Source organism: Thamnophis sirtalis, unplaced genomic scaffold, assembly GCF_051295495.1.
Source record: "Thamnophis sirtalis isolate CommonGarterSnake01/CBP01778 unplaced genomic scaffold, rThaSir2_p1.2 scaffold_11, whole genome shotgun sequence".
NCBI classification, from domain to species: Eukaryota; Metazoa; Chordata; class Lepidosauria; order Squamata; family Natricidae; genus Thamnophis; species Thamnophis sirtalis.
Genome location: NW_028261391.1, coordinates 8,363,558 through 8,435,469, shown reverse-complemented (window position 1 = coordinate 8,435,469; position 71,912 = coordinate 8,363,558). Strand labels below are relative to the sequence as shown.

The 71,912-nt window shown below is 43.5% G+C and overlaps 1 protein-coding gene across 2 annotated transcripts; it reads left to right on the top strand.

The window, feature by feature from the left end:
* The first annotated feature begins 16,417 nt into the window (after nucleotides 1-16,417).
* SENP5 (SUMO specific peptidase 5) lies at nucleotides 16,418-68,627 on the top strand. 2 transcript variants are annotated; one of them, XM_087725157.1, is made up of 10 exons: nucleotides 16,418-16,513; nucleotides 27,504-29,038; nucleotides 38,494-38,599; nucleotides 38,731-38,878; nucleotides 47,140-47,187; nucleotides 49,152-49,229; nucleotides 57,063-57,200; nucleotides 59,273-59,356; nucleotides 67,578-67,628; nucleotides 67,742-68,627. In XM_087725157.1, exons 2-10 carry the CDS (start codon nucleotides 27,535-27,537, stop codon nucleotides 67,850-67,852), a joined length of 2,268 nt encoding a protein of 755 aa, XP_087581283.1. In that variant the 5' UTR covers nucleotides 16,418-16,513; nucleotides 27,504-27,534; the 3' UTR covers nucleotides 67,853-68,627. The 2 variants fall into 2 exon arrangements, with proteins under 2 accessions (XP_087581283.1, XP_087581282.1); XM_087725156.1 differs by lacking the exon at nucleotides 16,418-16,513 and adding an exon at nucleotides 16,559-16,640.
* The last annotated feature ends 3,285 nt before the right edge of the window (nucleotides 68,628-71,912 follow it).

Here is a 71,912-nt window from a genome sequence, read left to right as displayed (position 1 = left end):
AGAGATAAATGAGGAATAAAGGAAGGAAAGAGAGTAGAGAAAGGAAGGAGAGAAATGGGGCAGGAAGGAGATAAATGAGGATGGAAGGAAGGAGATAAATGAGGAATAAAGGAAGGAAAGAGAGTAGAGGAAGGAGAGGAAGAAAGGAAGGAGAGTACAGGAAGGGAGTAGAAGGAAGGAGAGAAAGAAGGAAGGAAGGAGAGTAGAGGAGAAAAGGAGAGAAATGAGGAAGGAAGGAAGGAAGGAAAGAGTAGAGGAAGGAAGGAGAGAAATGAGGAAGGAAGGAGATAAATGAAAATGGAAAGAAGGAAGGAGATAAATGAGGAATAAAGGAAGGAAAGAGACTAGAGAAAGGAAGGAGGGAAATGAGGAAGGAAAGAGGAAGGAAGGAAGGAGAGTACAGGAAGGGAGTAGATAGAAGAAGGAAAGAGGGAAATGAAGGAAGGAAGGAAGGAAGGAAGGAAGGAAGGATATAAATGAAGGAAGCAGAGAGTGTAGAGGAAGGAAATGAATGAGAAAGGAAAGAGGGAAGGAAGGAAGGATGGAAGGAAGGGAGGCTCTTCAAGTGCCCAAGGTTGAAAAACAATGGCCTGGAATGCCCCCTTTTAGCTCCAGTATTCTGAGAAATTAGACATCTCTTCTTTAGCAAAAAATAAGAGGCAACTTTCTCAGGACACCCATATATCCCACTTTGCTATCCAAAACACACCCCTAACCCTTTATGTTGTTGTTGTTATGTCAAAGCACCTGGTATGCCCAAATATAGGAGGAAGCATGCTGCTTCCCTTTGCCTTTCAGTTCCACCCTATATACCCCATCACAGCTTCCCTGCTGAGTTCTGGTCTGTGCCTGAACCCCCCTCCCCTCCAGAGCCCTCTGCTTTGCAGAGAAAGGATGGGTGGTGGGGTGACAGAGAAGATGGGTGCTTTATTAATCACCAAGAAATCCAGTCTGGGATCACCCTTTTAATCCCCAGCGCAAGAGCCTGCTATTAATACCCTTCAGTTCGAGACAAACAATTCCCAGAATTGCTGGATCAGGGGTGGGTTGCTGCCGGCATATGGCCAGTTCGGTGTGCAGAAAAATTTTGCTCCGCCCGTGTGCGCATTTGAACAAAAATAGGTCTGCCCATGCGCAAAACGTTAACAAATGAAAATAATTAAATTTGTGCAAAGAAAATTGCTCTGCGCATGCGCAGAAACGGAAATCAAGATGGCGCCACCTAGATGAACCAGTCCGGGGACGTGGCAGGCCTGGGTTGCTGCCGATTCCAGTGACCCAGGCCGCCAAACCACTAGCGGTTTGGATGAACTGGTCTGAACTGGTAGGAACCTCACCACTGTACTGGATCGGGGAGAAATAGCAGTCTCTTATTTAGTCCCAAATGAAAAGACACAGTTGCATGAGGAGGTGAAACTCAGTGGAGGAACATACATTCCTAATATTTCTTTCCTGGTATCATTCTTTTCTTTTACCGTCTGTGGTATTTTCAAAAGCCAAGGTCGTGATTTCATTTGAATTCTTTCAGGAGAAGCATTACAGAGGAGAAGAAAACCTGGTAACTGTTCTGACCCCCCCCCCCTCGTACACTCCGAGCCAAAGATGAGTTACGGCATTTAATTAACAGACCGACAGATCCTTGGCAGCAAACCGGCACAGACAATCTTGGGCAGCAATAAACACAGATAAGGCTTGGCAGCAATCCAGCCTGCCAAGCTCACAGTAATGTCCTCCGACATTCAATCTGCGTTGACTTGTGCAAAGAGGGGCCTGTGCACAAGGAGTCTTTTTATAGTCTGGTGAGGAGCCTAATGACCACCAGCTGAGTGCAATTACCTCCTGTAACTGCGCAACTGTTCCTGACGCCTAGTAGCTCTTCGATGGCGTGCATCCAGGAACAACTCACTGCTAGTGTCCGGCTCACTCTCTCTTGTCTCCTCCCCACTGGTCCACGGCTCAGTTGCCTCCTGGTGGCCAACCAGCCTCTCTGCGCCCTGCTCGGAGTCGGAACCCTGTCCAGGGTCCTCCACATCCTCCAGAGCCGACGCATAGGGCCCCTCGCTGTCGGAGTCTGGTGGCAGCTCCAATGGCTCCTGCTGGGCCACAACAGGTAACCTTCAGATGTTTTGGAGTAAAACCCTGATTGGTTTATTTTTACTTCATTATTTTATTTTAGGGTTTTATTTTTATTCTTTCTTTTCCTTTTCTGCAGCCGCCCAACTCAGCTGAGTGACTCTGGGCGGCAGTTTGGCAAGTTTGATTCTGACTGGATCAAGATTGACTCAGCCTTCCGTCCTTCCGAGGTCGGTAAAACGAGGACCCTGATCGTTGGGGGGCAAATAGGCTGACTCTGTAAAACCACTTAGAGGGGATTGTAAAACATTGTGAAGCAGTGTATAAGCGTAAGTGCTATTGCTATTCCGTTCCTTCAGTTTTCAAAAAAGCTTTTTCCAAGGGCCGTGGTGGCGCAGTTTTTAGAGTGAATCATTGCAGGCTAACTCTGCCCACAGCTAGGAAGTTCGATCCTGACCTGCTGAAGGTTGACTCAACCTTCCATCCTTCCGAGGTCGGTAAAATGAGGACTCAGATTGTCGGGGGAAGGTGCGGACTTTGTAAAGCGCTTAGAGAGGGCTGAAAAATGCTGCGAAGTGGTATATAAAGGGACCGCTTGCCAATCCCTTCTTTTGTGTATCGTTGTAACTTCACGGTCACTAAACAAATGGTCGTAAGTGGAGGAATACAGGTTGTCCTTAATGTACGGCCACAACTGAGCCCAAAATTGATGCTGTTCAGTGAGAAATTTGTGAAGTGAGTTTTGCCCCATTTTACTTGATCTTTTCTTGCCGCATTTGTTAAGTGAATCCCTGCAGTTGTTAAGTTAGTCACATGGTTGTTAAGCGAATCTGGTTTCCTCATTGACTTTACTGGTTAGAAGATCGCAAAAGGGGGTCACGTGACTTCAGGACACTGCCACTGTCGTAAATGTGAGTCACTTGTCAAGCATCTGAATGTAAAATCACATGACCATGGGGCTGCTACAACGGTCGTTAAGTATGAAAAACGGTCATAAGACCCTTTTTTCCATTGCCAGTCTAACTTTGAATTTGTTCACGATGCAAGACACTTAAAAAGTAATAAGACAGACGATCCAGCAGAGGGCGCTGAAGTCATGTCATTTTTATTTTTGTAACTTGTATTGGGTGATAAAGGCAAAAAGCATAAACTTATTTAAATTGTATTTCTTTCTCTCTTTAGGACTGCTCAGATAGATGGATGTGGGCATCCATCCTTGCTTAGCAGCTATATCTGGCTGATTTAGGTTGACAATAAATATCAAATGGATTTCGCTGATTCATGCGCATCAGATTAGTTCGGGGTTTTAGTTCAGCTTCCAAAGCACGTGGCTTTAATGCGTGTTTGTCTCTACAGTAGGATTGTCAAACTCAGGGCCCGGGGGCCAGAGGTAGTATTTGCCGGTTCTCCAAACTACTCAAAATTTCCGCTACCGGTTCTCTAGAACCTGTCAGAACTGGCTGAATGCTACCTCTGCCGCAGTGCCTCCGCCGGCAAAAATGGAGCTCGGGAGTGCTGCGGGAAGCCCGCCCAAACTTCATTTTCGCTGGCAGAGGGTTGCAGGAGACTGTCACAGCCAAAAACAGAGCTCAGGAGCCCATTTTCTCTGGCAGAGCAGTCCGGCCACCATAGGTGCCCCCAACACTAGTGATGTCGAGCTGGCCACGCCCACCCTGGCCATGCCCCATTCCCCCTCCCCTGGCTGAAATCAAACACAACTCTGATGCGGCCCTCAATGAAATTGAGTTTGACACAGTGGTGGGTTTCAAAAAATTTTGGAACCTACTCTGTGGGTGTGGCCTCCTTTGTGGGAGTGGCTTGCCGGCCATGTGACCCAGTGGGAGTGGCTTGCCGGCCATGTGTTCTCTCTCTCTCTCTCTCTTTCCTTCCTTTTGTCTCTCTGTCCCTTTTTTCTTTTTCTCTTTCATCTCTCCCTCACTTTTCTTTCTTTCTTTCTTTCTTTCTTTCTTTCTTTCTTTCTTTCTTTCTTTCTTTCTTTCTTCCTTCCTTCCTTCCTTCCTTCCTTTCTCTCTCTCTCTCTCTCTCTCTCTCTCTCTGTCAGTCTGTCTGTCTGTCTGTCTGCCTGTGTGTGTGTGGCCGTGGTGGGTTTCAAAATTTTTTGGAACCTCTTCTGTAGGTGTGGCCTGCTTTCCGGGTCCACTGGTGAAACCTCTTCGGTTCGGTAGATTTGACGAACCGGTTCTACCGAATAGGTGCGAACTGGTAGGAACCCACCTCTGGTTTGACACCTCTGCTCTACAATTTATAAATCGGTACCCGATATATTGTCCGCCTGTTCGTATTTGTACAGATCGAATGCGATGGTGTGGGCTGTTCCCTTCTGTGCTCTTGAGAAGACTAAATCTCACTGAACTCTGTGGAATGTACTTCTCAGTAAACATCTTTAAGTTTGTGCAGCCAGGCCTAATTGGCTTTCCGTGGGGAGAAGAGAAAATGCAAGAGGTTAAGACACGCAGAAGCCTCGAACCATTAGAGGCACATGGGAAAATTGAACTAGTCAGTGAGTCAATTCTTTACTAGAGTTAATAACCAGCGTTCCATCTAGAAAACCACACCGGTTAAAATGGATTAGATAATGAAAACATATTATGCAATAAAATCTGGCAAGGATAAAATACTAATCAAATAAACAGCCAGCTCTAAATGATTAGTCTAGCAGACTAAGTTTGCACATCGTATAGATTTTATTTTATGCACATTTGCTCTTACCTGGCCAGTATGGTTCCATTTATTTATTTTTTTGAATGTGCATAAAAGCTATACAACCTATAAACTCACATTAACCCAGGGTTAACCTTCGGACAAAACCAACCCAGGTCCCTGTCGTACTGAATCAAATGACTAAGGAAAATCCTTTGCGGAGAGATAGAGCAATAAAATCAAACTTTATATCTGTTGGAAGAAATGTCCATCTGGGTTCAGTTCCAAGTGGCGAGAAAGGCACTGGAAACACGGAGACTGCTTGGAAAGATGGTTTAATGGTGGACACTGGACAGGATCACATGGTTTGAGGTTCTGGGCAAAAAAGGGAAGAGATGCTGAGAGTGCCTGGGTTTTATACCCTCTCTGGGCTTTTGAATTTGAGCTTGTATTCCGATTGGTTGTCAGACTCCCATGGGACCATGCAGGGGCAACTCTGTAGGCTGTCCTGAGTCCCATGCTTGGTTGACTCTTGCGGGGTGATGATATAATGAAAGGGCTTTAGGATTGCTGTTATGGCTCTGCCTGAAGGAGGCAGACTTTGTTATGTAGAATAGACTGGCTCAGGCCTTAATGGTCCATTGACAAAGGTGGTGGGGTTGAGTGTCTGCCTCCCTTTTAGGGGGAATAGTCTGTCCTTTTAATATTTCCTAAAATATTTCATTTTTGGTAGGAGAAGGGTGGGTGCGAACTTCCTACATATCTAAAAGGAAAAGAGAGTAGATTTAAAATCATCATCATCATCATCATCATCATCATCATCATCATCATCATCATCATCATCACAGGTAAAACTTTTGTTTGATAGGGGATAAAAATTACAGGCAGTTCCAATCCTAATCTATAAAAGTTCTACTATAAAAAAGCATCAAAGAAAAACTTTAGGTTCCGGGTAAACCACAAATTAATGCTGGTCTGATCCTAATTTAGAAGAACTTCTGTTGAAAAGTAATTTCATGTGATATAAAGCTCACAAATACTGAATTACAGTAACATGATAAACATCAGGGGACTTCAATCAAAATATTAAAAAAATAGTCTTATATAATATTTCAAACTAAACTTCTTATCTGCTGTTTTGGATGACCAGATGCCTGAAGAGAAAGTCCGTTTCCTTTAGAGGCTCAGACCCAAATATTCCTTCTTTCTTTCTTTCTTTCTTTCTTTCTTTCTTTCTTTCTTTCTTTCTTTCTTTCTTTCTTTCTTTCTTTCTTTCTTTCCTTCCTTCCTTCCTTCCTTCCTTCCGTCCTTCCTACCTTCCTTCCTTCCTTCCTCCTTCCTTCCTTCCTTCTGTCCTTCCTTCCTTCCTTCTTTCTTCCTTCCTTCCTTTCTTTCGTCCTTCCTTCCTTCCTTCCTTCCTTCCTTCCTTCCTTTCTTTCTTTCTTTCTTTCTTTCTCCTGCAATTTCCAAAAGAATAAAATATTTTCCATCTGGACCAGCTGGAGTTGTGTGGAATCTCTCAAAATATAAATGCTGTCTGACTTAGTGGAATAGGGATTCTTTATTTAAAAATAAATAAAATCCCCACCTCACTAGAAATTGGCAATTCCAATGCTTGCTTAATAAAAATGGATAATCACAACTTGCTGTCAGGCAGAAATCTGTTTCCTAACTATGATTAATTAAATAAGCCATAATTGATTGAGTTCATCATGCCAAGCCACCCATCTGCAAATCATAAAAGGCACATATTTTCACGTGTAAAAAGTGTTTTTTTTTACCATTGAGTGATATCACCAGAAGACTGAAAGCCCCACTGATAAATTGTCTTCTCTTGTCTACAAAAGCACACTTTTCTTGTAAAAAGGTGGAATAAGAAACTGTATGACTTGACTGTTTCCAGCTGATGAATCTGAATTTTAGGATAGGGATGTGTACTTATCTCATGACTAAGAATTCATTGCTCTATTTCAGACTTCAGAATTTTGGGAGGAAGATGGGAGGTCATTTAAAAGATAGCCACAGAAGCCAAAAGAACAAAAAATGAGGCATCGTTTATCTTGTTTTCATTAGAGAAGAAGAACCACGAGCCCATGACTAAGTTTCTTTTGATTTTGATTTGATTTACTAATTTTAAATGGCTGCCAAGCAACAAATATTCTCTGGCTGTCTTTCAGACCAAGATGAACTGAAAAAATGCTAACATTGCAAAATGCAGGAAGTCTTTTAAATAGCAAAAAATGAAGCTTAATAAACTTTTCAGTAGTGACAGTAAGCAACAGCAGTTTAGATTAAAAACCATACCAAAATAGTGAGACTATATCATCCATCCATCCACCCACCCATGCACCCATCCATCCATCTATCCTCTACCTGTCTTTCTTCCTATCTATCTAATCCATCATCTACCATCCATCATCTATCTATCATCTATCTGTTTATCTATCTCTATCGTATCAACCTACCATTGCCAATTAAAAGGTTCAAAGCTACCTTTGGTAACCCTAAACTAGCTTCTTGTAGCTGGTTGCTTTATTTTGCTTGATGGGACATATAAATACTGTATTCCTTTTTGATTTGCTTTTGATTGATTGGTCAAGTGCCATAAACTGGTGTTGATTCTTGGCGAGCATATAAATCGGAGGTGGGAAACTATAGGCCCTTTATAACTTGTGGACTTCAACTCCCAGGCCGGCTCAGGAATTCTGGGAGTTGAAGTCCACAAGTCATAAAGGGGCCATAATTCCCTACCTCTGAACATAAATAATTGATCCTTTTCAGCTTGCACCCATTCCCATTGTAATAAAATCCATCTATCTTGCTGCTGATTGTATTCCTTGTCTCTTCTTTTATGCTTTGCCCATCATTATGGAGCTTTCTAAACAACCGTCTAGAGAAGTCCATATTTTGGATATGGTACTTTATGCATTATGGACTTCTCTAGAGAACTGTCCATCCATGCATCCATCCTCTATCTGTCTGTCTTCCTATCTATCTAATCTATCATCTACCATCCATCATCCATCTATCATCTATTTTGGATACTCTATGTATTATTGACTTGTCCAGAGAACTGTCCATCCATGTATCCATCTATCTATCCATGCATGCATGCATCCATCCTCTATCTGTCTCTCTTCCTATCTATCTAATCTATCATCGGTTCCACCACAAAACCGCGTTGGACTAAAGGGCGCTCGACAAAACCGCGTAGCTGACGTCATCACAGCGCGACAACAGCGCAGAGAAAAAAGCACACTGTAAACGCTAAACCTAAAATTAACCCCTAAACCTAAACCTAACCCCCTAAACCTAATCCTAAACCTAACCCTAAACCTAACCCTTAACCTAACGCTAAACCTAATCCTAACCCTTAACCTAACCCTAAACCTAACCCTAACCCTTAACCTAACCCTAAACCTAAACCTAACCCTAACCCTAACCCTAACCCTTAACCTAACCCTAAACCTAACCCTAAACCTAACCCTTAACCTAACGCTAAACCTAATCCTAACCCTTAACCTAACCCTAAACCTAACCCTAACCCTAACCCTTAACCTAACCCTAACCCTAACCCTAACCCTTAACCTAACCCTAAAGCTAACCCTAAACCTAACCCTTACCTTAAGTTGAATCGGCTTGCTTTCAAAGCGCTATTTAAAGTGTCCTTCTTTCTCCGCGCTGGCTGTTGTCGCCCTGTTGATGACGTCAGCAACGCGGTTTAATCGGGCGCGCTTTAGTCGAGCATGGTTTTGTCGTGCTACGCTATCATCTACCATCCATCATCCATCTATCATCTATTTTGGATACTTTATGTATTATTGACTTCTCCAGAGAACTGTCTATCCATGCATCCATCTATCTATCCATGCATGCATCCATCCATCCTCTATCTGTCTCTCTTCCTAACTATCTAATCTATCATCTACCATCCATCATCCATCTATCATCTATTTTGAATACTTTATACATTATGGACTTCTCTAGACAACTGTCTGGAAAAAGTCCATAATGCATACAGTATCCAAGATATGCTAGTTTGATCTTGGTAATTTGTGTCTTGAGTTGGTTGGCTTGATGATCCAATGGATTTGTTTTCTGGCCTAACCATAGTATCCACCAAAATTCAAAAGTGTCAATATGTTGTCTATCCTACTACTTCAAAGTCCACCTTTCGCTAGAAGGCCACAAAGGGAAATCACTGCCTGCAGAATTTTGTTCTTTGTAGGTAGACATAAATCCCAGCATCTGAATATCTTTTTGGGATGACTTCATGACTCCTCTACCAAGTCCTAGTCCGTGATACATTTCATGATTGCTTGTTCCTTTATTATTCAGTTATTCAAGACTAAGACATTTGTTATCTACCCCTTCAGAATCTTCATTGTCAGTTCTGAAGCTGGTTGCTATGCCTGTGTCATTAGTTGGGTCTGCGATATATTTAATCTTAATCCTTTTTCACTGTGCTCCTTGACTTTCATTAATAAGGTTGCAGATCATTTATACATTCAGGAATCAGAGCAGTGCCATCTGCATAGCACAGATTATTGATGTGTCTTCCTTTAAAACCAAAGCTCATCTTTTTCTAATCAAGCTTTTCTCAATATACGTACATTCAGCACGTAGGTTGAATAAATAAATAAGAGAATATTCAGCTTTGCCTCACTTCTTTGCCAACCAGACTCAGCCTGTTAGCAGATGGGACAGTAACTGGTGCATTTTCTGGTATCAACAGAACGGTGTACAGGCAGTCCTCGAGTTACAACCACAATTGAGCCTAAAATGTGAGTTGCTAAATGAAACATTTGTTAAGTGAGTTTGTCCCATTTTACGATTTTTTCTTGCCGGAGAAACACGGTTTATTAAGTGAATCTGGATTCCCCAATGATTTTGCTTGTTCGAAGGTCGCAAAAGATGACCACATGAGCCAGCAACAGTCATAGGTATGAGTCAGTTGCCAAGCATCTGAATTTTGATCCCGTGACAATAGCGATTCTGCAATGGTTGTTTGAAAAATGGTCATGAGTCACATTTTTCAGTGCCGCTGTAACTTGGAACGGTCACTGAATGAAGTGTCGTAAGTCGAGGACTACCTGTATATGCACAGTATGACACAAGTAGTCCTTGACTTATGACTGGTCACTTAGAGACTGTTTAAAGTTATAATGGATCGCCCTGGAGGTACTTACACCCTAGTTTGGGAGTTCCAATGGCTTGTCCAGCGCATGGCTGCATGTTGGGCATGTGGCAACCAGCCCACATTTATGGCCATTAGGTGTTGTGGCTCGCCGGTAGGGTTGGCAGCGGATTTGCACAGTGAGGAGGGTTGGGGAGGAACATGGGCCAATCTATTTCTGCATCGCCTATCTTCCTCCAGTTCAATTGTCTTGGCCAATGCTGTCAGAGGAACGGGTGACAAAGCTGGACACGTTTCATAGCCTGTGTGACTAACCTTGGACGGGGCCAGAATGAGAAGAGAAAAGGCTATTTGAACAAAGGAAGGCTGATGCTTGACACCCTTCTGTGATGGGAACAAGATGCAGCAACGTCCAGAGTCTGTGGCAGAAAGAAGTTGACGGGGCATGTTGGTGCCACAGCTAAGGGCAAGGAAAGGCCTTCAACAGAGAAGTGAAAATTTGCAAATAATGACAAATAACAATTTAAATGGACCTACAGTTTGCTCTAATGCAGAACATGCCGACCTGTGTGTACACTCAGCTTTTCAAGGCTTCACTGCTCTCTTTTCATTATGGGTTTTTTTTTGGGGGGGGAGGGTTCTTTTTATACCCTCCTTAGTGTTGTGGCCCACCAGCGGCCAGCAGAGCTGGCAGCAGATTTGGAGAGTGAGGAGGTTGGGGAAGAACATGGGCCAGTCCTGGAGGCTGGGGAAGGCTCTGATGAGGGCTCTGCGTCGGAGGCAGAGATGGGGCCAGAGCCGTATGCCTTCAGCTGCCTTCAGAGTCAGACGTCAATGGGGCAGAGGAACAGCTGGAGCCTGTTCCCAGTGTGCGCATGCACAGAGTTGCCAGACGAAGGGAACAGCTAAAGAACAGGGGTTGACTTGGGAATAAGGCCACAAGTGGATGATGAATGGCTCCTCCCAGAGAAAATAAAAGAGGAGCAAAAGGGGAGTGGAGTTTGCAGGAGACAATCAGTTCGCTTAATTGCTTCGTAACTCTTTGCGACGCCTTGCCAAGTCTTGCAGATATCAGCCTGGCAGCTCTCCAAGCCAGATAAGGTCTGTGATTGTAAATCCTCCCTTGAAAGACTTTGCTGGATGGGAATGAGAAGAATTCACAGCAAACTAATAAAAGGGGTTTTTGTCGGGACCAGGAGTTTGCTTCATGCTCTGGGGAAGCCTCGGTCAGAACAATTGCCAGTGTGGTCACATGTACATGTTTTATGACAGAAGCGGTCCACAGCGTATCGCTGGACCAGTTGCAGTGCTCACTTCACAATTGCAAAATGCCATTCTGGTAAAACAAAAAGTTGTGATTTGTTATTAATGCCTTATTCTACTGTAACCGATAGTGACAGTCGGAAGTCAATATAGCAATAGCAGTAGCAGTAGACTTATATACCGCTTCATAGGGCTTTCAGCCCTCTCTAAGCGGTTTAAAGAGAGTCAGCATATTGCCCCCAACAATCTGGGTCCTCATTTTACCCACCTCGGAAGGATGGAAGGCTGAGTCAACCCTGAGCCGGTGGGATTTGAACCGCTGAACTGCTGATCTAGCAGTAGCCTGCAGTGCTGCATTTAACCACTGCGCCACCTTGGCTCAATGTTCCTTTTTCTTTCCCTACCCTTCCTCACTTTTCTTTCCCCTTTCCCCTTCCCCTTCATTGTCCTCTTATTTGCATTTTTATTTTATAACTTATAATACTTTATAACCTAAGAAAAATGTATTCTGAAGAGCAAAACAAAACCCCTAAACAATTGCTGCAAAAAAGATTGTAAAATTGGGGGTCATGTGGTTGACCCAACTTGCAACCAATATGACTTTGGAACAGTAAACAGTAAAAGAGTTGGAAGAAACCTTTTGAGGTCATCTAGCCCAACCCCCTGCTCACGCAGGAGACCTGTACTAAGGATTCGAACCACTGAACTGTCGGCCTTTCTGATCAACAAGCTCAGTGTCTTAGCCACTGAGGCATGATAGGTAGGTTTCATTAAGGCGTTAAGTTGAGGACTATCTACAGCAGTGTTTCTCAACCTTAGCAACTTGAAGATGTCTGGACTTCAACTCCCAGAATTCCCCAGCCAGCGAATGCATTCGCTGGCTGGGGAATTCTGGGACTTGAAGTCCAGACATCTTCAAGTTGCCAAGGTTGAGAAACACTGATCTACAAAGTTTGTTTTCCTGTGGTCCCTTGGTACATGTTGTGGTCCCCATTATGTTTTTCACCTGTGGGCCCCTGGAGATCTCCTGGGACCCCAGGATACCATATGGTTTTTATCTGAGAATCCCTGGAGCTGTTGATTCATGTAATCTTTCATTGTGTTGACCTTTCCCATGTTCCTGCTTCTTGCAGTTTACGTTCCCATTGTAATTCTTTCTTTGCGGCTTTGAGTTTGGGCCCTCTTGGCGCACCCTTCCTGTTGTGCTCCCACTCATCCTTCCCAGGAAAACCTTCCCCACCGTAACCTTAACCCCTCCCTAGACGGAGTAAGTTGGCCAACTGACAAGAAAAGCAACGATCCGAAAAGGATCTATAAATATATTTGACTGAATGCGTTCCCAAACAGGTCTGTGCATAAAACTCCGACGTGGGGATGGAACATTTTTATGTTGTTTTGGTAGGTTGATATAAACTCATGAATGTGAAATGACATCGCTTAACACAAGAGAGCCGAGGTGGCGCAGTGGTTAAATGCAGCACTGCAGGCTACTTCAGCTGACTGCAGTTCTGCAGTTCGGCTGTTCAAATCTCACCGGCTCAGGGTTGACTCAGCCTTCCATCCTTCCGAGGTGGGTAAAATGAGGACCCAGATTGTTGTTGGGGGCAATATGCTGACTCTGTAAACCGCTTAGAGGTGGCTGAAAGCCCTATGAAGCGGTATATAAGTCTAACCGCTATTGCTATTGCTAAGAAACATAAAATAAAAGGAATGCTTAATAAAAGTGAACTCTATTAATATATTAATAAGAATTTGTTAACTGATCAATGTTAAGTAATCAATTTGTTAATAAATATCTGCAGGTCGCCACCTGTTTGAACTTTAAATACTTGCACGCATCCCCCCATTTGGTGAAACTTTTGCCAATCTTCCTTTTTGTGTTTCCTTGACCTGTAACCAAGTCTTAGTGAGTGAAATTGAACTAAACATATACAGGGTAGTCCTCGATTTACAGCAATTCATTTAGTGGCCATTCCAAGTTACAAAAGCGCTGAAAAAAGTGACTTTTGATCACTTTTCACACTTTATGACCATTGCAGCATCTCCACGGTCACACGATTTATATTTGGATGCTTGACAACTGACTCACATTTATGATTGTTGCAGTGTTGCGAGGCGATGCAATCATTTTTTGCGACTTTCTGACAAGCAAAGTCAAGGGGGAAGCCAGGTTCACTTAACAACCATGTTATTAACTTAACAACTGCAGTGATTCACTTAACAAATGTGTGGCCAAAAAGGTTGTAAAATGGGGCAAAACTCACTTAAGTTTCGCATCAACATAAATTTTGGGCTCAGTGGTGGCCGTAATTCCAGAACTGTCTGTATTCTCCCTCCATCTCTCCACCACTGTAAACCCTTTAGATAAAAAAAAAAAACTTCCTTGCTTGGATTCTGTAAAGACAACAATATGCTGAAATGCTCTTTTGTAATATCCAATAAGTCATTTGAGCCTCAGTATTCACAGAAGAAGGGACGCGGTGGCTCAGTGGCTAAGATGCTGAGCTTGTTGATCAGAAAGGTCAGCAGTTTGGCGGTTCAAATCCCTAAGTGCTGCATAGCGGAGGGAGCTCCCGTGACTTGTCCCAGCTTCTGCCAACTTAGCAATTCGAAAGCATGTAAAAAAATGCAAGTAGAAAAATAGGAACCACCTTTGGTGGGAAGGTTAACAGCTTTCCGTGTGCCATTTGTGTTTAGTCATGCCGGCCACATGACCAGGGAGACGTCTTTGCGTGACCCGTCAAAACCGCGCCCGACTAAACCGCGTCGCTGACGTCATCAACAGGGCGACAACAGCCAGCACGGAGAAAGAAGGGCGCTTTAAATAGCGCTTTGAAAGCAAGCCAATTCAACTTAATGTAAGGGTTAGGTTTAGGGTTAGTTTTAGGGTTAGTTTTAGAGTTAGGTTAAGGGTTAGGGTTAGGTTTAGAGTTAGGTTAAGGGTTAGGATTAGGATTAGGGTTAGGTTAAGGGTTAGGTTTAGGGTTAGGTTAAGGGGTAGGTTTAGGGTTAGGTTTAGGATTAGGTTTAGGGGGGTTAGGTTTAGGTTTAGGGGTTAATTTTAGGTTTAGGGTTTACAGCGTGCTTCTGTCTCCGCGCTGTTGTTGCCCTGTTGATGATATCAGCGACGAGGTTTAGTCGGGCGCGGTTTAGTCGAGCGCGGTTTTGTCGGTGAACCACGTCTTTGGATGGCGCTGGCTCTTCGGCTTTGAAACAGAGAAGAGCACCGCTCCTACTAGCACATACGTGCAAGGGGAACCTTTACCTTGATTCACATAACATGCCTAGTCCTGTTAGTAAAAGCAACATTGGCTCCATTTGCAAAACACGCTAAGCTTGACTTGAGTTCCTCTAAATTTGTCTCTCTGTGTAGCTAGGGGTGTTATTGTATGTAAAACCAGCCAGATTGATTTCATTTATGCTTTGGTACATTACGTCACCCCAGAAAACGGGTGAATTCAAAAACCAGGTTATTCACACCACACACTGAGTCACCAACCAGCCAGCGCCATTCAGCTTGGATCGTTTGTGTGTCGCTGACTCATAAAGTCAACTTTCTAGTTCAAGGGATAGTGCAAACCTTGGATGAAGTGTGTGAACATTGTGCCTAATGCTTCAAGTGAAATTAAATATATAATAATAGGGCTGGCCCTAGTTCCCAGAAGTTAAAAAAGAGAAGTCTTAAGTACCGTATATACTCGAGTATAGGCCGACCCGAATATAAGCCGAGGCACCTAATTCTACCACAAAAAACTGGAAAAGTTATTGACTCGAGTATAAGCCTAGGGTGGGAAATGCAGCAGCTACCGGTAAATTTCAAAAATAAAAATAGATACCAATAATGTTTTTGAATATTTATTTCAAAGAAAAACAGTAAACTAGCGGTGTATTCAATGAAATACTTCACTCACCTCATGATGCTGAAGTCCCGCTGTGATGATGATGTCCCGTGCAGCCGCGGGAGCGATGTCCCGCCTCCTATGACACACGGCACAGTGATTCCTATCATTGGATCACTGTACCAGAGGAGGTGGGACATCGCTATGTGGCTGCTTGCCATAACAAGGAGGAGGTGGGACATCGTTGCAGAGCGGCAGGAGGGGGAGGAAGGGGAATCGTAAGACAGCCCTGCATTACATTAGAACGTGAGGAGGGGGGATGGTGCGGTGCGCGCTGCGCGGCAAACTGACACAGAGGGAGGGGAAACTCACAGGGGCACTGGGCCATTCACGAGTGTCACCCAGCGGCATGGCCCCGCCCCTTTTTCTCCTCCATTTCGGGCAAATTTTTCACTGACTCGAGTATAAGCCGAGGCGGCTTTTTTCAGCCCAAAAAGTGGGCTGAAAAACTAGGCTTATACTCGAGTATATACAGTAAGCAGCAATGCATATCGGAAAGGAGACTTGCCGCGTAAAATATTCTGGCAAGAATACGACAAGAGTGCAGGAAAGATCCCCCTTTTTCAGAAAGATGAGACCTGCCAGAACATCATCCTCTCCATTCAGGTTTCCATCTAAGTTATGCTCGCCCCTGAATACTAAATATTTCTAGTGTCGGAAGAAATCTCCTTCTGGGTTCAGTTCCAAGTGGGGGAAAAGACACTGGAAACATGGAGGCTGCTTGGAAAGATGGTTTACTGGTTGAATTTATATCCCAACAACCTTATTAGGTGGGTTGGGCTGAGAGTTGGCTGCCAAGTATCAAGCTTGAGGTCAAATAAGGACTTTAATGTTTAACTTTACATTAAAAGTCCAATCTTTTAAAAACAATGCCCTCACAAGTTATTTCCACTCTAATAAAGCAGAGTTCACATTTCTGCACTACTACATGGTTATGGTCCATGTCCACAAACTCACTCTTCTGACGTTCAAATAAATGCGCCACCCATCATTCAGACATTCAACATAAACACGTAACTGAGGCCTTTACGCGCTTCAACAGAATGCCCCGCCCACAAATAGGGGAGGGGCTTCTTCTCTACTCTTTCCCCGTTTTCTTATTGGACACCCGAAGGGGAGAGCGAAGAACCGCTTGTATCCTAGCAACGGGAAATCAATCGCGCAGGCGCACCTTAGCCGCCCAAAAAAGGAGGGGATTTGGTCGCGCAGGCGCCTTGCTCCCTCTCTTTTCTCTAACAGAAATGACGGCAGCGCTTCCCCAGTTTTTTTTTCTTTACTGCTCCGCCCCCGTACCGATTCCCCTCCCTCTCGCCGGCGCACAGACGCATGCGCAGAACGCCCCCTCCTTCCTCTCCCTCCTCTCCCTCTTCCGCCCCCCGTCGCTCTCCCCGCCCGTCGCTTCCGAGGTTTTGTCGCTGGAGGATGACGTAGGCTTGCTGGGGCCGGTCGCCGCCGTGTAGCTTGTGGGAGCCTGACCCACGTGAGTCGTTGCCGAGGCGGTTGCCGGGTGCTGTCGCTCCGGGGAGAGTGGTGGGAGGGGGGGACGGGAGCAGGAGGTGGGGGGACACCAGCCCTTCTCGGAGGCCGGGATGCGCCCAGCGACGAAGGTACGCGCGGCGGGAGGGGGCGTGGTGATCCGGGGGCTCGCGTGCCTTCCCCCGCCGCGCTTCCTGCGGGGGAGGGGCGGGGAGTCACGGGTGGGAAGGGCCGGCTTTCGGCCTAGTAGACACCCCCCCAAATTCCTCCAGACGGAATCCTCTTAGGGGTGGGGGTTCCCGTGGGGAGTTGGGGGTGTCTTTCCCCCTAACTTCTGGGGAAGGATTGCCTGGGAGGGTGGCGAGGATGGGCGTCCATTGAGGGAAGCAGGTGCCTCCCCGGGGAGGTGGGGAGGGCGGCGGGAGAGGAGGGAAGCTCTGCGCTCCCAAAGGGCTTTGATTCGGGTCAGCGCCAGGCTCCCCTCGGCCCGTTTCTAATGAAATCTAGAATAGGAATGGGAAGAGAGGAGAGAATAGAATAGAATTCTTTATTGCCCAAGTGTGATTGGACACACAAGGAATTTGTCTTTGGTGCATAACCTCTCAATGTACATAAAAAGACAAGATACATTTGTCAAGAATCATAAGGTACAACACTTAAGGATAGTCATAGGGTACGGGTACAAGAAGCAATCAGGAAATCTATCCAGCAGAGGCACACACAGTACACCCCCGGTTCTGATGACCTCGATAACCCCGGGAGCGCGATAACCGTTTCCTTTCGGTTCAATTTTAAGGTGCCCACAAAAGAGCTCCGAGGGCGCTTTAATTTTTATTTAATGTATTTATTTTGTCAAGCATGAATTAGATAACAGATATAAGTATAAACATGATTATGAAAACATGAAATGATACAAATACAAGGGAACATTAGGACAGGGATGGTAGGCCTGTTGGTGGGCTTATGCACGACCCTTACAGACTTTTTAGGAATGGGGTGAGATCAACAGTAGATAGTCTAAGGTTGAAGCTGTGAGGGTTTGAGGATGTAACAACGGAGTCAGATAGAGCATTCCAGGCATTTATCACTCTGTTGCTGAAGTCGTATTTTCTGCAATCGTGTTTGGAGTGGTTTACCATACGTTTGTATCTATTGTGAGCTCAATTGTGTTGTGGTTGAAGCTGAAGCAGTCATTGTAGCAGATAATTTTATGTACTACGCTCAGGTCGGATCGAAGATGGCGAAGTTGTCACTAAGCCCAAAATTTCAAGTCTGGTGGCATAAGCTATTCTGTTGCGAGCAGAGGAATGTTTCTAATAAAATCTATCCAGATGATCTCGATAACCCTGGGAGCATGAGAACCGTTTCCTTGGCTTCGATTTTAAGATGTCCACAAAAAAAACTCCGAGGGACTTGAGGCAACAAAACGAACATGGCTTCTTTCCCCAGGCAATATTTTCCTCTCTTTCCTCAATAGAATCTGAAGGTCCAGCCATTTAGAACCTGATGCTGTTTTTTTTTTTTTTAAAGGAGTCCTAACGCTGGTTATTGTGACTTCTGTTTATTTAGGATACTCGCTGCCAAATAAAACCCCACCTGCAAAAAAAAATTTAATGGTTTCTCTGTGCTCTTAAGAGGTATGTTGTAGTAGCAAGAACTGATTGGCGCTCTGACACAAAACACATCTGGTTGAGCTCTGGCCTCCCTCTCCTTCAATAATATTACTTGAAGCAAAAACATACTCTTTTCCTGTTAAATAACTGGCAGTCGGAATGGAAATAACACTTAGACTTATCTACCGCTTCATAGTCCTTTACAGCCTTATGCACATCTTTTTTTTATTATCCAGTGATCTGCAGGAACTAAAACTTTTCCCATAGAGGAACTATCGAAATTGACAGTGAAGGTTAGAGCTCCAGAAAGTAATGACTGTATATGCATGCTGGGGAGTGTTAGGGAAACTAAAAGAGATTGTGAATCAATGTTGTCTGCTGAGATTTCTTTTCACTATGGTGTGGAGAAGATAAGGATGCAAAAGGAGTGAAAATGATGATATATCTAATTTCAGAAAGATGATTCAGAGAATATAAATACATGCTTATATAAAAGCATATTTTCAGTAAAGTAACAGTAAAATAAATGTTTCATCTTAGATTTTCCAATGAAAAAATATCAGAATAGGAGGTAATTATATATATATATATCTAAGAAAGCAGGGGTGAGCATGAAGTATGACATCTGCTTTAAAGATATACAGACAGGGCTGTGTATCTTCTTTGAAGATCCTTACTAGAATTAAACCTGAAGGGAAGGGGGTGCACACATTCAGGCTGCAAATTGTACAGAAATAAGTTGCTGATGCCAAGCAGATTTTGTGGGTTGTTTTTTTTTACTTTTTCTTTTCTGCTGAGAATTTTTTTCACAAGATGTCTGAAAAAGCTGTTTGGAAGTACTTCTTGTATTTTTTCAAGGGCAAGCACTTTATTCCTCTTGGCTGCGGGGGATGGGGGGGGAACGGGACCCAGAACTGTTTAAAGCACTTGGGTTCAATGCATTTTGCTATAGTTCCATTCAAGGAGGTGCGAAGATCCAGATCCTACCTTCGTAATATTTGAGTTATTAAATAAAACTGATGATCGGGGTTGAAATTTAAATTAAATCAGACATTTAATTTATGGAACGTGCTTCCACAGGTTATGCTGACAGTTGCTAATGGGTGGATTTAAGGCGGATGAGACAACCTGTAAGATAATGCTGGTAGAAACTCCTAGTCAGGAGAAATCCCTTTGTGTCTTGTTTGTGGTTCTCAAGAGACCACCTGATGGGGTCATTATGGAAAGGTGGCGATTGATGTTGATGTGCATGGATGGTTGGTCTGATTCCACAGATTTTTACAGTGCTCGGAAAACGTCAAAAGCCATTTTCGTATTTCAGAGATCTTTTACCGAATCCAGCGTGAAGAGATAGAACTGATGTAATGGTCACTGGTGAATATGCATGCTTGTACTGATTATACTGACATACTTAAGAAGCGGGATAAGAATAAACGGGTGAGTGTTACATTGGCAGCTTATGTGGAAACAACCATCTTGATTATTAAACGGTTGCAGATGGAAGAATAGGAAGCATAAAGATTTGGACTTACTTACTTGGACTTAATCTTCGTAAATGTCAACGTCCATAAGGCATAAAGATTTCACATTATAAAATTCCGTTCGCCAGAGCTGTTTTGTAGGTGGAAGAACTAGATATGCTTAGGATCTGATTTGTTGGAAATTATTTTTAGGACAGTCTTTCCTCCACTCTTTATTCTTTTCCCCTTGCATAAAGAAAAGTCTGGCCAAGAGAACCAGACAAGGTCTTAACCAGATGCTGATCAGCTTAATTCTAAAAACATGGAGACTTTTCAAGTTCATAGTGCATTACGTCAGTGGCTCTCAACCTTTTCTACACCACTGACTCCCTTTAAGTACCTTTTGTGGTCGCGGACCACCAAGTCCTACTTCAAGATTGAAATCATAACATTTGGTCCAAGCCTTCACGATCCCCCCGTGTTGACATCACATCTGTGGACTACAGGTTGTGTGAACCACTGCATTTAGTTAAACAAAGAACTGCACCCTACTCCATGTATGTTGAAAGTGGTATATTGCAGGGAAGAGCACAGGTGCCGGTAAATGCACGGTGTACTGCTTGCCTTCATAATCTGAGGTCTGGCATGTACTTACAAGTCAGCTTGCTCTGACTTTGGGACAGTGTCTATGTTGCAGCATATTTCTAGGGTGTGACAAGCTTGTAATTTAGCAATTTTAAACAGGCTAGTATTTAACAGCTTCCCCGACAGCCATAGGCAATAGGGAAAGTGATGCAGGAGAGGATATGGAGCTCCAGTGCTGATGAACGAGTTGACTGGGAAAACAACAGATTGCTCCTTTGGTTCCTTTGCCATTTGCACAGGGAGAAAGAAATCCTTCCTCTGCAGCCACCAGGGAAGTATCAGACATTCCATCCTGTAGAGCAGGGGTCACCAACCTTTCGGACTTCAGGGACATCTAAATTCATAATTTCAATTTTTTAAAAAGATAAATAGTATCTAGTGCAATATAGAAAATGCAAATAGGTTTTCTGCGGACCACCAAAATTTTCTCGTGGACTGCCCGCCAGTTGGTGACCACTGCTTTAAAGGCTGATGACTTCTTTGTTAACATCTTGCAGGCTATTAATCTGTGATCTGATTTTTAAAGTTGAGTTTAGAATTTTGGTAGAAAGCCTTTTATGTTAAAAAAAAGTTTTTTGTAGAGTAGGAGACGGGCCTGTGATATTGAGGTGAGGGGGTAAGAAATCTGAAAGATATGGATCCTGGTTTCTGCAAATTTTGAATGTAGCCTATTTTTATCACATTGCTGGGAAAACGGTGTGTTTCAAGGCCAGGATGGCTTGAATTTAGTTTTACAAAGCCGAGCTGGTGGAGAATGAGTGATGTCATGACATTATCCTCATTTACGATTGAGAACAATGAACTTAAAATGTGCAGTTCTCTCCTCTGCCAGTGTTATATTTTGGGGGGTGGGGGGGACGAACGGAAGAAGGTTTTGAGTTGTGTGCAAACTTTTTGAAATGGTTTCCAATGATAACATCTCAGAATCTCGGCTACTTTTCCTCATCTCTGGGTAGAGCAGGCATCTTCCAATTGTGTCTTTCAGATATTTTGATTTTAATTTCTGCGTACAGTGTGCAGCCTGAGCAGATTTGAAGGGCAGCAAGTCAGTTGAAATGCGTTTGTTGTTTTTCTCCTGGATTTTAAACCAGTCATGACTCAACAGCTGGACTAAAGTGGAAGAAAGCTGAGTATAGTCCATGTCCAAACATTTTTTGGGGGGGGTGTATGTGCCATTTTACCTCTCCAGAACATTGTGCTGCAATATTGTTTTAATACTTTTATATTTTTGTGATTATTATGCCGTCCCATGTAGCAAAACTGCTTAGATAACTAGAGTTCCCCACATTTTTCAGTAGTTCTTCTGGCACTGAACAATTGCCCACTTCTGCTTGTGTTGCTTTTGTTACTTGCCAATATGTGGTCAGTCAGTAACTGTTTACACAAGAATAAAATGTACAGTTTTCCAGAAACGTGCTGTTTAGCAGACAAACATTTTCAACAAGAGATTACTAATAATTGAGTTTTAAATATATACAGCATGTGAAACCATGTATATAGTCTTCCGATATTTTGGACCTTTGAGAAAATACCTTGACTTACTGCCAGGAAAATTTCTGAGAGTGAAACCTTGGTAAAGTCTGAAAATGTTTCATTTGTACTTGTACTGTACTTGACGCCTCTTCACCCATCGTGGGTATAGGCGACTTCCATGGAAATTTGACGCCACTGTAAAGGAATGGATACGGCGATCCATGGAAGCTGTTTCGGCTGGATATACCCAAGGGGACGCCAGTCCCAAGGGTCGACAGAGCCCGATTGGTGGGAACGGGGGGGCACCACGTGAAGGCCGGGTTGTCGTTTGATAGTTGAGAGGCTTTGCAATAAGCGTTGCAATGTATATTTTGCGCATCAACTATCCTTGCCCGCCCATGTTTCAGGATTTCGATTGTTTGCAGTTCCTTGGGGGGAAAATCCCAAGCCAGTGCTATATATTATTTGATACCAAGCATAAGCTTTCTGAAGCAGAAATAATAGCATTCTCTGTGTGTAAGTTTAAATTTGGGGATCTTCGCATATTCACCTGATTGATTTATGTATTTAGGGAAAGGGCCTCAAATCGTAATTTCATTTCAGGTGAATTTTCTGTTGTCGACTTTCGTTAAAAAGACAGCAAGGAAAATTTTATCAGTTTGCATGTTTGGAACAATTACAGGTAGCCCTCAACTTATCGCCATTCATTTAATGACTGTTCAAAGGTCATAAAGAGGGGCAAAATTCACTTAACTCACTTAACGACAGAAATTTTGGGCTCAATTGGAGTAGCAAGTCGAGGACTACGTCTGTGTAAAGTGGAATCAAGTTTACAGCTAAAATCGTGAAGGCCGGGTTGTCGTTTGATAGTTGAGAGGCTTTGCAATAAGCGTTGCAATAAGCGTTGCAATGTATATTTTGCGCATCAACTATCCTTGCCCCCCTTCACGTGGTGCTCCCGTTCCCACCAATCGGGCTCTGTCGACCCTTGGGACTGGCATCCCCTTGGGTATATCCAGCCGAAACAGCTTCCATGGATCGCCGTACACAGTGGCGTCAAATTTCCATGGAAGTCGCCTATACCCACGATGGGTGAAGAGGCGTCAAGTACAAGTACAGCTAAAATCTTTCCTTTTTAATGGCAAGGATATACAAAAAGCATACATTCAGGAAAATTGGCTAGAAACTAACGTAGTTATTTGTAAAATGTAAAATTTGTAAAAGTATGTTCCAGAAAAATAACGCTTGGGGAAAAGAATACCGTATTTTTCAGACTATAAGACGCACCGGTGTATAAGATGCACCAAGATTTCGAAGAGGTATGTAAGAAAAAAAAAGTTTTTGTCCTCTCCAGCCCCCAGGAGCACTCTGCAGGCTCCAGCAGGGGGAAGGCAACCCTCCCCCATGTTTGCGAAAAACGGGCAGAAAACCAGCTGGGGGAAGGCAAAAACGCCTCAGTTTTTTGCAAAAACGGTCTGTTTTTCGCCCATTTTTCACAAAAAAGAGATGTGGAGGCGGGGCTTCGGGAGGCCCAAAATGGCTGTATTTGGTGTATGAGACGCACCAACATTTCCATACTCTTTTAGTGGGGGGGAAAGGTACATTTTATACTCCGAAAAATACGGTAGGTGTTTTGTTATTTTCATCATGGAAATTTGAAATAGTCCCTTTCCTTCTTTGTTTTATAGCAGTGAGCCACAAAGTAGGATGTGGTCTAGACTAAGTACTACCACCACTCAACCTATAGAAAAATTGGGTAGGGGAGAGGGTTTTTTTCCCCTATTTTAAAACGCCTTTTTAACACTGGAAGAATAATTAAGCAACTTTGACAATCAATGCATTGTTTAAAGCATCCATCAGAAAACAGATACTAAAGAAGCAACAGCAATAGACTCACACAGTAGCTGCGACATAACAGCAAAAAATTTTTTTGTCTTGCTGCTTCTTTCTGATGCACATGTTTGCACAGTTAACATTTTTCCAGTTATTCCTCCAAAGCTTAGCAAAGAGATAAACCTACATAATTTTCTGTATGGCATTTGTGAAACTGAAAACCCAGTAGTAGTGTTACTTAATTTTATTTTCCAAAAATTGTGGACAACCCACTCGAGACGTGCCAGTGAATAATGAAGCAGGGATAAATCAGAACACAATAATAATCGGAATATTAAAAATCCGATAGTCAATATACATAGCCGAGACAGGCACTTGCAAACAATTCAGGCTGAAGGCGCATTTGTTGAAGCTTACAACAATAAAAAGGAAGAAAAGGAAAGCAGAACTAAAATAACAGAATAAAATAAGCCATGACAAAGGAACACAATGAAAATAATGCAATATTTATATTCCACCTTTATTATTTTTATAAACAATGCAAGGCGATGAACACACTTTAATACTCCTCCCTCCTCTTATTTTCTCCGCAACAACAATTCTGTGAGATGGGTTGGAAGGAGAGAAAATGGCCCAAAGTTACCCAGATAGCTTTCAGGCCTAGGAATGGATTTATTATACTCAGTTTCTTGGTTCCTAGCCTGATGCCTTAACCTGCACATTTTGGAGTGAGAACATTCTAGAGAACAGAAAATGTTAGGGCCAGCAACACTGTGTTACAAACCATGGACTTCTTCACTTCCTTTAAATATGTGCAGTTTCTCTGTAGATTTAAGACTAAAGTACCATGTGGCAGCCTGCCTACTTTTGTGGTCCTTAAAATAGAGCATGAGGAAGCAGCAAAGTGCTGCTTTTTAAGTCCCCATTTTACATGTTTTGAATAGTGAACGTTGGAGGTACTTGGAGTTTTGATCATTAAATACACATTCATTTAAAGCTCAGAACATACGGTTTTTGGATTGGCACCTTGTTACGAATGATTTAAATACATATTTCAGTTACACTATTAATCCAGATTGGAGGAATAAGCATCACACACAATTTTTTGGGTGGGTGGGTGGGAATCCTCATGATTTTTAGAAATCTTGTACTACCAAACAAGCATAATTTTATATCCTGTGAGTTGTGTATGTTCTGGATGGCGTTGCAATTTTGCAATCCTCCATTTTAGCTGGCTCTCTGTCTTCAGAGGAATTAAAAAGGAATGTTCTTTTTTTTACTTAGCAAGCACCTGGTCTTTCATTTTTTGTAAACCAGTTCAGAAGATTTCCCTTCTTTCTGCCCATCAGTCCTTTTTCTTCATCTCCCCCCCCCACACTTTTTTTTTTACCCCGAGATTCTTTATTATTATTACTGCAAGGTGGGGTTGAATGAGCTCTGCACTGATTAGCTCTCAGTGGTAAAGATGACCTTGATAGGACAAAAGCTGATTGCTTCAGTCACCTGCTGTAATAAAAGATCAGCTCACCTTTGTTTGGCTCCTACATTACATATCACCACAGCTATTGGTACAGAGGGCTTCAAGACTGGTTTTCTGAGATCTGAGAGTGATACCTCCAAAGGATGAGACAGTTATACACAAATGGCAATGATTTGAGTCATGCCGGCCGCAGTTACGGATGTAGTCTTCGGTGTAAATGGTATTTTGTATTGGGATTTTGAGTTCAAATAGCCAGTTCAGTTTTTGTTCCTGATTCAAGGCTCCTAACCAATTTTCAATTTTCAATTTTTTTTAGAACCTCTTCTGTAGTTGTGGCCTGCTTTGTGGGAGTGGCTTGCCAGCCATGTGACTGGGTGGGTGTGGTCAACTTGTAAAATGTGGTGTAACTCACTTAACAACGCTCTTGCTTGGCAACCAAAATGTTGGCTCAGAAACTCTGGGATTTGAAGCACACAAGTCTTAAAGCTGTCAAGTTACAAGACCCTTGCACTCCTAACCCTTTAGAAAAAAAACCCCAGGGGTGTTCAAACGTGACAGCTTTAAGACTTGTGGACTTCAACTCCCAGAATTCCTCCTCTTGCTCTTCATCTTGATGATGTGCGGACGGGCAGAGGGAGGGAGCTGGAACCGGTTCTAAACGGCAATGTTGATTTGGGGAACCTCTTCTATGGAAGAGGTTAGAACTGGCAGGAAACCACCCCTGCTCCTAACAACAATGATCCGAAATATCTGAAGGACATTTGCCGGGGTGGTGGTGGTGGTGGTGGTGACTGGGAAGGAGTGTGAATGGATAGGGTAGAAAAGGCAGCACTGAAGAAAGAGATGATTAAAACTGTGTGGGAGTGAGATTGTAATCGGATCATTGTTTATAGAACAGATTTCAAGTGTTCCAATCAAGGCTCTTCCCATACGCCTTGAAATAAAATTAGATCACTTCCCCACTTTATTCCTGTAATAAGTTACTGCAAATCAGACCATTGTCTGGATACACAGTGGTTTGCCTAAGGATGCCTAGCAATTTCATGGCTGAGATACAGGTAGTCCTCGACTTACAACCACAGTGGAGCCCAGAATTTCTGTTGTTAAGTGAAACATTTATCAAGTGACCTTTTTTCCATTTTCTTGCCACCATTGTTAAGTGAATCACTGCAGTTAGATAAGTTAGTAACACGGTTATTTAGTGAATTGGGCTTCTCCATTGATTTTGCTTGTCAAAAGGTCACATCACTGTGGGACACAGCAATGGTCAAAGGTATGAACCAGTTGTCGGTTCTGGCCTAGGCTTCCCCAGCAGCATGAAGCTGAGTCCTCGTCCCGATAAGCCTCTTTTATTTAATTTACAGTGAATTCTTCTCCAGCAAAGCCCCGGTCCACAGTCTTTCAAGATAGTTCACAATTACCGACCTTTATCAGGATTGGTTAGTGGCCAGGCCGATATCTTTCAGAAGTTGCAATACTTGTCAAGAATGCAGGAATGAACTAATTGTCTCCTTTTATTCCTATGGGAGGAGCCTTCACCGTCCACCTGTGGCCTTACTCCCAAATTAGCCCTTGTTCCTTAGCTGTTACCTTTGGCAACTCTGCGCATGAGCACACTGGGAACAGGCTCCAGCTGTTCGTCCGCCTCACTGATGTCTGACTCTGAAGGCGGCTGATAACTGGCAGACGGCCCTCGCCCTCTCTCTGCCTCCAACCCAGAGCCCTCATCAGAGCCTTCCCCAGACTCCAGGACTGGCCCAGGTTCCTCCCCAGCCTCCTTATTGTCTGAACCTGTTGCCAGCTTTCAGGACTCTGAAGATCTGTCCGTGAATCTCAGAGACTTATGCCAAGTCTTTCCTTGCACCGCACTGCGTTTGGAAAATATTTACATGGCAGCTTTCCAAGCCAGATAAGGTCTGTGAACATAACTTCACCTTTGAAAGACTGTTCACCAGGCCTTTGCTGAATGTGAATGGGAGGAATTCACTTTTGTTTAATAAAAGGGGTTTTGCCAGGAATCTGCTTCGTGGTTTTTGGGGAAGCCTAGGTCAGAACTTTTGTTTAGTTGACCATTCGCTTACAACGTCAATGACCTACAACCGTTTTCACACAACATCCCCATGATTATATAATCAAAATTCAGATGCTTCAACTGGTTCATGTTTATGACGGTTGCATTGTCCAGGGAACATGTGACCCCCTTTTGCGACCTTCTGACAAACAGTCAACGGGGAAGCCACGTTTCATTTAAAAGCTGTACAACTAACTTAACAGCTGTGATGATTCATTTAACAACCGTGGTAAGAAAAGTCATAAAATGGGGTGAAATTCACTTAACAAATGCCTCACTTTAACAACAGAATTTTGGGGCTCAGTTGTGGTTGTAAATTGTGGAGTACTTACCTATACATTACTGGAGAACGGTAAATGAGACAATCTGCATGTATTCTGTTGTGTAATTCTGTCCCTCTTTTTTTTTTTCATTTGCAGCTTCACTTTGGGATCATAATGCTGCAGAAAAATGAAAGAGCATAGTCAAAACTTGCAGTGGAGAAGTCTGTTGCTGGCCAATTGTCGAACATGGACTGCGGGACTTTGGGGGCCGAAACCACGCTGCTTCCAGAGGAGGCGTCTGCCTCTACTTAGAAGAAGGAAGCGAAGCAATTTGACATCTTTCAAGGCGAAACAAACTAAACCATACAGAAGGAGGGCTCTTGTGCACCAGAGGAGTTGGATTCCTGATGCATTCTTCAATATAAATCTGCCAGTTGGATTTATTCAGAATTGCACATGTCCACAGAATAGCTTCCAAACCCCTTTCTCCAGCTGTGGAAGACCCTGTTCAGAGTCTAGGGGGCTTTGCGGGACACCTTGCCAGAGGGAGCTATTGGCTAAATACATTGGCTTAGGGGTTGACTCAACGGTTTGTCGAGACAAGCCGTGCAGCCCTGAGGCCAGCGGTTTGTCGCTTAAAAGGCGCAGTCTCGCTTCAAACAGGGGAGGCCGTCACAATGACGGAAAACACAACAGAATCATAATTCTGAATAACTCTACGAGAAAATATTGTTGCCGAGGACTGAAGCAACATGGAACTGGCGGCCTCTTGATTGCCCGACGGCCTAAATTCAACCAGTGTACTTTAAAAAGATTCCCATTTATGATGCATAAAAAACTTTCTCTGGTTAAGTTTCGAATTAAAATTGCAAAATCTCTTCCCAAGCTTCGGAGAGGGAAAACGTGTCAGTTGAACAAAAGCAAGCTGAGTTGGGCGGCGAAAGTGACCAGGGATTGGCAAGAGGCTCAGCAAGCGGAGGCCTTCGCAGGGGACCGCGCGGCCTCGCTTCCTTCACAGAAACCCAAGCGTAACTCTCCTTGGGACCTGTTCCGCGTCTCCGATATGAACAGTAACATGCCAGGACCACTTATTGAGGAGAGTCGAACGTGCCGGCATGACGCTTGTCTTACACAGGAGAGACTGTTCCACTGTAGGCAGCTCCATTACAAGAACCTGGCGCCCCGAGATCAAAACGGTATCGTGGAAACCTGCCTGCTTCCGGACTTGCAGAAAAGTCCTCCTTCCGGGACGGAGGCCCTGCCTAGGGCGGATGTAGGGGAGATGCCGTCCTTGGACAGCTGCCCCGAAGACATTTTCATCGCAACAGAAAAAGAAATCTCCGTTTCGGGGCACGACGAGGAAGATTCCAGACAGGTTTTGGGTTCCGACGAGGTGGACCTGGAGTCCCCCAAGTTGGATTTGGGCACAAGCGATGACGTTTGCACTAACGGTCCTGTGACGGAGTCAGTCCAGAACGAAGACTGCCGTAGTCAGATGGAAGTGGAAGGGCCTATCGGCACGGACGTCTTTGGCACAGAGCTCTTAGACCACCTGTACTGTAAGAGCCCCCTGGACGAGCCTCTGAGAGGAGGAAGCACAGGACAGAAATCAGGGACTCCCAAAGGTGGCAAAAGGAGCAGCCAGAAAGTGTCTTGTGTCAATGATGAGCAATTGGCTGCGTGGCTCTGTGGTATTTGTCTATCCTCCCCCCCCCCCCCATTAACGTTATTGAGTGTTTTGCTTGGTAGGTTGGGATTCAGGTGCTGCCTGTAGAGTTGAGTCCCCAATTTTTCCGGGTTGGCAGCCCGGAGTAGGGGGAAGAGGGGGACGGTTTTGTGGGAGGGGCAGACGCACCCACGTGCCTGCGTGCGAATCGTGATTACAAAGGCACCACAAAAAGTGATTTACAACCGGTCCTCACACTTGGGACATTTGCTGCAACTGGTATGTATTTATGATGCTTGCACCATCCCTCGTGATCAGAACATGAAGCAGGCGTGAAATGCTACCTGTTCGCCTGAACCGGTAGTAAAAATAAATGCTACCAGTTCGGGCGAACGGGTATTTCCAACGATCAGCTGTGACTTGCGATTTATATTACCGTATTTTTCATTGTATAATACGCACCTTTTCCCCTTATAAAAGGTGAAAATCTGGGTGCGTCTTATACACTGAATGCAGCATTTTTGGCATCCCAAAATCCTGCCCCCTTCACCAAAATGGCCATGCATAGCCTTTAGGAGGCTTCCGGGGTGCTCCTGGAGCCTGGGGAGGGCAAAAATGAGTGAAAAATGGGCTGTTTTTTTCTCGTTTCTGCCCCCCCCATCACCCAGGAACACTTTACAAGAGCCGAGGTGGCACAGTGGTTAGGGTGCAGTACTGCAGGCCACTTCAGCTGACTGTTAGCTGCAGTTCAGCGGTTCTAATCTCACTGGCTCAAGGTTGACTCAGCGTTCCATCCTTCCGAGGTGGGTGAAATGAGGACCCAGACTGTGGGGGCGATATGCTGACTCTGTAAACCGCTTAGAGAGGGCTGAAAGCCCTATGAAGCGGTATATAAGTCTTAACTGCTATTGCTGTTGCTATTTACAAGCCGCCTAAAGGCTATGCATGCACCCCCCCCCCTTTTTTTTTTGACAAAAACGGGCCATTTTTGGGAGGCCTGCAGAGTGCAAAAACTTTTCTTCTTAATTTGCCTCTTCAAATTCTTGGTGCATCTTATACTCTGAAAAATACGGTAGCTAGAATCGTCGGATTTCCTGCTTTGTAGCTAATTTAAATTGCGTGTCACAGCTGATCGAAGTCCTACGTATGTGCGCTCACATCGCCCGAACCGGTAGCGAAGGTAAGTTGATTTCACCCCTGACATGAAGCTTTTTGCAAGCAGCTGCTTATAACCCAATTAATATAATGCACGCAGCTCCTTTCAGTGTAGAAATATTAAATGGAATTCAGAGTTTTACAATATTTCCGTTTTAAACGACAACAAAGCAAATCGTACCGATGACTATCTGCAACACGGAGAATGAAGGAGCGTTTCTGAAATGTATAAGGGTTTTGGTTTAGAGGTTTTATAATACACCGCTGCAGAGAAGTGTGTACTTGCTGACCTTGTGATTAAAAAACAAAAACATTTGAGTATCGGTGACTAAATTCTGCTGTAGTCTGATTTTAGGGGGCCTGTAAAAATAAGCTCAGATCTTGCTCTTGCTGGGAAAACGTGACTTTGGTGTTGGCATTCAACAACTTTTATGACGCATTCTGCATTCGTTTTCTACGCAGGTAGTCCTCGACTTAACAACAGTTTGTTTAGTGGCCGTTCAAATGGCACTGAAAAAATGTGACTTATGGCCGTTTTTTCAAAGTTGCAACCTTTGCAGTATCCCCATGATCATGTGATCAGAATTTGGATGCTTGACAACTGACTCACATTTATAACCGTTGCTGTGTCTGTGGGTCATGTGATCCTCTTTTGTGATGACCTGACAAGCAAAGTCAACGGGGAAGCCAGATTCACTTAACCAGTTACAAACTTAACAACTGCAGGGATTCACTTAACAAATGTGTGGCAAGGAACTGGGTATGTCTAGTCTAATGAAAAGAAGGACTAGGGGAGACACGATAGCAATCTTCCAAGATTCCACCACAAAACCGCGGAGGACAAAATCGCGCTCGACGAAAGCGCGCATTTGACGTCATCACAGCGCGACGAAAACATCGCGCTGTGATCGAAAAATGTAAAAATAAAGCGAAAACCTTACCCTAACCCCCCCAAACCTAACCCTTAACCTAACCCTAAATCTAACCCTAAACATAACCCTTAACCTAACGCTAAACCTAACGCTAACCCTTAACCTAACGCTAAACGTAACCCTAACGCTCTAAACCTAACCCTAACCCTTAACCTAACCCTAAACCTAAACCTAACCCTTACCTTTATGTGAATCGGCTTGCTTTAATTTTAATTTTATTTCAATTTTTAATTTTTTCCGTCGCGCTGTGATGACGTCAAATGCGCGCTTTCGTCGAGCGCGATTTTGTCCTCCGCGGTTTTGATGGGTCACGATCTTCCAATATCTCAGGGGTTGCCACAAAGAAGAGGGAGTCAAGCTATTCTCCAAGGCACCTGAGGGCAGGACAAGAAGCAATGGGTAGAAACTGATCAAGGAGAGAAGCAACTTAGAACTAAGGAGAAATTTCCTGACACTTAGAAAAATGAATCAGCGGAACAGAAATTGCCTCCAGAAGTTGTGAATGCTCCCAACACAGGAAGTTTTAAAGAAAATGTTGGACAGCCATTTGTCTGAAATGGTATAGGGTTTCCTGCCTAGGCAGGGGGTTGGACTAGAAGACCTCCAAGGTCCCTTCCAACTCTGCTATTGTATTATTGTATTAAGAAAGGTTTTGTAAAATGGGGCAAAACTCATTTAACAAATGTCTCGCCTAACAACAAAAACTTTGGGCTCAATTGTGGCCGTAAGTCAAGGACTACCTGTGCAATCATTACTACACTTTGCTTTGGAGCATTGCTCTGAATAGTTGCCAAGTTCTACCCTACAGCTGTTTTCATAGAATTCATATTCTGACTTAATATTTCCATATTCTTTATTTACTAAACCATTTATGCACTCCCATCTGACTCAAGGCAGCTCACAAAAATGAAACATCATCAAAGCAGAATGTAAACAGTAAAAATCACCTGAAAGCTAACATAAAGCTAATATAATAAATATTCAAATGCAGTTATAATAAATCACAGATAAACCAATCTCTGGTACTGTCCTGTCGGTTACATGAGAAGTGACATCAACTCTAATTGTTGTAAGCAATACCAGAAACTGGTCTTTGCTGGTTAATGGAAGATACTGGGCCAGCATTGACATAGGTGGTCTTTCTTAATTGTGGATTTACGGCCACAATAGAGTCCAAACTTTCTGTTGCTGAGCAAGACAGTTTAAGTGAGTTTTACCCCATGTTATGACCTTTCTTGCCATAGTGGTTAAGTGAATCACTGCAGTTGTTAAGTTAGTAACACGTTTTTTTAAGTGGATCTGGCTTCCCCGTTGACGTTGCTTGTCAGAAGGTCACGTGACCCCAGGACACCGCAACCGTCATAAACGAGCTAGTTTCCAAATGTCCAAATTTTGGTCACTTGTCCAAGCTGCAGTGGTCATAAATGTGAAAAACAGTTATACGTCACTTTTTACAGTGCTATTTTAACTTTGGTTAACAAATGATTTTAAGTCGAGGATTACAAAGGTATCCATAGGTGACTCAAGATGCATATTTAGGTTTTGCTACCCTGTTTCCCCCAAAATAAGACCTCCCCAGATAATAAGCCCAATCGGGCTTTTGAGTGCATGCGCTAAAATGATCCCTCCCCTGAAAATAAGCCCTCCCTGAAAATATTGCGACACAGCAGCAGCCATGAGGTGAGCAGGCTCGACGCCTCTTGCACCTCAAAAATAATAAGACCTCCCCGAAAATAAGGCCAAGCGCTTATTTCAGGGGTCAAAATAAGACCCTGTCTTATTTTTGGGGAAACACGGTAGTACAGATACCCTCGACTTAGATCCATTTGTTTGGCAGCCATTCAAAGTTGCAAGGGCTGTGCAACTGGTCCTCACACTTACGACGCTTGCTGCAACTGCATGTATTGGTTGCAGCCTCCCAGGGTCACCTGATGGCCATTTGTGACTTTCCTAGCCAGCTTACAGCAAGCAAAGTCAGTGGGGGAAGCCAGGTTCACCTAAGGACTGTGATTCACTTAACAACTGCAATGATTTGCTTAATTGTGGCAGAAGGAGATAGGACCACTCACTCAACACCTACATTGCTCAACAGCGGAAATGGTTCCAGTTATGATTGTAAATTGAGGATTACCTGTATGTTGTTGTTAGTTGCGAAGTCGTGCCTGACCCATTGCGACCCTGTGGACAACGTTCCTCCAGGCCTTCCTGTCCTCTACCATCCTGTGGAGTCCATTTAAGCTCACGCCGACTGCTTTGGTGACTCCATCCAGCCACCTCATTCTCTGTCATCCCTTTCTTCTTTTGCCCTCCATCTTTCCCAGCATGAGGCTCTTCTGCAGGGAGTCCTTCCTTCTCATTAGGTGGCCGAAGTACTTGAGTTTCCTCTTCAGGATCTGGCCTTCTAAAGAGCAGTCAGGGTTGATTTCTAGGACTGACCGTTTGGATGGCCTTGCAGTCCAAGGGACTCGCAGGAGTCTTCTCCAGCACCAAAGGCCTCTATTCTTTGGCACTCAGTCTTTCTTATGGTCCAAACTTCACAGCCATCCATTGCAACTGGGACAACCATAGCCTCAACTATACACACTTTTGTTGGCAAGGTGATGTCTCTGCTTTTTAATATGCTGCCTAGATTTGCAATAGCTTTCCTCCCTGGGAGCAAGTGTCTTCTAATTTCTTGGCTGCAGTCCCCATTTGCCCAGGCAAATTACCTCTATATGAACTTGAAATAAAAAAGTATAGATTGATGACGAGAAGAGCTTATTGTACCTTTGAAGCCAGGGGTATTCAAAATCTGATAATTCAGGACCATTTCATAGCAAAAGGTAGAAATTGTAGGGAATATGTCAGTCTGTCTGTCTCCTGCTTGTTCCCTTCCATTGAGTCCCTTCGTTTGCAGACATATTAGAAAAAGTGAAGCAGAGAGGTCTGTAGAATTGCCAATGGATTTCAGTATGTCTATGGCTCTACTGGTAACTAATCTAGTTTAGTCTTTTTTTTTAGATCGTTTTAATGAAAACTCAGAATTTAGCAGGCTGCCAACAAAGCATGTTTTGGTGTCCAGTAATGGTTCTGTCTCCACCTTCAAGGTTCCAGATGCTTTCTGTGTTAAAAAGAAAGAAGGGAGAAGTTACTATGGAGTGCTTTGTTTCCTGGTTTGCCTATTTCCCTTAAAAAAAGAGAGAGAGCCAAAGCTGGCTTAAGTGATAGGAACCATGATGGTGTTAGAAAACAGTGCTGCCTTGCCAGTAGATCGTGACCCGTCAAAAGCGCGTTCCACAAAAGCGCGGTCGACGAAATCGCGCATGTGACGTCATCACAACGCGACGAAAAAGATCGAAAAATTGAAATAAAAATTAAATTACAGCAAGCCGATTCACATAAAGCTAAGGGTTAGGTTAAGGGTTAGGGTTAGGGTTAGGTTAAGGGTTAGGGTTAGGTTAAGGGTTAGGGTTAGGTTAAGGGTTAGAGCGTTAGCGTTACGTTTAGCGTTAGGTTAAGGGTTAGCGTTAGGTTTTTCGTTACGTTAAGGGTTAGGTTTAGGGTTAGGTTAAGGGTTAGGTTTAGGGTTAGGTTTAGGGTTAGGTTTGGGGGGGGTAGGGTAAGTTTTTAGCTTTATTTTTACATTTTTCTATCTTTTTCGTCGCGCTGTGATGACGTCACATACGCGCTTTCGTCGACCGCGATTTTGTCGTCCGCGGTTTTGTTGTGGAACCCCAGTAGATATTTTCTGTTTGCCATGCTTATTGTGTCAAAGGCGCTTTCTTTCAAAACTGTACTTTCTTTGTTTTTCCTTGAAGACGTTTCGCTTCGCATCCAAGAAGCTTCTTCAGTTCTGACTGAATGGTGGAGAATGGAAGGATTTATAATCCTTGCAGTCATCTGTTTGTTAGTTCTCTTTCTGAGAGTCATTGCCAATTCCAATTTCCAATTTAATAAAATTTGTAGGCCGCCCACTACCTAGGGACTCTAGGGAGTGGGCATTGAGGCCACTTGGGGGTTTATCTCTGCCCTCAGGGTCACCTGAATCCTGTAGTCTGTTGCGGCATTGTGAATGGTCTTCATGTGTGAAGGCTCTTAATCTTAAATTCCAAGGGTGTTGGTGGCTTAGTAAGATTGGAGTCCCTATAGTAAGTAGACAGGTGGACGAGTTGAAAAATAAATTCCAAAACTCTGATCAGACATGTGTTGGTCCAAATCTGCCTTTAAACCACAACTAAACCCTGTATTGCATTTTATGGGAGAGAAGTTGATTCTCATTTTAATGGGAATTTTCTGTCTCAGTATGTGAATCCTAGTAGAGCTATTTGCCACTTGCAGTTCTCACAACTTTGCAGACATACATGTATTACTGTGCAAACATTAATATGCAAAAGGGAGAGAAAAAGAGAGAGAGAGATGCACAGAAGGAATATACGAAGAAATGTGCAGAAATGAATATATTGGCAAAAATAACTTGAGACAAAAATGTATATAGTGGGAGAAACGGATGTTAAAATGCATTTATTCTTCCATGAATATGGAAACATAAAACTTCATTCTTAAAAGACAGGCTGAATGTGGAAACAATTCAGTATGGATTTAAGATGGGGAAATTGATTTATATTTGCCTGTCTAAATCTGACTAAATTATGCACGCATGCTTTTGAAACGCTTATTGTGGGTCTTAATGTGTTCATGTCTGCTTCAAAGTCTTAAGTGGCCACAGTTGGATTTGTGGATGTAACAAATCAGCAAGGAAGCCACAAAATCAACTTAAGATAAATTGCTGAATATGGTAGTGGATGATGACGCCTTGCGCTTCTAGTATTTCATGAGTTCCAGAGATAGAAATGGTGTAAAGTAAACTTATCATTGATATAATGAACAAATTTGATAATTCAATAATGAAAATGCAAACAAGGTTTTTACTAGAGATTGGTGAATGAATCTGGTATAGATTTTCACGGCTGTGTCTTGACTATCAAATCAATATGACTTGAGAACCATTTACCGATATAAAACCAGTTAAAATTACTATGTGAACATCAAATATTGAAATAAGTTTTCCATGCTTCTCTCTTTCCTTTCTTTGTTTCACATTTATTATTTTTTTAATAAATAACTCAAGGCAGTGAACATACCTATTATTCCTTCTGCCTCCGATTTACCCCACAACGATCCTGTGATGTGAGTTGGCCTGAGAGAAGGTAATTGGCCCAAAGATACTTGGCTGGCTTCCATGCCTAAGGCGAGACTAGAACTCATTGTCTCCTGCTGATTGGCCCAAAATCACTCAGTTGGCTTCCATGCCTGAGGCGGGACTAGAACTCATTGTCTCCTGCTGATTGGGCCAAAATCACTCAGTTGGCTTCCATGCTTGAGGCGGGACTAGAACTCATTGTCTCCTGCTGATTGGCCCAAAATCACTCAGTTGGCTTCCATACCTGAGGAGGGACTAGAACTCGTTGTCTCCTGCTGATTGGCCCAAAATCACTCAGTTGGCTTCCATGCCTGAGGCGGGACTAGAACTCATTGTCTCCTGCTGATTGGCCCAAAATCACTCAGTTGGTTTCCATGCCTGATAAGAACTCATTGTCTCCTGATGATTGGCCCAAAATCACTCAGTTGCTTCCATGCCTGAGGCGGGACTAGAACTCGTTGTCTCCTGCTGATTGGCCCAAAACCACTCAGTTGGCTTCCATGCCTGAGGCGGGACTAGAACTCATTGTCCCCTGCTGATTGGCCCAAAATAACACATCTGGCTTACATGCCTAAAGCGGGACTAGAACTCAGTCTGTATCTAGTCTGTTGCCGTAACAACCCAACCTTTACTAGAGGCCAAACTGGCTTTTTACAGTTATTTACAATGAGTGGTTCAAAAGAGATGATTGAAGTGATTGGAACAATTACTTTGTAGTTGAGGAGCAATAACCCAAGGTATCTGCTTCCTTATCGTTATATATTCCCCACCCATCCCTTCATTAATGGAACACATGGAAAAACAGCCTATTTTATTTCATTACTAAGAAGGAAGTTTTTTTATTCCAAATGTCCTAGATCAGGGGTATTAAACTCACGGCGTCACGTGATGTATCGTGACTTTTTCCCCCTTCGCTAAAACGGGGGGTGGGCGTGGCCAGTGCGTGACACCTTCGGGCCGTGAGCTTGGCACCCCTGTCCTAGGTGATGCTTGTTGAACCTCTTGTTTGTCTAGAAATGCTTCCCATCCTAGATTTAGAAGAGCCAAGGTGGCGCAGTGGTTAAATGCAGCACTGCAGGCTACTGCTAGATCAGCAGGTCAGCGGTTCAAATCTCACCGGCTCAGGGTTGACTCAGCCTTCCATCCTTCCGAGGTGGGTAAAATGAGGACCCAGATTGTTGGGGGCAATATGCTGACTCTTTGTAAACCGCTTAGAGAGGCCTGAAAGGCCTATGAAGCGGTATATAAGTCTACTGCTATTGCTATTGCTATTTAACTAAACAGGCTCTGTAGCTGTATAGATGTTCTCTCCTCTATCTGGGACCATAGTACTAGATGTCCTTAGTTGTACTGCTAAAAATATCTAGTTTTTCTTTGGATCGGTAGATTCTGGCTGTTTAGATGAAGCCTATTTTCTTCTAAATCTGTCAGGACTGCAGCTCTGAGTCGTTACAGCAAGCATATCCAAACCCAACTTTCTGGCTAGAAATTGTAGGTTTCATTTATTCTAACCCATCTTGAGAGATACAGCTGCCTCTTTTCTGATTCTCGCTGTCCGGAAGCAAGCATGAAGTTGCTGAGTTTAATGAGAAACTTCTTGGTTTGTTCATGTTATGATTTGAAACTATATTTCTGGGATCCTAGGTCTACTTCCAGTACAGGTGATCCTCGACTTACAACCACAATTGAGCCCAAAAATTTTGTTGCTAGAACGAGACAGTAGTTAAGTAAGTTTTGCTCCATTTTACAACCTTTCTCATCCCTGCAATTGTTAAATTAGTAACACCGCTGTTAAGTGAATTTGTCTTCCCCATTGACTTTGCTTGTCAGAAGATCACAAAAGACAAATCTTATGACCCTGGGACATTTGACACCGTCATAAATATGAACCAGTTGCCAAGTGTCTGAATTTTGATCCACTGACTGGGGGGGAGGGGGGGTTGCTACAACCGTTGCAGAATGAAAAATGGTCATAAGTCACTTTTTGGGGGGCCGTTGTAACTTTGAAAGGTCACTAAGTGAACTGTTGTAAACCGAGAACTCCCTGTACTGTCTTTGACCAACCACACTCATCGGTTAATCTTGCGAGTTAATTTTGTGCTGTATTTTCTGGATGGAAAAGTGGTTGATTGAAACTTGTCTGTGGGAATAGATTAGCCAGCTCTTTTGTAATTAATTCTGCAACTTTTTAATACACCAATCTTTCCCTTGAAGGATTCCTAGATGAAGTAATAAAGAAATACGGCAGCTTAGTTCCGCTTTGTGAAAAAGACGTTATGGGAAGATTAAAGGAAGTCTTTAATGAAGATTTTTCTCATCGGTTAGTAGCTCTCTATAATTTTCTGCTTTGCTCATCCCTGCCCATTCCAGATTCCATGTTTATGGGATTATGTACCTGTATCTCACAAGTGCTGGGATTATTTAACTTCGGCTGTTTTAATTCTGTTGCAGAAAACCATTCATCACTAAAGAAATCATGAAGTATCAGACCAGGCATCCAAAATCTCCCACTTGTAATTTCCGGGTCTTTTATAATAAGCACATGTTGGATATGGATGATTTGACAACGCTAGATGGCCAGAACTGGCTAAATGACCAGGTAAGACACTGCTGTAAATATCCACTAAGATGTATCTTCTTGAAATCATGCTTGCTGACGAGTAGGGTGGTTGCATGGAATGCTGGCTTCTTCGGAGAAACCAAGCAATGATGGAGGGGGGCATTTTGATGGATTTGTATCTTGTTGCTGACCGTGCCTGGATGTTAATTAACCATTTAATGAAAGAGGCCATAATTCTTTCAAAATGTTGCACTCACTTATCCAGAAAGGTTTAGAGCCTCTGGTTTGTTTAGAAGATCCGTAGGAAAGAATTTCCAGCATCACACAACAGAGGCCTTTCTAGAGTAAAGATTCTCTAAGCTCAATGAGATTCTTTCAGGAAGTGGTGTGGTGGCCTAGTGGGGAAGACGCTCACCTTCCACTCAGAAGGTTGAGAGTTCAATCCAAGGTAGGAGCAGATGTTTGAAGTTTGAAGTTTTATTTTATTTCTATGCCGCCCTATTCCCTGTAGGGACTCAGGGCGGCGAACAATTCAAATGGGAAAGGGAACATACAAATACAAGACAGTTAAAATAACCAACAACCACACCTGTCGAGAGGGAAAGGGAGCTCATCAACCCCAGGCCTGCCAACACAGCCAGGTTTTAACGGCTTTTCGGAAGGCCAGGAGAGAGGTGAGGGTCCGAATCTCCGCGGGGAGTTCGTTCCAAAGGGCCGGAGCTGCAACAGAGAAGGCCCTCCCCCGTGTCGTAGCCAGATGGCATTGGCTGGTGGATAGAACCCGGAGGAGGCCGACCCTGTGCGATCTAATGGGTCTTTGGGAGGTAATTGGCAGCAGGCAGTCTCTCAAGATGTGATTTTCCTAAGGCACAAAATATCTGCAGTGAACTGCGTGTGGCATTAGGAAGGGCATCCAGCCAGTCAATGCTCAGCTCCATTCAGTCACTCCGACTCTACCCTGAATAGGGACCATAGGATGTTATAAATGGAATTTAATGAGATACTTTCAGCCCAGCTAACCATCAGAATGATCTCTGATAAGTTAGACCTGGACATATCAATCAATCAGAATAGAAGGGACCTTAGAGGTCTTCTAGTCCAACTCCTTGCTCAAGCAGGAGGTCCTATACCATTTCTGATAGGTGGTTGTCCAGTCTCTTAAAAACCTCCAGTGAGGAAGCAACCACCATGTCAGCGTTCCAAGTATCATGTAGAATTAAATCAGAGTCCAAGGCAAAACGATCCTTAAAGTTCCAATTTAATAAATCAGACATCTTAGCACTTCTGTGAAATCCCAAATCTGGAAATTACATCAGAATTCCACCCAGTTAAAAGTTCATGATCTTGTCCCCACACCCACAAATCCATCACATGGTCCAATCTTCTTCTTCCACGCTGGCATCCACACCCAGCTGCTTCTGGTCAGGTGTGAAGGTGTGGAGACAAAAGAAGACCTTGAGCTTCTAGAAAGGAATTTTTTATTTTGAACACAACACATTCTACCCCTTGCTATTCCCCACCACCACCTTAATGAGAGTGTGGCAGGCCAAAGATTCTTAAAGGAACCACTGCAGGCCTGACACACCACTTCTGAAGGCAAGTTGTTCCTCTGGTTAATTGTCCTCACTGTTAGGAAGTTTCTCCTTAATTTGAGGTTGCTTCTCTCCTTGATTAGTTTCCATCCATTGTTTCTTGTCTTGCCTTCTAGTGCTTTGGAAAATAAGTTGATTCCCCTCTTCTTTTTGGCAGCCCCTCAAATATTGGAATGATGCTATCATGTCACCCCTAGTCCTTCTTTTCTCTAGACTGGCCATACCCAATTCCTGCAACAGTTCCTCATATATTTTTGTCTTCAGTCCTTTAATTGTCTTAGTTGCTCTTCTTTGTAGTTTTTCCAAATTCTCAGCATCTTTTTTGTACTGTGTAACCTATAGCAATAGCAATAGCAGTAGACTTATATACCGCTTCATAGGCCTTTCAGGCCTCTCTAAGCGGTTTACAGAGAGTCAGCATATTGCCCCCAACAATCTGGGTCCTCATTTTACCTACCTCGGAAGGATGGAAGGCTGAGTCAACCCTGAGCCGGTGAGATTTGAACCGCTGACCTGCTGATCTAGCAGTAGCCTGCAGTGCTGCATTTAACCACTGCGCCACCTTGGCTATCATACAGATGATACAGTAAACTTAGAATAAACAATAAATCCCCATTCAGATTGTTACGAGCCCACTGATCTGCAAAGTTAGGTGACAGCTGTATTTGAATGAATTCTGAATTCACACTGGATAGGTTTTCTTGGTGGGAGAAGATGGCTTGACCTATATAAATGTGAATTCTGAATTAACTGGCCAACCGTGTGGAGCAGTGGTCCCCAACCCCCGGTCCGCGGACCGGTGCCGGGCCGTGGAGTACCTGGCACCGGGCCGCGCAGCGGCCGGGGGCCTCCTCGTTCCTCTACTTCGTCTATGTGGCGCCCGGCATTGGTAAGGGTCGCGCGGCGCGGTTGGAGAAAAAGCGGCTCAGTCGTCTCCGAGTTGCCCAGGGAGGGGCGGCGCGCCCGGGACGGAGACGGCGCTTCCCCGCCCGGCCTTGGCTTGTGAGAAGGAAGAGAGAGAGAGAGAGAGAGAGAACGTCGGGCAGCCGAGGGCGGGGGGGGGTCTTTTGAGGGGAGATGGGGGGTGCGCGATTTTGGCGCGCGTGCGCCCTCTGCAGGCGTGGGTGGGGGGCTGAGAGGAGTCTAACGGTAGCGCAGGAAAGGGGAGGGTATGAGCGCCGCCTGAGGTGGTGAGGGGCAGTCGCCAGATTCAGGCCGCCGCTGCCGCTATTGCAGCGCACGGTGGAAAAGCGGCGGTCTTGCCCACCCCTTCCCTGCCTCCCACCCGCTCCAGTTGCCGCAGCCAGCGGTGGGGGCTCGGTGCCTGAAGTCTCTTGCCTCTCTTCCAAAATTTCGCATTTGAAATGCATTTTGGGCCAAAGCATCCTGGGAAAGTTATGGAATTCATAATTGGATCTGCAAACCAGTGACATCTTCATTAGAACTTATCGTGCCTAATTTTGTTCCAGAGGAGAGAGAAAATGAACTATAAAGAAAGTCATTTAATTGATGATGGAATGAATTAAGGAGGGTAAATAATTTATATGCTGCTTTGATTCAAAGTAAAAATGAGTCTTTGGAGATCTAAATGTGTGGCACCATAACATGCTCACAATTCATATAAAAAGTTTTTGACTTTCCATAGTACTGTTTATTCCTTAAAATCTACATACAAAATGGAAGGTGGGATATGATTCAGGTGTTGAATTGGGAAGGTGGATTTAAAAAGTATGTTTGTATTCCCCCATTTTTTCTTTTACAAAAGAGCATCATGGAAATATTTGCTTGATATATTTTTAGCTCATATTATGGTAGTAATCAAAACAATCTGATATATAAACAATCAATGTGTCGTCGCGAACAACGCCCCCCACCCCTGCGCGCGCTCAGCGGGCCACGGTAAAATTATCAAAGGCTGACTGGTCCGCGGCGATAAAAAGGTTGGGGACCACTGGTGTGGAGGAAAGAAAAATGGGAGAGCTAGAATGTCAGATTCGAAGATGGCATTCGTAGGCAGTTAAGAAAAATATGTTCAGAAAGAGAAATGATTGAGAACATTAAGATACGATGGATCTCTAACGAGAATAGTACAGCAATTTCTTTTTTCCTATATTGTGAATGTATTAAGTGATGATCTCTATCTGCCTAAAAATGGAAGGAACAATTTTCTTAAAAGACATGATTTAAATGCTTGCTTACCAAAATTGTGTCTTTGTGTCTGTGTTGGAAAAGCCAATGCATTTGGTTTGATTAGTTATGAAAATGGGTGTGCAAATAACCTACTTTTTCTGAGAATGAATGTATGCTTGTGACTATGACTCTATTTAAAAATATGTAATTTGTATTACATTAGGCCACTACATCATATATTAGTTCCACAGTGTTAATCCTATAAAGGAGAATATCTTACTTGTTTCCGTAGAACTCCAGTTTAGAAGTAAGGAATATCTCAAAAGATAGATATGTTAAATTTAACTAACTGATAAAAAAGTCCAGTACAAAAAAACATTGTTCAGAACACATTTTGTTCTTATCTGTAGTATATTTGCTGAATGCTGAGAAAGTCGCAGAGGTGAACAGGCTATTTATCAAATTTTTATCTTGTATTTTTTTTCTCCCAAGGAGTTAAAAATGGCTTATTTGTTGCTGGCAGAGCTCAGTTCCTTTTTATAATGATTGTTATTGAAACTTTCAAAGCAGAAGATTAAAACAAGGAACTCTGCAGTAATATAATTACAACTGCTGTGAAGAAGCAGGGTGTTTTCCCCCCTTTTTTTCTTCCTTATTTTGTATTTGTTTGTATTAGCTGCTGGCAGAGTTCATGAAGAATTGAGCTATATGCAAGAGTGACCTTGATTCAGCTACTCTGCTCAAAGATGTATGCTATCGTGTTGAAAGTTTAGAGGCTAATAAACATGACAAATGCCAAAAGATGCTTTAGGATACAAGGAACAGCATAGGTCGTATTGTTCCCACAGCCAATGAAGGTTATTTATTTTACAATACAATACAATAGCAGAGTTGGAAGGGACCTTGGAGGTCTTCTAGTCCAACCCCCTACCTAGGCAGGAAACCCTATACCTTATTTTTTTTTTCTATTAAAATGTTTTTATTTTCCATTTTTCATTTTCATACAGTCACATATATACTGTGCATAGCCGGGGCCATACAACATTAAACAATAATCACCGCCGTTCCTCTTGTCAACAATACCCCCCAAAATAGAAACCCAATATACCTCTTCCACTCTCCATACACCTCTTTCTTCCGCCCCCCTCCAACTTTCTATCTTCCCTCCATCATTCCCCTCTACCCTACTTCCCCTCCCCCTCTACCACTCCTCTCTCCCGGTACACTCCCTCCCTTCCTTCTCACCCTCCCTCCCATCCTCTCTCCCGCCCTCTCTACCCATCTTTCTTCTATCCCGCTACTCCTCCCCTTGGTGTATTTCTACTATATGTCAATGTACTCAACTCATCCTATTTTTGCAGAGAAATTAAAGAGAAACAGTATACATGTGAAATCGCATTACATTGAAATCTAACACATAGTATATATCCCCCCTCCCCCCACCCTCCCCCCCAACACCCCACCTCCCTCCCCCCCCCGACTTCCCAGAGCCCGTACACTGTATAGATTTTCGACAAACACAGTCTAAAATATATTAAGACAAAAGAAATAAAAAAAACCAATACCTTATTTTTATCACAACCTCACTATTTAATACCTTAAGCATGTTTTCTTGTGAGTCAAAATATTTCAGGCAGGAGCAACAGGTTAAATAAGCCAGTGTTTCTCAACCTAGGCAACTTGAAGATGTCCGGACTTCAACTCCCAGAATTCCCCAGCCAGCATTCGCTGGCTGGGGAATTCTGGGAGTTGAAGTCCGGACATCTTCAAGTTGCCAAGGTTGAGAAACACTGAAATAAGCAATAGCGCTTAGACTCATGTACCGCTTCACAGCGCTTTTACAACCCTCTCTAAGCGGTTTACAGAATCATTTGCCCCCAACAATATGGGTCCTCACTTGACCCATCTTAGAAGGATGAAAGGCTGAGTCGACCTTGAGCCAGGTGAGATTTGAACTGCTAAATTGCAGGCAGCCGGCATTAAACAGAAGTAACCTCCAGCACTGTACTCTTAACCACTGCGGCTCGTGCAACTTTTGAGACATAGTTACCACTGTAACGGAGCCTGCCATTACGGTTGTACACTGTAATGGTTGTAAAATGACAACTGAGTTGATTTCATGGGGGGATGGTGGCGGTTGTGAAGCACAGATGACAGTGAAGCAGATCCATTGTTCGCTCTGCTGCGGTTTTGAGAGCCGAGGTGGCGCAGTGGTTAGGGTGCAGTACTGCAGGCCACTTCAGCTGACTGCTAGTTCTGCAGTTCGGCGGTTCAAATCTCACCGGCTCAGGGTTGACTCAACCTTCCATCCTTCCGAGGTGGGTGAAATGAGGACCCAGACTGTGGGGGCGATATGCCGACTCTGTGAACCGCTTAGAGAGGGCTGAAAGCCCTATGAAGCGGTACAGTGACGTGCGGTCAGCTTTAGCCCTGGTGAGGCACTTTTTAGATTTGTGGACTTCAACTGCCAGAATTCCACAGCCAGTTCCGATTTAAAGCGACAGCATTTTTCCCCCTTGCAAAATAAGTATTCCCATTCTTTTTCTTCTCCCTCCCCCTCCTTCCTCCCTCTCTCCCTCCCTCCCCCCCCTCTCAAACAGACACACGCACACAGAGAACTTCGATCCCTTTCTCATTCACTCACTCTCAAACACAAACGCAGAAGTTGGATTGGATATATTTTCCAAAGGCTTAAAAGCAGCTCCTCTGCCATACCCCCCCTTCCCCTGCTGCCTTCTGATCAAACTTTTTGAATTCCTCCCCCCTCCCCACATGGACCTTTTCCAGCTGTTTCAGAGATGATTTCAACTCTGCTTCTCCCTGCCCTGCCCTGCCCTCCCCTCTTGAAAAGCCAGAGCTCTGAGTCAGACTGAGCTAGTTGCTCCCAGAGAACTCTAAAAAGCCTCTAAAAATGCCCTCTACAGGAGGCGAGAGAATATGTGCCTCATTTGCATAAGGAATTTTTTGCTTGTTAACCCTTGCTTAACTCTTAAAAGGCGAAGCCACTGCCACTTGAAATCTGGTAGCAACTACCCTGGCTTTAATTATTTTAAGAAAATTATTTAAAATCCTTTCCTTTCTCTGAGGAGACTGGTGAGGCCTTGCCTCTAGTGACTGCACGTCCCTGAAGCGGTATATAAGTCTAACTGCTATTGCTATTGCTAAAACCGGAAGGAAATGATGGTTTTTGGCAAAACCAGTCAGGTGACCGCAGGCCGTAAATATGGCCACATTGCCATGCCCCCCCCCCACAATTTTTGGCTGTGATGGCCTCCTGCCAGCCCTCTGCCACCAAAAAGGGCCACTGCGTGCGGCCAACCCAAACTCACTAGCAGGGGCACTGCTCCGGTCCTTCATTGTTTCCAGGGAGGCCTCACAGGCCAGATCTAAGCACCCCGTGGGCCATCTCTGGGCCCTGGACCTTGAGTTTGACACCCCTGGACTAGCATTATGGGTAGTCCTCGACTTACAGCAGTTCATTTAGTGACCGTTCAAAGTTACGACCGCAGTAGAAAAAGTCACTTAGGACTGTTTTTCACACTTAGCGACCTTTGTGGCATCATGCAAACCAAAATTCAGATGTTTGGCACCTGGCTCATATTTACGACCGTTGCGGTGTCCCGAGGTCATGTGATCTCCTTTTGCAACCTTTTGACAAGCAAAGTCAATGGGGATGCCAGCTTCACTTAACAACCGTGTTGCTAACTTATCAACTGCGGTGATTCACTTAACAACTGTGGCAAGGAAGGTCGTAAAATGGGGCAAAACTGACTTAACAAATGTTTCACTTAACAACAGAAATGTTGGGCTCCATTGTGGTCAAAAGTCAAGGACTACCTGTATATATATATTAACATTTCACCTAGACTAGTAAAACCCAATAAAAGATGAATGTTAAAAAGATCTATGTTCAAAAAACGTCGCCTGGGCCATCTAACCATTGAAGTGTAGCATTGTTTATATTTTAAAAAATCAATATACTGGCCCAGTATATGTCTCAGCTTACAGCCAGTCACAACACAATCTGTGTGATCCAAAACCCACAAATGGAACTTAAAAACAAATCACACACGCATGCACAGAAGAGCAGCTATTCAAGGCAGCCTTTGATTTTAAAATCTTTTTATCTCGAGAGCTTTGAAGGGGATGCATTCATATGCTTCATTTCAATGTAAGTACAGAAAAATATGCAGAGTGGGACTTTAGGCAAACAAACTGCTGAAGAAGTTCTGGGTTTCTTTTCTATCATTTATGTCTGTAGAAATATTTTTAGATTCAGGTACTAATATCTTAATATCTTAACACAGATGTAGGACATCCCAACATAAAAAAAAATTACACCCTCCCCCTCAATTATTATGAAGTTATGGTATAAGAGAAAATAAATATTCTTTTAAAATCAATGTGAGATATTTGTAATTTTCTCTTTTCCTTTTTCTAGACCTGGATTGCGAGTCTTGTCTATATTACATGAAGCATGCAGAATTTGATATATACTTCTTTATGTTCCATAAAATGACTATGCATTGGACATAATATCCTTCCCTTTTTAAAAATATTTTTTCTACACTGTTTCAGATTATCAATATGTATGGCGAGCTAATAATGGATGCAGTCCCTGATAAGGTAGGTATCCTTCATTTTTGTCTTTTTAGGTAAAAGTAGCCAAACAAGATCCCAAAAAAGAGCAGGAAGTAGAATAAAGAATTATTGTGACCCCCTCCTCCCCCCGAAAAAAGAGAATCGGTTTAATTATCAAACAGGATTATTTATAATCGGTCAAATCACCTGGAAAGTTAGACGATGGTTGGGACAGCAGAGTGGCTGAAGTGCTGGATGAAAGCTGCCTGTGTTTTATATATGCATTTTATGAATATTTTTAGAATGTGTATGCACAGGCTCATAATCTGGTTTATGAATAGAAATGAAATGAAATGAATAGAATAGTTTATTGGCCAAGTGTGATTAAACATAAAGGAATTTGTCTTTGGTGCATAATCTGTCAATGTAGATACAAGCGACAACAATGATTATGCATGCATGCATGTATGTATGTAGGGACGCGGTGACTCAGTGGCTAAGACACTGAACTTGTCGATCAGAAAGGTCGGCAGTTTGGCGGTTCGAACCCCTAGTGCCACGTAATGGAGTGAGCTCCCTTCTCCCAACTTCTGCCAACCTAGCAGTTCAAAAGCATGTAAAAAAATGCAAGTAGAAAAATAGGGACCACCTTTGGTGGGAAGGTAACAGCGTTCCGTGTGCCTTTGGCATTTAGTCATGCCGGTCACATGACCATGGAGATGTCTTCAGACAGCGCTGGCTCTTTGGCTTTGAAACGGAGATGAGCACCGCCCCTAGAGTCGGGAACGACTAGCACATATGTGCAAGGGGAACCTTTACCTTTACATATGTATGTATGTATGTATGTATGTGTGTGTGTGTGTATGTATGTATGTATATAAAATAGGAGAAAGTAATAGGAAAGATGAGAAGGATAACAGAAATACAGCTGTATTACATGGTAAATATCCTTAGGCATAAGACAGTGCTGTGGGAATTAGGTGCTCAGCAGAAAGATGGCACAGGGGAAACACTTTTTGTGTCTTGTTGTTGTGGCATACAATGCCCTATAACGGCATCCCGAAGGGAAGAGTTGAAACCATTTATGTCCAGGATGTGAGGGGTCTGTAGATGTTTTCTCAGCCCTCTTTCTGACCCTTGCAGTATACAGGTCTTCAGTGGAAGACAGGCTGGTTGCCATTGTTTTTCCTGCAGTCTGAACTATCCCTTGAAATCTGTACCTGTCCTGTTTGGTGGCTGTACCAAACCATATAAATAGAGGCCTAAAGAATGGGCCCTTTCCCTTCTCTTTGCCTTCTCTTGTTGCATGCAATAGTGTTAAGGTAATGATGATTTAATAGCTGACCAGCTGCTGTAAGGCTGTAAACTGAGATGACAGAATGAGTCAGCAGAGTTACTGCCACTTTAAGAAGCTGTCTATATAAGGGAGGCCATGTGAGGGTGTCTCTCTCTCTCCCCGTGTGTGCTTCTGTGTTGTAGATGAAGATTGATTGCATGGTTTTGCCTAGTACGTATATGTATGTATATGTGTGTGTTATGTACATATACACATATACATATATACATACACATATACATACATATGGTGTTTCCATGAAAATAAGATAGGGTATTATTTTCTTTTGATTCTCGAAATAAGCACTTGGTTTTATTTTCACTTGGCCTTATTTTTGGGGAGGTCTTATTATTTTTGAGGTGCAGGAGGCGGGGAGTGGGTCATCTCATGGCTGCTTCTTTGTTGCAACATTTTTGGGGAGGGCTTATTGCGCTAAAAGCCCGATTGGGCCTATTATCCGGGGAGGTTTTATTTTTAGGGAAATGGGTATAGATATATCACTGTTTGAAAAACAAAACTTCTGTGTACTGTATTTTGCTCCTGGGTTGTTTCAAAATAGTAGTCACACTCTGCACTCTCAGACAAATAGCTTTTCTTTGAGGACACGGTTCAGTTTTGGAATTATGAGCTTTGATTAGACCATTAAATTCACTGATCACCCCGTCTTTTATAGGTTCATTTCTTCAACAGCTTTTTCCATAGACAGCTGGTAACCAAAGGATATAATGGGGTGAAACGATGGACTAAAAAGGTATGATTTTATTTCCTGATCTTGACAACCCTTGGCAGGTGAGAAGTGTTGAACATTGGAAAAAAATGCACCTGAAATTTATGAATTTTATGTTTATGAACTTTACCCATTTATAAAAATATCAATCTGGGGCAGGGATGGGATTCAAATAATTTAACAACCTGGTCTCTGTCCTAATGATCAGCTGGGTAGGCGTGGCTCGGTGGTCATGTGCCTGGGTGGGCGTGGCCAACTCAATGTCACTCAGATTGATGGGCACTTCGCCTTAGCTGTTACGATGTCATAAGGGTTAACTGGAGAGGCAGTTTCTGTAAACGGGGGAATGAAGATGAGGCTAGAAGCAACACCAGAATGTTTCCTTCCTGCCTTCCTTACAGGATTAGCCCTGGAAAGTGGGGAAAAAAATGAGATTTCTTCCAACAACCGGTTCTCCGAACTGCTTAGAAAGTTAACAACCGGTTCTCCCGAATAGGTGCGAGCTGGCTGAATCCCACCACTGATCTGGGGTATGCTGTAAGGGTACCGTTAAACTGGTGAGACTATTCTTTGGGGAAGAGACCAAGGGGAAAAAAATCTTTTTTTGCCTTTTGGGCAAAGTCAAGTGTAGTATCACAACAATACGATTACTGTAGTCGTTCGTGCAGGCCAAACCTCCTTCAAATCCTTTAGAAGTTAAAATAGCTTTTGTAAGTATTTATTTAGAGCCGGGCTTCAGAAATCGAAATGTTCCATTCTGCTCTTTGGAATTAGAAATTAAATTGGATTTTGTTACTTGACTTGTGTAGGAGAACTTAGTTTTGTTTTGTTCACGCTTTGTGTAGAGCTTTTTGAGTTCAGCCGCAAATGGCAGTTTCACCTGGCTGGATTTTAATTAAGCTGAGAATGTGCATTCCCCTTTTTTTAAAAACAAAAAAACCCCCCAACAACGAAAACCTGAGATTAAGGGCATTTTATTTTGCCACTTCAGCTCTCAGTTACTCCCCAAGCCATAGTTAATTCTCGTTGTATAATTTTTATGAGCTTGAGTTATTTAGCTTTGTCTAAATGGTCCTGTTAGATTTACTAATTGAAAGCTGGTTTCGTTTCCAATCTTGTTAACCATCTTGATCTGATCATTTTGGTCAGAACTCACTCCATTTTTTCTCTGCCCTTTTTAAAACTATGGTGCCCAGTATTTGTAGTTGGTGCTAATCATCATCATCATCATCATCATCATCATCATCATCATCATCATCATCATCAACCTTACTGACATTGGAGATGGTCTCTGCTCCAGAGTTTGAACCCTAGCACTGCGTGGCGGTGGGAGCCGACAGGAGGTGCATGTGCATACGTGGTGGAGCTGAACTGAGAGGGCATAGGTTCGCCATCACGGAGCTATTATCATTCTCACTTGCCCAGGACATTTTCTATCTCTCTTAGGTTGCAAGCAGATCTTCACTATAGTGGGTTGGGTTCAGTGATGGGTTTCAAAATTTTTTAGAATCTCTTCTGTAGGTGTGGCCTGCTTAGTGGGAGTGGCTTGCTGGCCATGTGATCGGGTGGGAGTGGCTTGCCGGCCATGTGACCGGGTGGGAATGGCTTGCCGGCCATGTGGCCGACTGGGAGTGGCTTGGCAGTCATGTGACTGGATGGGCATGGCCAACTTGTAAATGTGGTGTAACTCACTTAACAACGCTCTTGCTTAGCAACCAAAATGTTGGCTCAGAAATTCTGGCATTTGAAGCACACAAGTCTTAAAGCTGTCAAGTTACAAGATCCTTGCACCCCTAACCCTTTAGAAAAAAAAACCCAGGGGTGTTCAAACTTGACAGCTTTAAGACTTGTGGACTTCAACTCCCAGAATTCCTCCTCTCGCTCTTCATCTTGATGATGTGGGTGGGGGGAGGGAGCTGGAACCGGTTCTAAACGGCACTGTAGATTTGTGGAACCTCTTCTATAGAAGAGGTTAGAACTGGCAGGAACCCACCCCTGGTTGGGTTGCAGAATTAAAAGAGTTACTTTAGCATTTTACAGCGTGAACTGATGGGCATTTCTCTCTGTTGAGTACCTTGCATAAAAATGCTACTTTTATGCTTAACACCATCTCCTTGTACACTGTCCGATATTTCTGATTTTGAATAAGTCAGTACGGGAAGATTCCCCCCCCCCCCCAAACACCGTTTTTTAAAAGAAATTAAAAGTTCTGATTTATTTGGTGAATTGAATCAGATAAATAAATGACGGCTGGGAAGGAAAATGGACTCCCATGTGACTGGGTCAAGGATATGACACATTCTTTTTTTATTTTTTTGCAAAAAAAATTTATTTTATTTTTAAACATAAAAAAATCCAACATAAAAAAAATTCTCATCCATTACATACAGCATGACGTTTGGTTACAAGTGTTTTTGCATCCATATTCTCAATTATTCTCAAAATATTCTCATTTACAATCACAGATTTTCCATCTAAAATAACTAAATACCTCACTTTCATTGTACATCATATATTCAATTACGATTAATATTTCTTTTCAATAAACCTAATTCCCTTACATTCTTGATTGTCTGTTTAATAACAATATACCTTTATATAATCACTTATCCCATTCTGAATATATTTACAATATAAAAAAAGATTTACCAACTATTTATATTTGTATATCACTGTTTTCAATTATGTATAATCCCACCAATCTATTGAGTATGCTAATGTTCATTATTGCCTGGTACATCATACATTCAAACAAAGATGTTATTCCTTCACTTTTCAACAAGGTATTCTAAATAGTCACTTCATAGATAGATAGATAGATAGATAGATAGATAGATAGATAGATAGATAGATAGATAGATAGATAGATAGACAGACAGACAGACAGACAGACAGACAGACAGACAGACAGACAGACAGACAGACAGACATAGATATATAATAGATATATAGATAGATATATAGATATATAGATATATAGATATATACCAATTTTTAATTACTTATTAAAATTACTAATCAACAAGATATCTTTATGATATATACTTAGAGTTATACATTATATCACCAATCCTCTATCAAGTATACATAAATTCATTGTTATCCTTATCCATTTTAAAACAAAAAGTTCTAAATTATTCAATTTATATATATATCAGTCTTTCATTGTATCGTTATTAATCTATTTTACAGCATAATTGTATTATCACTTAACTCCTTCAATTAAAACATAAGTAAAACATTTTTCATTTCCAGGTTTTTGACGCATTCTTTTATTGATTGAGGACAGATTTTTTTTTTAATCCTTTACCAGGAATTTCACTGGCCAAAACCATCGTGCAAAGTGGGTAAATGAAATGGAATGAAAAATGTGGGTGATAGCAACAAAAAGTCTTTTAAACCCCCCCCCCCCTCCTCTGCCAGCAGAGCTCCAGATTCCTTTTTTATTACTTCACTAAATTTCAGCAAACATTTTTACGGATTATACTACTAAAATGCTGAAAACGTTTAAATTGCTGTTTGGTGGCTTGGCCTCACGGAGATGGAAAAACAGTTGGGTGATGAGTGAGGAGCCCTGGGGTTCAAATACTCCCTTCAGCCATGGAAGAAATTTCTGGAAATTTCCCCTGAGGACTTGCAGCTAGCTAGCCAGTCAGTCACTCCAGGCCCAACGTACCTCACAAGGTTGTGATGGCAGTGGAAAAAAAACACACAAAACTGTGAGAATACTGTATTCACTGCTTGGCCTTCCTTTAGGGGGAGAGAGGCAGGATATAAATCTAAAAAAACAGCTTTAAAAGTTATCATTGACCCAGAAGTTATTTCAACAAGGGTCTCTCGTTTACCTCTTGCGTGTGTCTTTCGGGACGAAATGTGTCTAACTAATTGGAATTCCAAAAAGCAGACCAGAAAAAAAGAAATATAATGTGTTGTGTGATTTTTATTGGTTCCCTAATGATCTTTTTATCAGGGCTCTTCTGAAGGAAGAAACCTTCAGACAGTCACGTGTTCTCTCTACCATTATTTTTTCCCCAAGACTATTGCTGTTTTTCTTTTTCCATTGTCTCCTGTAAAAAGCCTTCCGATATCCAAGGAGGCCTCCTTAAATGGCTTTTATTTCTTCAGTAGGCATCTGGGCTGCCATCAACCAGAATTCAAAAGATCGCCCTTGGTTCAGACCGTATCCCTGCCCATGGTTGTTAGGAGGGAAAAGATGAGGATGCCATTTGGAAAATACTAGACTTTGCCGAGATGGAAAGATTGACTTTAAAAATAAAGGACAAAGAAGACACATAATGTTATTTGACATGGAATAGATTTTATGAGTGGTCAGAGATGAGAGATAAAAATTAGATGAAGAAAGATTAATGCTATGTATGCACTAAATATAAAGGTTTATAATTATAAATATGCTAATATAATTATGAATAAGCTTATATAAAGAGAAATTGAGCCAAAACGATTCTGTTATATTATTATTATTGTTGTTGTTGTTGGTTTTGTTACCAGCATATGTGTTAATATTTCGTTTTGTTTTCTCTTTGTTTTTCTTTTGTAAATGATACATCCTGACAATACACTGTATTCGAAATGTTTATGAATAAAAAAAGGAAGGGAAAAGAGAAAGATAGTACAGAGAGGAAAGGTTTTTGGAGCTTGTCCTCTGCTAGTTTTTTTTAACAATAGAAGAGAATATCTGTAGCTCATGGTTGAACTGTGGGGTCCTTGGTGCTCTCTGAGCTTGGTGGTTTTCTTACAGACGTTTCATGACCCATCTAGGTCACATCATCAGTGCTGGAAGGGAGCAGGTTTGCTCCAGTAGTGGGTTTCGGCTCCCGTTGCAACTGGTACGCTGCAACGGGAGCCGGGCGTGCACCACGGGCATGCGTGATGTACGCGCATGTGCACCCATCACCTGAGACACTCCAGCTGCTCGGCGGAGCATTGCGCAAGCACCGTACGCTGTGCATGCGTGCCCAAATGGCCCGTTTCCTTCAAATACAGGTAAGGAACGAGGGCGGGCCCTCCAAAACACCGTTCCGGTACAGTGGCTGCTGCTTCCGGCAGGCACTAGTATGCGTGTACCACCTGCAACCCACCCCTGGTTTGCACACCATCCAGCACTGATGATGTAACCTAGCTGGGTAATGAGACCTCTGCAGAAAAAAACCCACTAGTATGTTTACAAGTTGTGCACTGTTTCTGACCTGATTTGGGAGATGTGTTGAGAGACAGAGTGGCAGCAGAAACCTAGCACCTGTCTGCAGCTCATCATCGTACCTGCAGCTGCAAGGGAGATGGCATTGTCTATGCTCATACGTATTCCGAAGTACGGAAATTTTGCTGGTCGTCTGAAGTTTGTCCAGATGTTGCTAGAGTCTATGGTGCAGCCTGCGTGCAGTTGGTAGTTTTTTAGCGAGGTCATGTTTCTCATCAAAGCTGCAGTTGTCTTTGGCAAAAGAATTGCTCCTTGCAGGAGCTCTTCCGTCTATTTGAGTGGAAGAGGGGGGGGGGGAGGCACTGCTATCCATGTGGAACTGCCCGAAAATATATTGGTAGCATTCTTTGCATAGCCACCGCCGTCTTAAGAAGCAGCCTAGGGTTATTAATTCATTCTGTCAAAAAGTAATTTGTGTCTCAACCCTTCCATTTTCACTCCCTTGGGGGAGCTCAGGTTTGAACGCAGTTTTGGGTGGAGACGCGGTGGCTCAGGGGCTAAGACGCTGAGCTTGTCGATCAGAAGGGTCGGCGGTTCGGCGGTTCGAATCCCCTTGCGCCGCGTAACGGAGTGAGCTCCCGTCACTTGTCCCAGCTTCTGCCAACCTAGCAGTTCGAAAGCACGTAAAAAATGCAAGTAGAAAAATAGGAATCACCGTTGGTGGGAAGGGAGCAGCGCTCCGTGCACCTTCGGTGTTTAGTCATGCTGGCCACATGACTACGGAGACGTCTTCAGCCAACGCTGGCTCTTCGGCTTTGAAATGGAGATGAGCACTGCCCCTTAGTGTCGGGAACGAGTAACACATATGTGCAAGGGGAACCTTTACCTTTAGTGGAGAATGGAAAATTATCTTTGCAAGGCGGACCTCTGTAATGTTGTAGAACTTGGCTTGAGCGTGTAAGGCAGCAGTCCCCATCCTTTCTGGGTTGGCGGCTCCGGCAAGGGCTGGGGGGGAGAGGGATAGTTCCCTGCTAGTGGCAGGCGGGCACAAATGTGTGCAACTCTCCATTTGTTTTAGCTGCAGACACACCTGCCATTTATGCAAGGAGAGCTTTGCCACTTGCACGGGGGGGGGGGGGGCGCTTCGTACGTTCTCTTTTTTTTTTTTTTTTTTAAATTTGAAATACATTTTATTTATTTCATTTTCATTTTCATTTTATACAATCACTTATATACTGTGCATAAAAAAAAGAAAAAAGGAAAAAAAAAAAACCCAACATAACACTTCATTCCCCCATACACCCTCTCTTCTCCCCCTCCAACTTTCCTTTCACCCCTCCAGCATTCCCCTCTTCTACTTCCCTACCCCCTCAGACATCTCCCCCTCCCTCCATTTCACCCTCCTTACATTCCCTCTCACTCCCTCTTTACTTCTCCCTTCTCTTTCCCTCTTCTCCTCGCTTTGGTGTATCCATACAACTCAGTTTGTTTTTAAAATAAAAGTAGAAAAAGAAAAAAGGAAAAAAAAAAGAAAAACGAGCCGCAGTACACAAGTGAATTCTTATTGTTCTAAGGATTGAAACTGTAATTCCACCCTCCCCCCTCCCCCCTATAATCCCCCCTCCCTAACCCCCTTACGGCTTCGCAGGTCCCATACCCGGCATAATTCTTTAACAAGCATTTGAGTATAATAAGGCCAGCTAACTTTAAAATTAAAAAAATAAGGTAAAAGTAAAGCCAAAAAGAAAAAGGAAAAATAGTAGAAAATAAGAAATTAAAAAAAAAAAACCCACACTCACACACAAAAAGAAGAAAGAAACAAAAAGGGTCAATAAACCCACTACGTTAACACAGCTTCCCATTATGCGCTTCGTACGTTCTCATGTGCTCGCCCGCCGCATGTGTGGCCTAGTTTCGAACAGGCCGCAGCCTGGGGCTTGGGGACCCCCTGGTTTCAGGGTTGTTTTGAACTGGAAGCTGTCCTCCTGGTTTTAACACCCTGGTCCTAAAGTTGTGTACGAGCAAAAAAAAAAAATGGCTCCCGGGAACACAGATTCCGCCTTCCTGTCTCTAATAAAATAGATCAGAAATTAGCCAATCTTGGAATCATGGCTACCTAAGGTTCTCCAGACCAACTCCATTACTAATTCCACCTGGTAAATTAAAACGAGTATAAGGGAGAAAGAGGGCTTTGTCCAGACGCTTGGGCAATAAGTTTCATTTTTCCTGGTTTGTCAGTTGCAATTTAACATCCTCAGAGCAGGGATGCAAAAAAATGTTACGACCTGAGAATCGGAAACGGGGACGGCCTTGTATGTGAAGGGCCAACGTAAACTTTGCAGATACACCCTTCAAATTTCTGGAAATTCTCCCCCAGTAAAGGCTGCGCAGCTCCCTCGGCCTGCCATGCAAACCTTGAAAAGGTGATTAACTTGATGGAGATTCTAACCTCTAGTTTGGAAGGCAGTAATTCTTCACCCCAGGTAAAAGAGGAAGGAGGCATGGTGGGCTTGTGTGAAATTGGCAGGCAGCGCACCCTGCACTTCCTCTGTCCGCCTCTTTGTCTTACTGTTGGAATTTCTGGTGGTTTTCTTTATGGTTCTGTGGGAATTAATGATGCATTCAGCATTGTGGGCAGGTGAACCAATGCTTGGTCCTGCTGATGGATGACCTGCATTTCTTCTTTTTTTTTTCTTCAGGTGGACCTCTTCAAAAAGACCCTCTTATTAATTCCTATTCATCTGGAAGTCCACTGGTCCTTAATTACTGTGAATCTCCCTAACCGAATTATTTCATTTTATGACTCTCAAGGCATTCATTTTAAGTTCTGCGTAGAGGTAAGCAGAAGAGCTGCTCTTCTGATAAAAACTTGTCCCATCTTTTAATATCCCCACAAGGACTTTGGTTGTTTCTTTGATAGAAAGAATCCTGAGTGTAGCACAGTCATACTGATTTACAAAACTGGGACTCGCCCGTCCCACTCGTGCCGGCAGAGAAGGGAGTCCCAGCATGAGTCAGTGGTGGGATTCATTTTTTTTTTACTATCGGTTCTGTGGGCGTGGCTTGGTGCACGTGGCTTGGCCGAGGTGGCGCAGTGGTTAAAATGCAGCACTGCAGGCTACTTCACCTGACTGCAGTTCTGCAGTTCGGCTGTTCAAATCTCACCGGCTCAGGGTTGACTCAGCCTTCCATCCTTCCGAGGTGGGTAAAATGAGGACCCGGAGTGTTGTTGGGGGCAATATGCTGACTCTGTAAACCGCTTAGAGAGGGCTGAAAGCCCTATGAAGCGGTATATAAGTCTAACGGCTATTGCTAACGGCTATTGTGGGCGTTGGAGGGGAAGGTTACTGCAAAATCCCCATTTCCTCCCGATCAGCTGGGACTTGGGAGGCAGAGAATAGATGGGGGCAGGGCCAGCCACTACTGGTTCTCCAGAACTGGTCAGAACCTGCTTAAAGCCACTTCTGGCATGAGTATTTCAGCGGGCGGAGTCCAGGAGGAGGGCCTGCTCTGCTATGGCTCCTGCCCTCTGGAACATCTTGCTTCCCCCCCCCCCCCCCATGTGAGGTTGGCCACAACCCTCCTAACTTTTCTCAAGGGCCTAAAAGACGTAGCTGTGCCAGTCGGCTTTAGGCTCCAATGCGGGATGAGCACCACAGAGGTGGTTGATTGAGTAATAACAGACCCCGTCTGCTCTCCCCATGTGTTTCTAGTTTTAAGGTTTGATTTTAACATTCTGTTTTTCAACTAAGATGTAACTTGTAAGCCGCCCAGAGTTAACCCTTTGGTAAGATGGGCAATAAGTAAGTAAGTAAATAAATAAATACCGTATTTTTCAGACTATAAGACGCACCAAGATTTCAAAGAGAAAAACAACAGGGGAAAAAAATAGATTTTGGCTCCCGTGCATCCCGTTTTTGCTCTCCTCAGCTCCCAGGAGCACTCTGCAGGCCTCCCAAACCCTCTGCGCGCGTGAAAAACAGGGCCATTTTTAGCCTCCCAAACCCCACAGGCGTGTCGTTTTTGCCCTCCCCAGCCCTCAGGACCACTCTGCAGGCCTCCCAAACTGAGAAAGGATGCATAGGGTGGGGTTTTGGGAGGCCAAAAATGGCCATATTTGGTGCATCCAACATTTCCTCCCTCTTTTAGGGGGAAAGAGCATCGGTTAATACTTTGGGTATTTTTGCAGCCAATTGAATTGTGACCTTGGGGAAATGATAAGGCATTGCAGCATCTAAATATTGAAATAAATGCCACATTGCTTGAATTATGCCAGGCCCCTTTTACAGATAGTCCTTGATTCACGACCATTTGTTTAGTGACCGTTCAAAGTTACAATTATATTGCAAATTCTGACAGGGCCATACTTCTTCCTGCTTTTTTCTGAGTTCTTAATATCCTTTTTACCAATCTATGGTTCTCCAAATTCACTGCGATGGGCAGTCTCAGTGCTCTCAACCATTTTGGCCCAAGACCAACATCTACTTAAGCATTCTGGGAGTTGTAGTCCAACATACCTACCATCGTAACAACTCATGCGAAGGTTCCTGCCTATTCTTAAAGCCGTCTTAAATAACTTTAGCAATTCGTGTCCGTGATAGATCCTCTTCCTTTTGGTAAAACTCCGCAGGCTACACAGGCAGATTTATTGCAGAGATAAAATGAATTAAAACCCCGCGAGGTTAATTACACTGAAAGCTAATGATTCCTGCAAGATTTACCCAGGATGTTTTTTAAATCATGGCCATTAAGGGAGCTTTCTGTTCCAAGCCAAACGCTTTTCATTGTATCCCACTGACTCACAGAGGACACAGTGTGTGGGGAAGTGCTTGTTTAAGAAACTTACAACCCATCCAAGCAGGCTCTTGATTCATATTCCTCCTCCTATTTTTTTTTCTCCCCTTAAAAGAACATACGGAAATACTTGCTGACAGAAGCTAAAGAAAAGAACCGGCCCGATTTCCTCCAGGATTGGCAGACGGCTGTTACAAAGGTAAGTGCTATTCATGGAAGTGAGGTAGTTTTTGGGGTAGTACCTGGCGGAAGGTTTGACTTTGTGGTAGCTCACTGTTCTAACTTGGGCTTCCCAAGATCATGAAGCCGACTCCTCATCCCAATAAAAACTTCTTTCACTTTAATTTAAAGTTAATTTCTCTCCAGCAAAATCCCAACAAACAGAATTCCAAGAGATTTCACAACAACAGACCTTTATCGGGCTTGGAGAGTTGCCAGGCCGATATCTTCCAAACGCCACTCTGTAGCAGCAATTACTTGGAAAGAAATCTGGAACAGATCTCCTCCCTAATGAATTGAACTAATAGTCTCCTGCAAATTCTCCTCCCCTTTCCCTCATCTTTCAAACTCTCCTCCCCTTTCCCTCCTCTTTTACTCCCTAAGGGAGGGGCCATTCACCGTCCACCTGTGGCTTTACTCCCGAGTCAACCCTTGTTTTAGCAGTAGTAGACTTATATACCGCTTCATAGGGCTTTCAGCCCTCTCTAAGCGGTTTACAGAGAGTCAGCATATTGCCCCCAACAAACTGGGTCCTCATTTTACCCACCTCGGAAGGATGGAAGGCTGAGTCAACCCTGAGCCGGTGAGATTTGAACCGCTGACCTGCTGATCTAGCAGTAGCCTGCAGTGCTGCATTTAACCACTGCGCCACCTTGGCTCCTTAGCTGTTCCCTTCGTCTGATAGATCTGCACATGCGCACCCCGGGAACAGGCTCCATCCGTTGGTCTGCCTCACTGATGTCTGATTCTGAAGGCAGCTGATAACTGTCAGACAGCCCTGGCCCCCTCTCTGCCTCTGACACAGAGCCCTCATCCGAGCCTTCCCCAGACTCCAGGACTGGCCCATCTTCCTCCCCAACCTCCTCACTGCCCGACTCTGCTGCCAGATCTGCTGGTGGGCCACAAACCCACATTTACACTTGGAAAAGAGTGTTTTTTTGGTGAGACCAGTCTATCAGGGCAATCTGGTCTACCCAAATATGGGATGGATCAGCCACAATCCAGGGGCCTTCGCAGTCAGTTGCTATATATATATGTGTGTGTGTGTCTGTGTGTGTGTGTGTGTGTGTGTGTATAGCAATTGTGCTGATAAATAAATAAAGGGAGACTAGTATAGATCTATTTCAAGCTATTTAGCTCTCATCAGCTAGCCATACCCTTACTGGGAATCGAACCTGGGCTGCATTACGTATTAGGCAACACAAATGTAACAAGGCAACATAAAAAAATGGCTTTCTGCCTGGATGGCTCGCCGATAGACAGAAAAGGGAAGCAGTATGCTCCCTCCCATATTAGGGCATACCAGGGGTTGTGACACAATGTGTGTGTGTGTGTGTGTGTGTATATTTATTTCTTTGATAGTAAAAATTATATATAAATTCAACACTCAGAAAAGAGCTTTCTAAAGCAGGGCTGCCAATTCATGGCCCGTGGGCCGGATGTGTCACGCACTGGCCGCGCCCACGCCCGGTTTAGCGAAGGGGAAAAAAGTGCCATACATTACGTGACGCTGCTGTGAGGATACACATTTGACCCCCCCCTGACCTAAAGTCAAAGATAAAATACAAAACCAATTGCAACGATTGTAAACCAATTCTATGTGGGGCAAAGAGGAAGGCAGTTGAGAACAAGGGTTCACGAACATCAACTAGCAGTTAAACGTCACGGCCGAAAGTCCCTGATCTCAAACCACAATGATAATGAAATAGACCCATTGGGAAGGAACAAAAATCATTGGCCAGGCCAGCACCCACCACACATGTGAAGTTATTGGGTATTCTACCCAAGGAGCAATTAACAAGCATATTGCTCTAGATCCAACCTATGAATATCTAAGAAGCCAGACCACTCAAACGGCCAATCAACGAGAGAGCCAATCAGCTGCTGAGAATTTAAACCTAGCTCCAAATGAACAACCAATCAAACGACCAACTGACTACATTGGCACCCAAGACATTTATAAGCTCGAGAGGAACGGAACACCCAAATCCTGCTGATGGTGTTACCTAGCCTGGTAACGAGACGTTCAGAAATTAAACTGAAAACAAGCTTGGAGAGCAAACCTACGGCCCAAAGGTTTGACTTGTTCTAAAAGGAAAGCTTTGCATGGAGACCAGGAACAATTGGGAGGCAGGAAGAGCTGCGTTTGATAATGGTGGGATGGAGTCAGGGAGAGGGTCTCACTGGGCGGTGTGAAAATGTAAAGCTGGAGTGGGGAAGATGTTGTGATTCCCCCTTCTTCACTACTTTGGAACTAATTTGTACCGGGTTGGGTTGTCTTTAGGACATATTCCAGGTAGTCCTCGACTTATGACCACAGTTGAGCCCCATTTTTTTCTGTTGCTAAGTGAGACCGTTGTTAAGTTAATTTTGCCTCCTTTTACGACCTTCCCACTGCAAGGCGATCAAGCCGGTCAGTACTAGAGGAGATCAACCCTGACTGCTCTTTGGAAGGCCAGATCCTGAAGAGGAAACTCAAGTACTTTGGCCACCTAATGAGAAGGAAGGACTCCCTGGAGAAGAGCCTCATGCTGGGAAAGTCTGAGGGCAAAAGGAAAAGGGGATGGCAGAGAATGAGGTGGCTGGATGGAGTCACTGAAGCAGTCAGTGTTAGCTTAAATGGACTCCAGAGGATGGTAGAGGACAGGAAGGCCTTGAGGAACGTTGTCCATGGGGTCGCGATGGATCAGCCACGACTTCGCAGCTAACAACAACAACGACCTTTCATACCTCAGCTGTTCAGTGAATCACTGCAGTGGATAAGTTTATCCACTGGTTGTTAAGTGAACCTAGCTTCCCTCTGCTTTACAGAAGTCAGAACAAGGTGATCACATGACCCCCCGGGGCACTGCAACTGTCATAAATACGGGTCAGTTGCCAAGAGTCCAAATTTGGATCGCGATGCTGCAGCAGTCGTAATTGTGGGGGGGGGAAAACAGTCCTAAGTCAATTTTTTCAGTGCTGTTGTAACTTCAAACGGGCACTAAATCAGCTGTTGTAAGTCAAGGACTCCACCTGTACTGTAATTTTCATAATTTCCTGGGGTCAGAATGGGGGAGAACCCCTGAGTTTTAATTAGAGAAGGACTTCAGTACCTAAAAAGAAAAAAAAATGGTGGCTACAATCAGGAACGCGGTAGTTCAGTGGCTAAGACGCTAAGCTTGTCGATCAGAAAGGTCGGCAGTTTGGCAGTTCGAATCCCTAGCGCTGCATAACGGAGTGAGCTCCCGTTACTTGTCCCAGCTTTTGCCAACCTAGCAGTTTGAAAGAACGTTAAAAATGCAAGTAGAAAAATAGGTACCACTTTGGTGGGAAGGTAACAGGGTTCCGTGCTTCTTTGGCGTTTAGTCTTGCTGGCCACATGATCAAGGAGACGTCTTCGGACAGCGCTGGCTCTTCGTCTTTGAAACTGAGATGAGCACCACCCCCTAGAGTCGGGAACGACTAGCACATATACGTGAGGGGGAACCTTTATAATCAATCCTGGGGCTACTGATGGGCCATTCCTATTTTAGACCTGGCATTTTTGTGAGTGCCAGGTTAGAAGGAGGCAGCTCTGATCCGGGCAACTTTTCAGATGTCTGAATTTCAGCCTCATAATTTCCATCCAGATGTTCACCACCAAGGCGTACAGAAAGCTTCCTCCTCCCTCCACCTATATATCATTTAAAAGTGGAGCTCTGTTTGTAATGTCAAACAGAAAAAAATGAAAATTAGAGCGTTTCAGTAGCTGAAGCGGCTTTCAGCTGCCAAAAACATAACCATCATGGAATCGGAGCGTAACCAGCATACCAGATCTTCTCTTTAGGAAAAAAAAAAAATTCTTGTCTGCCTGCAAAGTACAGCTTAGCTGCTGCTTAACCATAGCATCGTTACGCTAATTCCCTATAATTATAAAGATGGATCGAATAAAAGACTACGTTGCTTGTTCAGGATATCTCTGGATTTGTGGCTTGGTTAATTGCTTGCAAAGGAGCAGCGCACAGCTCCTTTGCCTGGTTGGGTGTCCCTCCCTCCCTAACCGTTGGAAGCAACAGGCAGAATTCCTAGCCAGATATAAGAGTCCCACCTCCCCATTTATTTGGGGGGAAGGGGGCACCCGGTTGGGAAAGGTTTCTGCATCATATGCGTCAGAGGTACATAACCTTATTACGAAGAGAGTTGAAGGGATAGTTTGAAAGGTGGGAAAGATGTGATTTTTTCCTATAGGGCCTTGATGGCGAACCTATGGCATGCCATGCCCAAAGTGGCACGCAAAGCCATGTCGCCCAGCCCACATGGCCTGTTTGTCTTCTGGGTTTGTGGCGGGCACGTTCATGTGACGATCAGCTGCCCTTCGTGCACGCGGCAGTGCCGAAAACTGGTGTGTGCATGTTTGCCAGCTAGCTGATTGTCAGGAACGCATGCCCGCTAAAACCCGGAGGTTTGGCTTTTCCGGAGCACGGCCCTGACGAGCACTTAGGTGCCCACGCAATGTTTCCTCACAACCTTCTTGGCACTCGGTGCTGAAAAGGTTCCCCATCGGTGCTGTAGGGCAGTGGTCTCCAACCTTGGCAACTTTAAGACTTGTGGACTTCAATTCCTGGAGTTCCTCAGCCAGCAAAGCCAAAGTTGGAGACCACTGCTGTAGGGAATCAAGTTACCAGATTGGTCCACTACAACAGCCATTGGTAATCAAGGACAGCCCTGGTGTAATACAGGTAGTCCTCAATTTACAACCACAGTTCATCCCCAAAATTTCTTCTGGTATACGTGAGACATTTGTTAAGTGAGCTTTGCCCCATTTTACAACCTTTCTTGCTAACTGAAGCGCTGCCGTTGTTAAGTTAGTAAGACAGTTGTGAAGTCCATCTGGCTTCCCCATCGATTTTGTTCGTCAGAAGGTTGCAACAGGGGATTTCATGAGTCCAGTTTGCCAAGCAGGCGGCCCACGAAACAAAGCTGTTACAGAAAGATAAAGACAGTCACGTCTTAGAGCTGTGATGGCAAACCTATGGCACACTTGCCAGAGGTGGCACGCAGAGCCCTCTCTGTGGGCACGTGTGCCATCGCCCAAACTCAGCCTGCTGGTTGTTGGGTTTCCGAGGCGCACATGTGCACCAGCCAACTGGTCACTGTGTTTCTGACACTCTGGTGCACTTGTGCACGCATGCACATGTGCCTTCCGGTTTGGGCATTCTGTGCCGAAAAGGTGCACCATCACTGTCTTGACAAATAAATAGATCAACAAATGGGAAAAGGCCAAACTAAATCATCATTATTTTCTTAATAACATATAAACATTACCTCCAGCAGACATTAGTATTCTGGGACATCCTAATATAGAACTTAATTAGGATGTTACTCATTACTCAGGAAATAGGTTTTTGAAGTAAGGGTGGGCTCACTTTTTCCACAGACCAAATTGCCATGTATTGAATTCCTCATAAAAGTCCTCTAAAATGCTGCTCTCCCTCTGATTGATGACAGTTCATTGAATGGTGTCCTATGAAGCAAATCTCTCAACACATCTAGTTATCTCCCTCTTCCTCACAGTTAGTACATTGTGAAGGTGCGTTCATAGGAGCTAATGCTCAAAAGGGGAGCCTTGCTTTAAAATGCCTTCATGATGCCCAAATATGTTAAGCTACTAAGCTGTAATATATATCTCCCTTTATTTATCAGCACAAATACAACATATATATATGTGTGTGTGTGTGTGTGTGTGTGTGTGTGTGTGTGTGTGTGTGTGCTTTTAGATAGATGATAGATAGATAGATAGATAGATAGATAGATAGATACATAGATACATAGATTAGAGATAGATATAGATATAGATATAGATATAGATATAGATAGTGTCACAACCCCTGGTATGCCCCAATTATGGGAGGAAGCTAACTGCTTCCATTCTCTGTCCATCGGCTCGTCACAAGAGACCATCCAGACAGAAAGCCCAATATTTTTACTGTTGCCTTTTGTTACATTTGTGTTGTATTTGTGCTGATAAATAAATAAAGGGAGACTAGTATAGATCTATTTCAAGCAATTTAGCTCTTTATCAGCTAGCCATACCCTTACTGGGATTCGAACCTGTGCTGTATTACATCTTAGGCAGATGTCTTAACCATTAAGCCACAGGTCCTCCTCCTATATCAGCTTGAGCCAGGGAGGTAGGTATATATTTAGTGTCACAAGCCCTGGTGTGCCCCAATTATGGGAGGATGGAATACAGAGAATGGAAGCAGTTAGCTTCCTCCCATAATTGGGGCATACCAGGGGTTATATATATTTGTGTGCTTTTTGGAGAGACTGCTAGGAGTAACTCTCTCCCAGATCTAGTGTGTTTGGCCGTGTGTGTGTATGCTCAGAATAAATTGAGCCTGTGGAAAAGAGATAGCAGAGTTCAAATATTTACCTGAAATAATTGGGAAGAAGCTGCCCCATCTTGGTTATTAAAAATTTGGCATGTGGCTGGGAGGTAGAATTTATTTTCCATTGCAAAATAACGTGTGTGTTTACTTACGTGTCCAAACCTACATAAGAATCTGCCATATTTTTAAACATCGAGACCCTGAGACCTTGTGATTCAACCCAAGCTGCCAACCACAACCTTTCGGTTGGATCACATCAGGAAAAGTATTACCCCTAAAAGAAGAAAAAACAAGCATTGCAATCTCTTTTTAAAAAAACAATGTCGCTTTCTCACTCTCATTTGCACAATTCCAAGTGAGATTGCAGATAGTCCTCACTTAACTACCATTCATTCAGCAACCATTCAAAGTTACAACAGTACGGAATGAAGATACTCACAACCTGTGCCTGAACTTTTGACTGCTTTAGCGCCTCCCGCTGTCACACAAATGTAGTCTGGACGCTTGACAACCCATTCACCAAGCAGCCCATAATCATGTGATCCCCATGTGTAGTCTATCCTGCTGGCTTCCCCAGAAAATCAATGGGGAAGCCAGCAGGAAAGATCACAAGCTGTTGCCACCTACCCAGATTGATTCCTGAGGGCTGGCTGGAAAAGGCTCGTCATAAAATCCAAGCAGGAAATCCTACCTGGATTTCGTGAGGGATCTTTTCACCCAAATCTCCTTGGGAGTAAAAAATGTTTGGTGGCGGGTTTCCATCCTGCAAAATCCTTCAGGCAATGTTTTTTGCTCTCGAAGAGGCTAAATGGAAACGTCCCCTCATGAGATTCTGCCTGGGGAATTCTGGGAGTTGAAGTCCACCCCTCTTACAAGTTGCCAAGTTAGAAAAAACATGTGTCAGCTTTCTTCTTCATCCTAAAGTTGTAGCAGAAACCCCAGCCAGTGCTGATACTGATAGGATTCTGGGAACTTTGCTGGGAAGGCAGTTCTAAAAATATGGGCAGCGCCTTTATTTTATATTTCTGGCTATATTTCTGGGGGGAAACTTTTCCAAGGGGTCGGTTGCACGTGCGCCTGTTCCGCCCCCAGCTCGCATGCTTCTCCGCCTCACCATGCCCTAGCCCAGCTCCCTGCAGGGCCTGGGCACCGGCACCACTTTCGCCGGTGCCACTGCGCTCTGAGCATAACTTCTTCTCTGGCTTCCAAACTCCGGAACTCGGAGTTTTGGGGAGGTTTGCAGAGCTCAAAAACCTCTTTTAAATTTATTTGCCTCTTCAAAACCTTGGTGTGTCTTATACTCCAGTGCGTTTTATACTCTGAAAATTTTCATCCAATTTTTTTTAGCTTTTGGGGAAGTCTACCACATATGATAGTATGAACCTATGAGTCATGAGCCTGTACATTTAAAGATTTGACCCTCCCTCTTTAAAGAACTGGGCCAATCAGAATGTTTCCTGACAACCGCCCTAACTCAGCAGGTACTAGGTGTCTAGTCCCGAAGTCTCCAAACATGGTAACTTTAACACTTGTGGACTTCAACTCCCAGAATTCCCCAGCCAGGGAGAGTCCAGCCAGCAAGACTTCTCTGTGATCTCCAGCCTCTGGAGGGAGCAATCTTTTTTTATTATCATGCTGCTTGGTCCTCTTTTAAATGGGTGACGCAAATTGGATCTTTCCAAAAATAAAGGATTGGCACAGTGTTGAGACACACTCCATAATTAGAGGTTGGTTGCGAATTGTTGGTGATCTGGAAACGAGCAATGTACAGAATGCAAATCGGTTACTTGGGTTACTTAGTGTGCAATATTTGTGTTAAACTCTTGTTTTGTTTATGTGGTTTTCCAGTGCATTCCACAACAGAAAAATGACAGTGACTGTGGAGTTTTTGTACTCCAGGTAAGGCAGTAGCTTTTCAAAAGTATCGGGTTTTCCCTTTTTTTCTGAATCTGCTGGAACGTTGCCTCTCGTCCCCGTTTCTAAGATGTGTTCCTTCTTGGTTTTTCCCACAGTACTGCAAGTGCCTCGCCTTAGACCAGCCCTTCCAGTTCTCTCAAGAGGACATGCCCAGAGTCCGAAAAAGGATTTACAAGGAACTCTGTGAATGCCGACTAATAGACTAATAGAAAAAGAAGGGCGGGGGGAAAAGCAGCCCTTGGTATTTTCTGAAGAGTCCCAGCTGGTATTTGTGTACTTGAATTTTCTGAGAAGAAAGAAACTTCCATGAATTTCAAACTAGTCTTGGTGGAATGGTTATAGCCAACAGAATTACCTCAAGCATTTTTTTTTTCCTTTCAATCTGTACCCGGTGAACCTACCGCAAAATATTCCCAACGTCAAGGGGGTGGGGTGGGGTTTTATTCTAATGTTCTTTCCTGTATTTAATATTTATTATCTTAACGCATGCGCATAGGCAAAGCATGCGACTAAAAAGCAAAGAGAAGTATAAAACTGTAGAATTGGTGCACCTTTGAAACGTAGCTAGAAGTGACGAGAATAATACAGGTTTAAACGTTTTTTGTCTGAAAACATGAAACATGCATGATCCATTTTTCCAATGCAATAATCTTTGAATGTACACAAAAAGAAAGAAAGGAAAAGAGAAGAAAATCCCAATTCCACGAAAAGGATATCCAGAATCTTTTTCTTTTCTTTTCCTTTTTCTTTTGTAAAAATTATGTTTTCTTCCTAGTCCCTTCCCCGTTAAATTGGGAAGAAAGGTAGTTGGAAACTGGACTCTGTATGTAGTTTGTGAAAATCCATTTTAATTGGTCATTTTATTTTTATTTTTATTTTGCCAAGTGGTACTAGATCACAGTCTTCAGACCGTTCGGAAAGAATTCTTTGTACCACAAACTCTTAGCGCAAATAAAATATGGAGATGCTCGTTCAGTTGGATTTGGCAGTCTTGCTTGTAGATTTACAGAGGAAATGTTGACATTTCATTTCATTTTTAAGCAACATCTGGGTCACGGTGCCTCACCTTCGCAGCTTTAAGATGCGTGGACTTCAACTCCAAGAGTTTCTGAGCCAGCTATTTTGCCATATGTCTTAAAGTTGCCAATGTTGAGATATAATCAACTGGGTACATCGAGCCACTCAACTACCTCTTGTTCCCTTACCCTATCCTACCTTACCCTACTCTACTCAACCCTATCTTCTCCTACCATATCCTACTCTACTCCACCCTACCTTACCCTACTATACCCTATCTTACCTGTTCTGATCCCCCTTGTCCTACACCAAAGTACACCAAGACAAAAATACTGCAAGGATTTATTAACACACAGACAGGATCTTGGCAGCAATCCAGCACAGACAAGATGTTGGCAGCAATCCAGCACAGACTAACCTTGGCAACAATCCAGCCTGCCAAGCTAGCCACGAAAGTTCTCCAACTTTAGTGAATACATTGACTCCTGCAAAAGGATGTGTGCACAATCATTCCTTTTATAGTCTTGAGAGAAGCCTAATTACCACCAGCTGAGTGCAATTATCTCCGGTAACTGCGTAACTGTTCCTTACGCCTATTAGCTCTCCGTTGTCTATTTTTCCACTTGCATTTTTACGTGCTTTCAAACTGCTTGGTTGGCAGAAGCTGGGACAAGTAACGGGAGCTCACTCCGTTACGCGGCACTAGGGATTCAAACCACTGAACTGTCGACCTTTCTGATCGACAAGCTCAGTGTCTTAGCCACTAGGCCACCATGTCCCTTATGGATAAGCTAAGAAGAAGTTTCTTGCCATTGGAGGAACTGTACATGCGAGAGAGAGAGGAGGAGGAGGAGAGGGAAATGATGAAACCTATAAATTGGCTTCAGTATTTTGGGTCTAAATGGACACAAATGGGCCAGTTGCTAGCAATTCCCACAGTTTCCCAGGCATTGGGGCATGATGTTAAATGTTTTGACAGCATATAGGCTGTCTAAGTTGATGGCTCTTAAGGCTCAAAGCAAATTGATGTATTCTGGATCAAGTTTCCAAATGCGGTTGACTTGAGTTCCCACCATGCTTTTGGCTAGGGAAGGCTTGGTACCTCCAGCACATCTCAATAGGAAAGCAAACTCGCTTTGATTGATGGAGACTTCGGACAAGTTGTGTGGTTTTGAAACCACATTTTCTACAAAGACGTTTGCTAATGATGCACAAAGTCCAAGAGAGACTTGAAAATCTACCCGAGGTGGGCGTGTGACTTATCTTTTACAAGCTGTTGGAGACGCGTATCTCGTTTTACTAGCTCTACTTCTGGAAGCAGAAGGCTTACACAGAAGGCATTTTTGGCTGATGCTGCCTTCTAGCAATCCATCACTTAATCCTTGGATGAGCGAGATCCTTATTTTTGTTGCATTCATCACCTAAAAGGAAAGAGAGAGAGAGAACGACCAATGACAACACAACCTGGTCTGTGAGAAAGAACTGTTTACACTTCTTAGATATTCCTGACAGAGGCTAAACACTAGGAAAAAGCGATTGACTAAAATACAACAACTACAGAGCCTTGGCAAAATTCATCATTTATGAATAATGATAACATTAACAAACAAAATGCCTATACATTAAAGATTAACAGGATTTGCAAGTAATGGCCTAGAAGAATCTTGCCCTTCGGTGTCATAGGCTGAAGTTGTGATCTATGTGGGATTTTTAAAAAAAGTTTGGGACTATAATGTCTGATTATTATTAGTTTTGATAAATGATCTTTCCATTGAGATCTAGCAATATCTCAACTAGATGTGTAGCAATAGCAATAGCAGTTAGACTTATATACCGCTTCATAGGGCTTTCAGCCCTCTCTAAGAGGTTTACAGAGTCAGCATATTGCCCCCAACAACAATCCGGGTCCTCATTTTACCCACCTTGGAAGGATGGAAGGTTGAGTCAACCTTGAGCCGGTGAGATTTGAACAGCCGAACTGCAGAACTGCAGAAGTAGCCTGCAGTGCTGCATTTTAACCACTGCGCCGCCTTGGCTCCTATGTATATGTGTGTATGTAAAAGGATTGGATACTCAAAATTGTTTGGCTGCTTTTTATACATCTTGTCCAAGAACTTGATGTTCAATGGCTCTTGCCAATTTCATGAAAATCTTCCAAGGCAGGATGGAGATTCTGTTTCCCCAACCCAGTTCTGAGACCCAACCATGACTCTCCAAGATGCCTTCGTATTTGAGGCTGTGAGTCGTGTGAGGGTGAAGGTTCGCTCTCCGAACTTGTGGGTTGGTTTCCGAATACTTTGCTACCATGCTAGGTAACATCTTCAGTGGAGTTTTGGGGTTTCCCCTACTCCTCTGAAGATGTTACCTAGCCAGGTAATGAAACGTTTGGAAACCAACCCACAAGCTCGGAGAACCAAACTTTTATCCTCATTTTACACCCGAGCCATAGATATTCGCCGCTATTGTGTGTTTTGTGTTTCGAAAACAAAATCTTCCATAGCAATTCAGAGTCTTCCTTAACGATCATGTACCGTATTTTTCAGAGTATTAAGATTCACTGTTTTCCCTCAAAAAAGAGGGTGGAAATCTGGGTGCATCTTATACACTGAATACAGCATTTTTGGCCTCCCAAAACCCTGCCCCCTTTGCAAAAATGGCCATGCATAGCCTTTAGGAAGCTTCCAGAGTGCTCCTGGGAGCTGGGGAGGGAAAAAAGAAGGGGAAAATAGGCCGTTTTTTGCCCCCCCAGCCCCCAGGAGCACTCTATAAGCCCCCTAAAGACTATGCATGCCCTTTTTTGATAAAATACAGGCCTGTTTTCGCGAAAAATGGGCAGTTTTTGGGAGGTCTGCAGAGTGCAAAACCTTTTTTTATTTGCCTCTTTGAAATCTTGGTGTTTCTTCTTATACTCCGGTGCGTCTTATACTCTGAAAAATACGGTATATTTTCTGGATGACTTTGAAGGACTATTGGCTTTGCAAATCTGTATTTTGAGATGCTGTGTAATTTATGCCAAACAGACAAGTTTCTGTAGCTATGCTAGTAATGGAGACATCAAACAACTCTTCTTTTGATTTCATCCACTTCTCAACACATGTTGCAGCTCTTATAAGCTTTACATTTATCATTTATCGTCATCAGTATCTGAAGTATGTTTCTCTCCCCCTACCCCCAAGTCTGCAGTTTTTGAGGCTGGATGTTCTACCCTGGTAAGGAGTGCTAAGGACAGGATGAGACTCAGGCCCTTGG

What these genes read in the sequence shown, in the direction of transcription:
- SENP5 (XM_087725157.1), top strand. Translation starts at nt 27,535, where the DNA reads ATGAAAGAGCATAGTCAAAACTTGCAGTGGAGAAGTCTGTTGCTGGCC. An exon ending in ATTGGCTGCGTGGCTCTGTG is followed by an intron (nt 29,039 to 38,493) that starts GTATTTGTCTAT and finishes TTTCCCTTGAAG; the next exon opens with GATTCCTAGATGAAGTAATA. An exon ending in AATGAAGATTTTTCTCATCG is followed by an intron (nt 38,600 to 38,730) that starts GTTAGTAGCTCT and finishes ATTCTGTTGCAG; the next exon opens with AAAACCATTCATCACTAAAG.